The sequence below is a fragment of the Xenopus tropicalis genome, chromosome 6 (genome assembly GCF_000004195.4).
Source record: "Xenopus tropicalis strain Nigerian chromosome 6, UCB_Xtro_10.0, whole genome shotgun sequence".
NCBI lineage: Eukaryota > Metazoa > Chordata > Amphibia > Anura > Pipidae > Xenopus > Xenopus tropicalis.
This window is the reverse complement of record NC_030682.2, coordinates 11,091,868-11,160,172: the sequence shown is the minus strand read 5'-3', so window position 1 is coordinate 11,160,172 and position 68,305 is coordinate 11,091,868. Positions and strand designations below refer to the sequence as shown.

The 68,305-nt window shown below is 42.6% G+C and overlaps 2 protein-coding genes across 5 annotated transcripts in view; one reads left to right on the top strand and one right to left on the bottom strand.

Annotated features, from left to right (window-relative positions):
* jmjd4 (jumonji domain containing 4) overlaps positions 1 to 7,090 on the bottom strand; it is an 8,388-nt gene extending 1,298 nt beyond the window's left edge. The window contains exons 1-6 of one of the 2 annotated variants that reach the window (XM_031903788.1): positions 6,924 to 7,090; positions 6,219 to 6,884; positions 5,258 to 5,423; positions 4,994 to 5,119; positions 941 to 1,208; positions 1 to 103 (exon numbers count right to left, since the gene is read on the bottom strand). The exon at positions 1 to 103 is cut by the window's left edge and continues 44 nt beyond it. In XM_031903788.1, coding sequence (XP_031759648.1) covers positions 1 to 103; positions 941 to 1,208; positions 4,994 to 5,119; positions 5,258 to 5,423; positions 6,219 to 6,417 — 862 coding nt within the window. In that variant the 5' untranslated portion in view covers positions 6,418 to 6,884; positions 6,924 to 7,090. Of the gene's footprint in view, positions 104 to 940; positions 1,209 to 4,993; positions 5,120 to 5,257; positions 5,424 to 6,218 lie in introns of both variants that reach the window. The other variant, XM_004915526.4, reaches the window with a different exon arrangement.
* An 887-nt stretch (positions 7,091 to 7,977) lies between these two features.
* On the top strand, positions 7,978 to 37,533 carry snap47 (synaptosome associated protein 47kDa). 3 transcript variants are annotated; one of them, XM_031903787.1, is made up of 5 exons: positions 7,978 to 8,065; positions 9,206 to 9,719; positions 13,846 to 14,330; positions 23,072 to 23,184; positions 35,320 to 37,533. In XM_031903787.1, exons 2-5 carry the CDS (start codon positions 9,226 to 9,228, stop codon positions 35,464 to 35,466), a joined length of 1,239 nt encoding a protein of 412 aa, XP_031759647.1. In that variant the 5' UTR covers positions 7,978 to 8,065; positions 9,206 to 9,225; the 3' UTR covers positions 35,467 to 37,533. The 3 variants fall into 3 exon arrangements, with proteins under 3 accessions (XP_031759647.1, XP_031759645.1, XP_031759646.1); XM_031903785.1 differs by lacking the exon at positions 35,320 to 37,533 and adding an exon at positions 28,220 to 28,835; XM_031903786.1 differs by lacking the exon at positions 35,320 to 37,533 and adding an exon at positions 28,220 to 28,835 and having other exon boundaries at positions 7,987 to 8,065; positions 9,213 to 9,719.
* Positions 37,534 to 68,305: the final 30,772 nt, after the last annotated feature.

Sequence of the window (68,305 nt, the reverse complement as noted above, 5' to 3'; positions counted from 1 at the left end):
CAATCTCTTTCTGAACAGAAAACAACTCCGCTTGCAGGAAATTCCACATGGCAGACACATTGCAGCCATTGATCCAATTGTGGTTTATAGATATGGTATCCTCCTGTATAAAAGCATCATGCAATAATAAATGTAACATGGATTACAAAGGTATTCTTTGTAGGGGGCTGTTCCTGCTGAATTCTGCTTAGTACAGGGGAATCCCTATGCTGCCATAGTTTTATGGTATCTCTCTGTACAGGCTATGGCAAACTTAGGGGGCTGTTCCTGCTGAATTGTGCTACGTACAGGGGGATCCCTATGCTGCCATAGTGTTATGGTATTTCTCTGTACAGGCTATGAGCAAAATTAGGGGGCTGTTCCTGCTGAATTGTGCTTAGTACAGGGGAATCCCTATGCTGCCATAGTTTTATGGTATCTCTCTGTAAAGGCTATGGCAAACTTAGGGGGCTGTTCCTGCTGAATTGTGCTTAGTACAGGGGAATCCCTAAGCTGCCATAGTTTTATGGTATCTCTCTGTACAGGCTATGAGCAAACTTAGGGGGCTGTTCCTGCTGAAATGTGCTAAGTACAGGGGGATCCCTATGCTGCCATAGTGTTATGGTATTTCTCTGTACAGGCTATGAGCAAACTTAGGGGGCTGTTCCTGCTGAATTGTGCTTAGTACAGGGGAATCCCTATGCTGCCATAGTGTTATGGTATTTCTCTTTACAGGCTATGGGCAAACTTAGGGGGCTGTTCCTGCTGAATTGTGCTTAGTACAGGGGAATCCCTATGCTGCCATAGTGTTATGGTATTTCTCTTTACAGGCTATGGGCAAACTTAGGGGGCTGTTCCTGCTGAATTGTACCTTCTGATATTTCCATTAGAGAGACACGAAGGCACAATATATGTATAACCAGAAACACAGCACCTGATGATATCATTGCTTTAGACTTACCAGGTTATAGACTTGATGGTGCCACCCGCTGGGGATAAAGATCACCTGACCCGCTTCCTGAATGACCTCACTAGGCCGGCAGCATTGGCTCAAGTGTGGATACTGGATGGGGTCTCTAAGGCCGGCGGAGGTCACATCATAGGGCAAGTTCCCGTGGGAATCTCTGAGATGTTCCTCTTGCCCAGGAGGGAAAAGCAGCCATTTCTTCCTACCACACACATTGGCTGACCAACTGTAGGACCGAAATACATCGGCGTGGAAAGGAGTCCTGTATGTAAGAATGTACTAAATATGAAATCCATGAGAAAATTCCCATTCTGATATATTCTTTTCAGATCAGTAACAATGTATTGTTTGCTATGGACTACGGGGTCAGAGCAAAAGAAGAAAAAAAGAGTATATCTATTATATAAGTAAAGCCTTCTACTGATACAGAATGTAATTACAGGACATGCAGTAAGGGCGCTGAACTTTGTTTCCTGTAGCCAAAGAGCAGTATCATTAATGTTAGGTCTGTTCTTTGTTCTAGCAGGGAATTACACAGGAATAATGCAGTGCAACAGTATCAGCCACTCATTTGCAATTATTTATGTCATCGTTACAGGAGGTACTGACGCACAGTCACTGGGAAGTATAAAGCCTAACAAATACTTTGTGTTGTCCTTTGTGTAAACTCGGTGCATCATAATGAATATACCTTAACTTAGAACTCTACATGAGAGGTTTCCTGTAACCTTGTTATGGGCTAAGGGGGCCCAGTCTGAAGGCCAGTTAGGGGGGGATTTGGGGTGAGTGCTTATTTGTGCCCTGGGTACCCCTGGAACTATAGCGGGGTGACTGTTACCCCAATGTTTCTATATATCTGTAACCTTGTTATGGGCTAAGGGGACCCAGCCTGAAGGCCAGTTAGGGGGGGATTTGGGGGTGAGTGCTTATTTGTGCCCTGGGTACCCCTGGAACTATAGCAGGGTGACTGTTACCCCAATGTTTCTATATATCTGTAACCTTGTTATGGGCTAAGGGGGCCCAGCCTGAAGGCCAGTTAGGGGGGGATTTGGGGTGAGTGCTTATTTGTGCCCTGGGTACCCCTGGAACTATAGCGGGGTGACTGTTACCCCAATGTTTCTATATATCTGTAACCTTGTTATGGGCTAAGGGGGCCCAGCCTGAAGGCCAGTTAGGGGGGGATTTGGGGTGAGTGCTTATTTGTGCCCTGGGTACCCCTGGAACTATAGCAGGGTGACTGTTACCCCAATGTTTCTATATATCTGTAACCTTGTTATGGGCTAAGGGGGCCCAGCCTGAAGGCCAGTTAGGGGGAGATTTGGGGTGAGTGCTTATTTGTGCCCTGGGTACCCCTGGAACTATAGCAGGGTGACTGTTACCCCAATGTTTCTATATATCTGTAACCTTGTTATGGGCTAAGGGGGCCCAGCCTGAAGGCCAGTTAGGGGGGATTTGGGGTGAGTGCTTATTTGTGCCCTGGGTACCCCTGGAACTATAGCAGGGTGACTGTTACCCCAATGTTTCTATATATCTGTAACCTTGTTATGGGCTAAGGGGGCCCAGCCTGAAGGCCAGTTAGGGGGAGATTTGGGGTAAGTGCTTATTTGTGCCCTGGGTACCCCTGGAACTATAGCGGGGTGACTGTTACCCCAATGTTTCTATATATCTGTAACCTTGTTATGGGCTAAAGGGGCCCAGCCTGAAGGCCAGTTAGGGGGAGATTTGGGGTGAGAGCTTATTTGTGCCCTGGGTACCCCTGGAACTATAGCAGGGTGACTGTTACCCCAGTGTTTCTATATATCTGTAACCTTGTTATGGGCTAAGGGGGCCCAGCCTGAAGGCCAGTTAGGGGGAGATTTGGGGTGAGAGCTTATTTGTGCCCTGGGTACCCCTGGAACTATAGCAGGGTGACTGTTACCCCAGTGTTTCTATATATCTGTAACCTTGTTATGGGCTAAGGGGGCCCAGCCTGAAGGCCAGTTAGGGGGGGATTTGGGGTGAGTGCTTATTTGTGCCCTGGGTACCCCTGGAACTATAGCAGGGTGTCTGTTACCCCAATGTTTCTATATATCTGTAACCTTGTTATGGGCTAAGGGGGCCCAGCCCGAAGGCCAGTTAGGGAGGGATTTGAGGTGAGAGCTTATTTGTGCCCTGGGTACCCCTGGAACTATAGCAGGGTGACTGTTACCCCAGTGTTTCTATATATCTGTAACCTTGTTATGGGCTAAGGGGGCCCAGCCTGAAGGCCAGTTAGGGGGAGATATGGGGTGAGTGCTTATTTGTGCCCTGGGTACCCCTGGAACTATAGCAGGGTGACTGTTACCCCAGTGTTTCTATATATCTGTAACCTTGTTATGGGCTAAGGGGGCCCAGCCTGAAGGCCAGTTAGGGGGGGATTTGGGGTGAGTGCTTATTTGTGCCCTGGGTACCCCTGGAACTATAGCAGGGTGACTGTTAAACCAATGTTTTGATGTAACCTTGTTATGAGCTGGTGATCAAACACTGCCACCTTCTGGACTTACTCAGAAAGGCAAAAGTAAAAATGCAGATTATTGTAGACAAAACACAATGTTGAATTCACATGTGTCCAGAGCCACCATAGTTTGGAGAAGAGGCAAGAGTTTTGTCCTTTGGCCTATGAAATTATGCAAGTTACATAAAAACTTATGTATAAAGCAATGACAGGGCACAGCAGGCAGGAGTGTAGGGTTAAACTTAGGGCAAATTCCACTGTACAGTGATAAACATTGTCATTTAACTACTTACTATTTAATTTTAATTATTTATATGAACTACTTATCATAGAACAGCTCCAACTGTTTCTATTAGTATCTATTTACTGAAATATATCAGCCTCTCCTGCTTGAGCTTTTCAGCAGTAGAATTACGAGTTATTGGACCCCACAGAAAGATCACTGGACCGAAGAAGTCATTTTTCTTACATTTTTTTTCAATAAACACTTTTTTCTTTGAATTAAGTCCCTGTGTGTGCAATACCCTTTATATATTATATATATATATATATATATAAAGTCAAGCTGTGTGTCCGCACTAAACCAGTTTAACAGGTGGGTGCTGAAGTCAAAATATGTAAATACCTATAAACAGGACCAGCACACCATTTCACAGCAATTCTTCTATTTATTTATTCACCGTGCGTTCCAACGTTTCGGTCCCTCCTGGGACCTTTATCAAGGACCTTGAACCGAAACGTTGGAACGCACGGTGAATGAATAAATAGAAGAATTGCTGTGAAATGGTGTGCTGGTCCTGTTTATAGGTATATATATATATATATATATATATATATATATATATATATATATATAACTTTTGTGCAGCACATAATCGGGGAGTAGCCAAACATGTTGGTACCTGGAGCTTGTGTTTATAGGGCCCCAAGATTTCAAATGGTGGCCCTACCTGTCTCTATATGCTTAACTTCTAGTTATACAGTTCAGGGCCTATAATCAAACAGAACACTGCTTCTTGGGACTGGTGCATCAGGAGTAGTAGTGTCCTATTTATTTTGCTGTTAGTTTTGGGAAACTAGAAAGATATGTAGAACCCTGATCATAATGGGTTATGGTAATTAATAGTATGTAAGTCATGGCTACCAGGAGATACACTGCTCCTCAGGCACCCCCCAGTGATTGTAATCACTTAACTTATACCCCGGGTGGGTGCTCCTGTTAGGGGTATAAGGTAAATTATTGCAACCACTGGGGGGTGCCTAACATTTTGGCAGTGCAACATTATTTCATATAGTCTCCCACTGCCGATTTCAGGCCAGATATCGGTCGGCAGGCCCGTCGGTAGTGCCCATACAAGGGCCGATTAGCTGACGAATCGGTCTAAGGGACCCATATCGGCAGCTAGAATCGGCCTGTGTATGGGGACCTTTACATTACTGAAAGTCGCAATGCATTTTTGGTCGCCTGTGGTAGCACAGATTTAACCACAAGCCACAAATCGCCCCGTGTGATATCACCCTAAAGTTACTAGATGTTGTGTTTTCTGCAATAGCCAAAGACGAACAGAACTGACCAAGAACCTTTCGGTCCCATGTAGACAAAGCGGTAATCATCTCCATCAATGGCATCCCAATATTCATTCAACCAGTCTGAAGCAAAGTACTCTGGAGTTTCATAGACATTCTGCTCTGGGAACTCCCTATGGCAAAAAAACAAACATTAAAGCTGTGCTAGAGAATCTCCTCCTCTAAAGGAGAAGCCAGATTCCTAAATAAAAGAGGGCGCAGCTATATAATTAAGGGATTTATCAATAATCTTACAGATGACAAACCAATACCTGCGCATATGCCAGTCTTTTAGATACAGGCATCCTCTGGGGGAACAACAGTTATGCTCAGCATAGTCTCGCCAGTAACTGATGAAGTCACGGAGTGGAATTTGTTCTTTCGGATTGGAGTTGTATTCTTTAACATTGCAGTTTGCTACAGGAACTATTGCATTCCCTAACGGAAAAAAATGGTAGTTTAATCTTTCCATTCTTGTCCCAGGCAACAATTTATTATATTGTTATTATCAAATGAATTGTGGTGTACTCTCCCTTGATATATATATGCCAGAGGGAGCAAATATTAAATTGCAACACCAACAAATACTTTTTCACAGAAGTCCTTGTTGCCAAAAGGGCATTGACCATTTACTCTCTCCTGTCTACCCCTCAAATGTGTGCCTTCGACTTAAAGGGCTTGTTCTCCTTTGAGTTAACTTTTCGTATAATGTATTCTGAGACAATTTGCGATTGGTCTTCATTTTTTATTATTTGTAGTTTTTTAATTATTTCACTTTTTGTTCAGCAGCTATCTGGTTGCTAAGATCCAAATTACCTTAGCCAACCAGGGAGAGGTTTGACTGAGAGACCGATATATGAATAGGAGAGGACATGAATAGAAAATAAGTTATAAAAAGTAACAATAAAAATAAAGCTGGAGCCTCACAGAGCAATAGTTTTGGGTTAGTGACCCCCATTTGAAAGCTGCAAAGTGTCAGAAGAAGAAGGCAAATAATTAAAAAACCAGTGTAAAAATAATGAAGTCCATTTGAAAAGGCCAAAATGCATGTTTAATTTATTATATATATATATTATATATATATCTCAGTCCAAAGGCTCCTGGACAAAGCTGAAACGCTGAATAAATATTATTTTTTTTTTATATACAAGACCTGAGAGTGCTGGACATTATATTACTATATAAATTATATATATATATATATATATGTTTGTGTGTGTATCTTGCTCATACCAAAATTCTCAAGCAGATGATCCCAGTTGGGCTTGTTCTCTTCAGTGACCCAAGTCTTCCGGCTCCCCCAGTGTTGGGTAAACTTAGCAGAGAAGAGGCACGGCGAGTTGGTCAGCAAATACTTATTAAAGAACTCACTGTAATCAAAGGACTGCGGCTCCTCAATAAAATCTATCTGATGGGGGACGCAGGGTGGCATTTTTAAAATGTTATTACTTAAAATGTTTTGTTTCTAAATTTGTTAAAATGTAACTACTGGCGTAGATATATTACCCCCAAACTAGCAGTCTGTTCTACCAAGAATTGCCCGAGACTCATCCCCATTGTAATGAGCTGCAATGTAATACACCTTAATTTACTCACTCCTACATGAGGTTTTCCAACCAGTGTCCTATATTGCTACCCTCCCTGCCTCCTATACAACTACCCTACCTCAGATATAACTCTCCTGCCCCATATATAGCTACCCTTCCTCAGATGTAACAACCCAGCCTCAGATATAACTCTCCTGCCCTATATATAGCTATCCTTCCTCATATATAACTATCCTGCCTCATATATATCTACCTACCCTGCCTGTATACAGCTGCCCTGCCTCATATATAACCTGTCTGTATATAACTATCCTGCCTTATATATAGCTGCCCTGCCTCATGTATAACTAACCTACCAGTATATAGCTGCCCTGCCTCGTGTATAACTAACCTGCCTGTATATAGCTGCCCTGCCTCATGTATAACTAACCTGCCTGTTTATAGCTGCCCTGCCTCATGTATAACTAACCTACCAGTATATAGCTGCCCTGCCTCGTGTATAACTAACCTGCCTGTATATAGCTGCCCTGCCTCATGTATAACTAACCTGCCTGTTTATAGCTACCCTGCCTCATATATAACTAACCTGCCTGTATATAGCTGCCCTGCCTCATGTATAACTAACCTGCCTGTATATAGCTGCCCTGCCTCATGTATAACTAACCTGCCTGTATATAGCTGCCCTGCCTCATGTATAACTAACCTGCCTGTTTATAGCTACCCTGCCTCGTGTATAACTAACCTGCCTGTATATAGCTGCCCTGCCTCATATATAAGTAACCTGCCTGTTTATAGCTGCCCTGCCTCATATATAAGTAACCTGCCTGTATATAGCTGCCCTGCCTCATATATAAGTAACCTGCCTGTTTATAGCTGCCCTGCCTCATATATAAGTAACCTGCCTGTATATAGCTGCCCTGCCTCATGCATGACTAACCTGCCTGTATATAGCTGCCCTGCCTCATGTATAACTAACCTGCCTGTATATAGCTGCCCTGCCTCATGTATAACTAACCTGCCTGTATATAGCTGCCCTGCCTCATGTATAACTAACCTGCCTGTATATAGCTGCCCTGCCTCATGTATAACTAACCTGCCTGTATATAGCTGCCCTGCCTCATGTATAACTAACCTGCCTGTATATAATTACACTGCCTGTATATAGCCACCCTGTCCCCACTCAAAAGCTGCAACATGGAATTATTTCCTCAGAACTAATGAACTTTCCCTTCAAATATAAATCATACAGAGCAGCCAACAAAGAGGCGGGGCTCTGAGACAGCTAATAAGCTCTATGTGACCGGGCCCAGCCACCGGGAAATACCTATCACCCTTCTCCTTCCCTTGCTCCCCTCACTCGCTGTTTCCAGCCGGGCCCTAATAACTACAGCACAGGCGAACGCTGCCAGGGAATGATATTGGCCAGCACTATCCAATGAGGCGCAGCGGCTCCGAGTGTGACGTCATCAGGATGCGACAACAACAAAAGCGAGTGTCGTAAGAAGTTGTCGCCTTTATCATCAGCTGCTTGAGGTAAGGAAATATTATATTGTTATTATTATTAGGAATAGACCGTTACAGGGACCTCGATATTCTGAAATAATGGCCGAATGTCTAAGGCAACGGTAATTTTTATACCGATCATCTTGATATGAGCCCTAACCAAATGGCCCTCATATGTGGGGATACAGGCAGGGGATCATGGGAGTTTTAGGTTTGCTGCTTGCAGGACTACCAAGGAATTTTTTACCAAAAATTTTTCCATAAAATGAGCTTTCAATATGATGTAGACTGTCATATTATGAACACTTAATTATTTTGTCTTTTTTCAAATAAAGGAATACTGCCATGGGATTATTTTTTTTCTAATGCATCAGTAAATAGAGCTTCTCTAGCATAATCCTGCGCCGAAATCCGTTTTTCAAATATGCAAACAGATTTCATTTCCCAGGGTGCCACAGTCATGTGACCTGTGCTCTGATAAACTTCACTCACACTTTACTGCGTGATATCCCCCCCCCTCACCCCCAGCAGCCGATCAGCAGAACAATGGGAAGGGAGCAAGATAGCAGCTCCCAGTAGGTATCAGAATAGCACTCAATAGTAAGAAATCCAAGTCCGGCTTGGGACTCCTCCAGTTACATGGGAGTAGGAGAAACAATAGGTTAGCTGAAAGCAGTTCTAATGTGTAGCGCTGGCTGAAAGCTCAGACTCAGGCACACTTTACTGCTGCGCTGCAAGTTGGAGTGAAATCCCCCCCAGCAGCCGATCAGCAGAACAATGGGAAGGGAGCAAGATAGCAGCTCCCAGTAGGTATCAGAATAGCACTCAATAGTAAGAAATCCAAGTCCGGCTTGGGACTCCTCCAGTTACATGGGAGTAGGAGAAACAATAGGTTAGCTGAAAGCAGTTCTAATGTGTAGCGCTGGCTGAAAGCTCAGACTCAGGCACAATGCACTGAGATGGCGCCTACACACCAATATTACAGCTACAAATACATTTGTTGGTTCAAGAATAAAATGTTAAATGGCAGAGGGAATTATTTGCTGTGTAACAGTGTCATTTAGAAATAAAAAGGATCCCATAAAAATCATAATCGTATCCCTTTAACTAAGCTCTCCAGTTTGCTGAGGCTTTTCACCTTTCTGCCAAATTAATTTTTTTGTTTTCTAGCACCCAGGACCCAGGAGCAGATGAGCACGGATGTGTGTGTCCAGAACTGGTCATGTTCCTATTACCTGCCAAGCGAGAGGCGCTGGATCCCGGGTAGGCTCTCCCTGACCCCGTCACACCTGAGATTTACAGCCGAAGGTGCAAATGAGTTTCTCGTCAGCTTCCACCTCTCCAGTATTAGTGAGATCAAGAAAGAGTCTTCCAGTTATATCTTCAGCTCCATCACTGTCCTGGAGGAAGGGCAGTCCAAGCACTGGTTTGGCTCCCTCCAGCCCAATCGGAATGTGGTGTTTAACGTCCTGGAGCATTTCTGGAGGGAACAGTTACTGTCACCTCAAGCATCTCGCACAGTCGCCTCTAAATTATCAAAGGGAGGTGAGCTTATGAACATGGTCACTACGTCCCAAAGGCACATGGAGAAAACAAGCAACGTGCTGTATGAACAGGGGGAGCAGTTTGATAACATCAGGAAAGGCCTAGACAAGATTGAAGCAGACATGGCGACCACTGACAGGTAAAGTACCAAACTGATATCTAGGTTTATTTGCCTTTTTCCTAGCAGAAAATAAATCTAGGCCACGGACCTCAAATCTGACAGCCCAGCCGCTTCCTTACAAATGGATACAGAGCAGCTCAGGAACAGAGCATTGAAACTGGGGGGGTGATTGGATTTACCTGCCCTCAGGGAATTTCCTAATGGGCTGGTTTTGGTTTCATGCTATGTGAACGTACACTTTAGTTAGGTTTATTTATTTTTTGAATAACTATATATGAATAATATGAACCTTTTTGTGACATCTAATATTCTTCAACCATTAAAGGAGAAGGAAAGGTACAATCACAGTTTTCTCCTAACAGGAGCACCAACCCAGGGTATAAGGTAATGATTACCTGTCCTTCTCCTTTAATGGCAGAAGAATATTAGATGTCACAGAAAGGTACATATTATTCATATATAGTTATTACAAAAAATAAACCTAACCAAAGGGTAAGCTCACGTAGCATGAAACCACAACCAGCCCTTTAGGAAATTCCCCAAGGGCAGGAGAATCCAATAACACCCCCCCCCCCCCACCCCTGCAAGTCAACAGTTCTCTAAGGTGAGGTGGTCCAGGTTGAGATCTTTGGTTTGTCTCCCCCACGCACACACATTAAAGGTGGCCATGCCATTGGTCGCACGAAAGATCGTTCCCACCCTCCTCTGACGTTCAGGGCTGAATCGTCCGATATGGAGGTAGAAACAAAAGAAATTCTACGTACTTCTGTCGATTCAGCCCTGAACGTAGGAAACAAGGTTTCGTACGATATTATCAGTGCATGTGTGGCTGGCTTAAGATCATATAATCCCAAATATGTAGGTCTTTTAAAAATGTTCTTTATTCTCTCTCTCTCTCTCTCTCTCTCTCTATGGGGTTTCCATGTGGCAGACGTATATGAAGTTTGCCTATAGAGTGAGTGTCTACTAAGCACTATTGTAGCTATATTATTTAGCACACAGAAATTTCCTTCAAGATGCAAGCAAAGCATTGGGCCTTGCAACCTGTGTGCTCACAAGCTATACCGTCCTCGTCGCTTGGTCTGTTCATTCCTCCCGCTTCCTGTGTGAAGTTGTGCCTACTTAGGCTAATGCCAGATGGGGCTGATTATCTGCCCATGGATAAAAGCAGGCCAAGAATCAGCCCCTATACTGGCATCAGCCTGTGCCTGCTATTATGTTGGCCGGGGTGCAGACACATGGAGTGGATTTGGCACTGATATGCATAATTGGATGTTTCAGATATGAAATCTGCTCCGTGTGCCTGCAGCTGGCATGACGCAGTGGCTTCAAGCACAGGGAGACGCCGATGCCAGCAAAGGGGCTGATTTTGGCCTGAGTTTATCCACAGGGAGAGAATCAGCCCCTCTGGCATTAGCTTTATGCAACTCCTGTGCTGTAATTTGCACATGGAACCTAGCTTATACACTCCATTGAATTGTGGAGAAGCATCACCCCAGTCCAACAATATCCATCCAAAGCAGTGGAATGGGTCTGGATTTGGGATCTTTATCTGCCTGTGTATGGGCACCCCCATGGGCCTACCTGACTGATATCTGACCTAAAATTGGGCACATCTTGATTGGGCAGGTTTGGTTTTTCCCGTTGGATCGGGGACCGCATGGGCTCGTTGATTCGGTCGGATGACCCATATACCCTCCATTTTAATTTAGTTTATTAGTCATAGAGCCAAACAATTGAATTAGCAGGATATTGCCCACCGAGTTTGCCAAACAAGCAGATTGCACCTTGTATGGTCCCCTTTAGTCAGGACGGGCAGGCATGGGTTAGATGCACCTGAATTTCTTGAGATCTAGGTGGGCATCTCTGTAGAATATGAGTATATATACTATAATACCTAGTAATAGACACAGGAGAAAGGAGGTCCCTGCTCTGTAGATCTTGCAATCTTAGTCACAACAAACAATCACTTTTTTTTGGGCTCTGCGCTGCTCAATATGCACATCATACTGACACAACATTAAAGTGAAAACTGGGTAAAATAGACTGCACCAAAAAATATTTCTAATATAGTTAGTTAGCCAAAAATGTAACCTATAAAGGTTGGAGTGGGCAGATGTCTAACATAATAGCCAGAACTCTACTTCCTGCTTTCCAGCTCTCTAACATCTTAGTTAGTCAGTGACTTCAGGGGGGGCTTAAACATGGGACTTAACTGGTCAGTTAGTTTGTGAGCACATAGGTCAGATTCAATAGCAAACTCACTGACTGTTATGTCCCATATTGCCCCCCCCTCCTGTCACTGGTTACTGACTGCTAACAGCTTAGAGAGCTGTTAAGGAAGAAGTAGAGTTCAGGCTATTATGTTAGACATCTGCCCACTCCAGCCTTTATAGATGACATTTTTGCCTAACAAACTACAAATATTTTTTATTTTGTACAGTCTGTGTATTGTACCCAGTTTCATTTTTACACGGAACTGTTCCTTTAATGTAAAACAAGGCAGCACCTTGCAGATCTGCACTCGTCTGTGTCTTGAAATCTCTTTCCTTTTGTTTAGCCGTCGCTACTTCCAGTTCAAGCGGCGAGCTGTAATGTATATCCCTCGGCCCCTTTGATAAGTAACAGTTTGGCGTTTCTATCCAGGCTCCTTCTAAACAGAAACCAGACGCTCGCGATGACATCCACAGGACAAACACAGAATAGGCAGGAATACGGTCTCCCATTACAGAGACCCACTAGCGCTCACTGTGAGCCGCCAATGCTTAGAAACCCCAGCCCATGCATGATTCATTATGCACCTGTACCATTTCAGTGCCGGCGTGCCGCTGCCAGACCAAGGCCTGTGATGCTGCGCGTGATTTCCAGCCAGCGAGAGGTTAAGGGGCAGTAGAACGTCAGATGGCACTGGCCTGTGTGAGGGGTGAGACAGCTGCTGCGCTGGGCAGGGTTTTACCCAGGGAGGAAGAAATTCAAGTCAAGTCAATATTTATTTTGGACAAACTCTTGCATCTCTTTAGGGAAACGCTGTAAGATGAATGAGAAATGGGGATATTAGAATGCTCTGCTGTGGTGTCCTGAAACCCTTTCAACCTCTGCCAGCAAAGGAATTGCCCCGATTCAGGGTAAAGTACAACCCTGAGCTGAGTGGCTGCCCCAGTAGCGAAATCTGCAGACCCCCAGGGCAAATAATATAACATTTGACTTTGTATTCATCTGTACGTTAGAACATCATCCCATATACCCATAATTCAGCCTCAGCATTCATTGTAATGGAATTTAGACATCTGTAATTGTAATTTTAACTAAATTCATGTATAGAGGAAAGTATCTTTGCTACCATTGGAATTGTCACTGCCAACCTGTTTGTACCTGTTGCACTCAACAAGCCCAGACTACCTACAGCAGGGGTCCCCAACCTTTCTTACTCGGGAGCCACAGTCAAATGTAAAAAGACTTGAGGAGCAACACAAGCATCATAAAAGTTATATATATAAATAAGGGCTGTGATTGGCTATTAGGGGCCTCAGCTTACAGGGGCTTTATTTGGTAGGAAATCTTGTTTTTATTCAACCTAAACTTGCCCCCAAGTCAGGAATTCAAAAATAACTCCCTGGTTTGGGGCCACTGAGAGCAACATCCAAGGGGTTGGGAGCAACATGTTGCCCCCGAGCCACTGGTTGGGGATCACTGACCTACAGCATACACTTTGAATTTGCTTGGATGCTCTGTAGTCAGAGACTCTGGCAGTGGGCAGGGCTAGGACACAAATGGAAGCTTACAGAGCACAGAATCATTATGGTAACCCACATGGTAACCCATGGCAACCAGTCAAAATGCATTCATTGTTCTACATGCAGCTAATTGGTTGCTATCAGTCGCTGCCCCCGGGCAAATTTGCCCATTGTTAATAAACGAGCCCCATTATTTCAGTAAAAATACATTTTTTTTTTTAAGTATAAATGCATTTTACTGTAGCTTTTTGTTTTGCTTTAGAATAGTCTCAGTGCCATGTGTATATATATAATAGTAGTAGGAAACACTGGTACATGGGTTCATAAATCCTTTCTACATCATTTTTCTATCGACTTGCACATTTTATTCATGTCACTCCCTGACATCTTGGCGTTTTTATTCACAACAGGCTCCTTTCTGTCCTTGAGTCCCCGTCATGGTGGCCATTCAGCGGAAAAACCTGGCGGAGCTGGAAGCACGCTGAGCCTAAGGGATCCCTCGGAGACGTGAGTCCCCCACATTCTACGAAGGAAGGGATATTGATGACAATTCCCATAATATTCTCCCGCAAACCAAACATTAACCTCAAACCAGGGAAACTCACGGTGCTGGCGTCCGCCTTGGAGATATCCGACTGCAACTCTCAGCCGCTTCATCGCTACCAAAGAGAAGATGTGGATGACATCAGAGTCTGCACTGGGTATGACATCAGCATTCGGCAAAGGTTCATTGGGAAACCCGACATCACATATAGAATCTTGTCGGCCAGACTGCCGGATGCCATCCCGCTGTTAGAGACGCAGTACAGCAAGAAGATCGAGTTCCAAGAGGAGGCCCTAATGTTCAGCGGGTCCAGAAAATCTTCTCTGAGGGATCAGCCTAGCCCAGAAACAGGTACAAAAAAAAAAGAGTTGTACTGGCAACTAGTAAAAAAACCCTAGGTCCCGAGCATTCTGGATAACAGGTCCCATACCTGTACTATAGGTTCCTCTCTGTCTGCTTCCCCTCAGGTGTCTGGTTCCACAGACAGGGCCCACCATACTCTCATACAGTCCTAATGAGGACGCTGCCAATAAGAATGGCCTTTGCTTTCATTTTACACAATGCACGTACTGTGTATGGGGTAACTCTAATTGTTTAAGCAATTTTCAACAATAAGAGCTTCAGCCACTAGGTGGCAGAAGAGCACCATGCTTATTTATCATCCAAATCCACGAAGACCAGCAAGTTATAGGGGAATCATATGTTAAAACATGCTTTAACTTTCCCGTTGAATAGTAGCTACTACAGATACCAGTGATGTTGACTTGTAATTTGTGGGACCCACGGGTTCACCCTTAGTTTAGGGTTGAAATTCGGGGACCATTGTGGGTTCGGTTGAGAAGTTTTCCTGTCTTGTGGAAATAGTCAGGTACAGGGTTGAGTATGGATCCTAAATGGCAATATTTTGCAGGTTAGGGTCAGGTGCGGATGTTTGTTTTGCCCGACCGGCACATCACTAATGTGTACTTGTGACAGTGTCTATATAACACACACACGCACGCGTATACACCCTGCAACAACAGAGATTGTCAGACTCCACCCCTCATGCCCTTGCAAACTGCTCTTATTATGGGATGCTGGTGTTGAGCAGCAGGAAGAGCCAATTTATAATCATAAATATATGAATAATAAAATAAGAATTATTGATAAGAAGCAAGTGGAATGTGGGAGAGTCACATTGAGAATAAATTGGATGGAGGGAGGGGAAGGTAAATAGGGAATAGAGTGGAGGGAGGGGAAGGTACATAGGGAATAGAGTGGAGGGAGGGGAAGGTACATAGGGAATAGAGTGCAAGGAGGGGAAGGTACATAGGGAATAGAGTGGAGGGAGGGGAAGGTACATAGGGAATAGAGTGCAAGGAGGGGAAGGTACATAGGGAATAGAGTGGAGGGAGGGGAAGGTACATAGGGAATAGAGTGCAAGGAGGGGAAGGTACATAGGGAATAGAGTGGAGGCAGGGGAAGGTACATAGGGAATAGAGTGGAGGCAGGGGAAGGTACATAGGGAATAGAGTGGAGGGAGGGGAAGGTACATAGGGAATAGAGTGGAGGGAGGGAAGGTACATAGGGAATAGAGTGGAGGGAGGGGAAGGTACATAGGGAATAGAGTGGAGGGAGGGGAAGGTAGACAGGAAGGAGGATGATATGCTATGATTAAGGGCGAATGCGCCGAAACACATCAGGTGTCTGATGCTGCTGCTGCTGCCTGTTTTTATACTGCTCCAATAAAGATTTACTCAAGTCTTGGAGTGTGGAGGCCTTGTTTTCCTCTTTTTATGGAGGGAAGGTAGGAAGGGGGATAAAAGGTACAAAAAAGAATGGAAGATTTTTGGTAGGTAGACATGGAAGAGAGTGAAAGTTTGAGAGAGGTAGATTAGGAAAAGAGTGGAAGGTGGGCATGTATATAGGAAAGACTGGGAGGTGGGGGATAGATAGGGAAGGGTGTTGGAGGGGGGGGGGAGGTAGCTGGGGAACAGTGTGGGGGAAATAGATAGGAAAGAGGAAAAGAGGTAGATAGCTAAAAGGTGGGGAGCAGGATAGAGAAGAGAATGGTGAGATGGGAAAGGTAGTTAGGAAAGTGAATGGAAGGTAGGGGAGGTAGCTAGGAAAGAGTGTGGGTGGGGAAACGATAGGGAAGAGAAATGATGGGGGAATGATGAAGAGGTAGATGGGCAGTAGAATGGCAAGGAGGGGGAGGTAGATAGGGGTAAATAATGGAAGGTGGGGGAGTTAGCTTGGGAAGAGAGTGGGAAGTGAGATGGGTAGATAAACAAGGAAGGAAAGAGTGGGAAAAGTGAGAAGGGAGAGGTACAAAAGGAAGAGGAAGGGAAAGGGAGGTAGCTAGGGAAGAAAATGGAAGGTGGGAAAGGGTAGCTAAGAAAGTGAGTGGGGTAGCTAGGGAAGAGAATGGAAGGTGGGAAAGGGTAGCTAAGAAAGAGAGTGGGAGGGTGGGGTAGCTAGGGAAGAGAAGGGAAGGGAAAGGGTAGTTAATAAAGAGGGTGAGAGGTTGGGGTAGCTAGGGAAGAAAATGGAAGGTGGTAAAGGGTAGCTAAGAAAGAGGGTGGGAGGGTGGGGTAGCTAGGGAAGAGAATGGAAGGTGGGAAAGGGTAGCTAAGAAAGAGAGTGGGAGGGTGGGGTAGCTAGGGAAGAGAAGGGAAGGGAAAGGGTAGTTAATAAAGAGGGTGAGAGGTTGGGGTAGCTAGGGAAGAAAATGGAAGGTGGTAAAGGGTAGCTAAGAAAGAGGGTGGGAGGGTGGGGTAGCTAGGGAAGAGAATGGAAGGTGGGAAAGGGTAGCTAAGAAAGAGAGTGGGAGGGTGGGGTAGCTAGGGAAGAGAAGGGAAGGGAAAGGGTAGTTAATAAAGAGGGTGAGAGGTTGGGGTAGCTAGGGAAGAAAATGGAAGGTGGTAAAGGGTAGCTAAGAAAGAGGGTGGGAGGGTGGGGTAGCTATGGAAGAGAATGAAAGGGAAAGGGTAGCTAAGAAAGAGAGTGGGAGGGTGGGGTAGCTAGGGAAGAGAATGGGAGGTGGGAAAGTGTAGCTAAGAAAGAGGGTGGGAGGGTGGGGTAGCTAGGGAAGAGAAGGGAAGGGAAAGGGTAGTTAATAAAGAGGGTGAGAGGTTGGGGTAGCTAGGGAAGAAAATGGAAGGTGGTAAAGGGTAGCTAAGAAAGAGGGTGGGAGGGTGGGGTAGCTATGGAAGAGAATGAAAGGGAAAGGGTAGCTAAGAAAGAGAGTGGGAGGGTGGGGTAGCTAGGGAAGAGAATGGGAGGTGGGAAAGTGTAGCTAAGAAAGAGGGTGGGAGGGTGGGGCAGCTAGGGAAGAGAAGGGAAGGTGGGAAAGGGTAGCTAAGAAAGAGGGTGGGAGGGTGGGGTAGCTATGGAAGAGAATGAAAGGGAAAGGGTAGCTAAGAAAGAGAGTGGGAGGGTGGGGTAGCTAGGGAAGAGAATGGGAGTTGGGAAAGTGTAGCTAAGAAAGAGGGTGGGAGGGTGGGATAGCTAGGGAAGAGAAGGGAAGGGAAAGGGTAGTTAATAAAGAGGGTGAGAGGTTGGGGTAGCTAGGGAAGAAAATGGAAGGTGGTAAAGGGTAGCTAAGAAAGAGGGTGGGAGGGTGGGGTAGCTATGGAAGAGAATGAAAGGGAAAGGGTAGCTAAGAAAGAGAGTGGGAGGGTGGGGTAGCTAGGGAAGAGAATGGGAGGTGGGAAAGTGTAGCTAAGAAAGAGGGTGGGAGGGTGGGGTAGCTAGGGAAGAGAAGGGAAGGGAAAGGGTAGTTAATAAAGAGGGTGAGAGGTTGGGGTAGCTAGGGAAGAAAATGGAAGGTGGTAAAGGGTAGCTAAGAAAGAGGGTGGGAGGGTGGGGTAGCTATGGAAGAGAATGAAAGGGAAAGGGTAGCTAAGAAAGAGAGTGGGAGGGTGGGGTAGCTAGGGAAGAGAATGGGAGGTGGGAAAGTGTAGCTAAGAAAGAGGGTGGGAGGGTGGGGCAGCTAGGGAAGAGAAGGGAAGGTGGGAAAGGGTAGCTAAGAAAGAGGGTGGGAGGGTGGGGTAGCTATGGAAGAGAATGAAAGGGAAAGGGTAGCTAAGAAAGAGAGTGGGAGGGTGGGGTAGCTAGGGAAGAGAATGGGAGTTGGGAAAGTGTAGCTAAGAAAGAGGGTGGGAGGGTGGGATAGCTAGGGAAGAGAAGGGAAGCTGAGGCGGTAGATAGGGGAGAGCCTGATGGGTAGGAGAGGTATGGAAGGCAGATAATGAAGATTATACAGTAGTTGGTAGAAGTGGGAGAGGGGTTGCATTGGGGGGGGAGGCGCTGACCCAGTGATGCACTGAGGCAGTACCAGAAGGGCACAGAAACACAATATATTGGTAAATAATACAAGTAAAAAGAGAAACCCAGTGAATAAATGAAAGGTAATAAATATAAAGTTCTTTTTGGTTATATTTTCTAGTTTAAGCAGTAGCAGAGCGAGTGGCGTTCTGTACAAATCAGACAGTAAATGTTGGCGGCACATCTGTCTCCCTGTGAGGCACCGAGTGGCCCTCGCTCTGTATTAATGCAAAGCAGAAGGCGGCAGGGATCGGCTGGAAGAATTCCACAGAGTAGGATAAACGGCCTTCCAGAATTGCAGGGCGGAGGTGCAGCCGGTCAGGAAGGGTTATCCCACCAGGATCCTACAGTCATGTCAGAAGATGCAAAACAAAAATCCCTTCACATGACAGCAGCCTGCCTGTAACCCCTTCCCTGCCATGGCCATTGCTCTACAGCCTATCCTGCAATGAGCCTGCCTAGCTAGGGTATACTGAAGCAGTGACTGCTAATATCCTTATCATTTACAGTAGGGGGTACATTATCCCCTATAATACATGAGTGATAATCAGAGTTCCCTGTATAACTCAGCCTGCAGCCTTGTGCCTTTATATGGGCACAGAACCACTCAGTGACTGATAATATCCTTATCATTTACAGTAGGGGGTACAGTATCCCTTATAATACATGAGTGATACTCAGAGTTCCCTGTATAACTCAGCCTGCAGCCTTGTGCCTTTATATGGGCACAGAACCCCTCAGTGACTGCTAATATCCTTATCATTTACAGTAGGGGGTACATTATCCCTTATAATACATGAGTGATAATCAGAGTTCCCTGTATAACTCAGCCTGCAGCCTTGTGCCTTTATATGGGCACAGAACCCCTCAGTGACTGCTAATATCCTTATCATTTAGAGTAGGGGGTACATTATCCCTTATAATACATGAATGATAATCAGAGTTCCCTGTATAACTCAGCCTGCAGCCTTGTGCCTTTATATGGGCACAGAACCCCTCAGTGACTGCTAATATCCTTATCATTTACAGTAGGGGGTACATTATCCCTTATAATACATGAGTGATAATCAGAGTTCCCTGTATAACTCAGCCTGCAGCCTTGTGCCTTTATATGGGCACAGAACCCCTCAGTGACTGCTAATATCCTTATCATTTACAGTAGGGGGTACATTATCCCTTATAATACATGAGTGATACTCAGAGTTCCCTGTATAACTGGTCTTCCTCAGTGACTTATAATATCCTTATATTTTACAATAGGAGGTACTATACTATACATACTTGAGCAGCTTGTATGTTAGGTTTACTGACCCTTTAATGCATTGTGCTTTGGTTCCACTGGACCCCAGCGAGACAAGATAAGACTTTATATTCCATGGCCTTGTCTCTTTCTGAGGATTAAACTTGCCCCTCTTTTCCCTCTCCCTTTTTGCCTGTTTATTTTGGTATTTTCACTCCTACAGGGCACCATTTAATCCCTCACATATTAATCCTCATTACTGGACTTCAAATCAGCGCCGCTTGACACAGCAGCTCGGCGATCCCATTGCCCCGACGGCCTTCCTGCTGCCCGGGCCGTTATTAATTAGCCCGAAGAGAATTTTCTGCAATAAGTTCTGTGTTTTTAATTAGCCTGTAGCTGACAGCTCCCTTACAAACATTAACCAGCCCTGCGCTGCCAGCGCTTTGAGAAACACCACTTTGGCTGACTTGGCCCAGTTAATGACTCACTTGTCCTTGTGGTCACACAGACCCCGGCCAACAACTGATTGATGCCGTGTATTCATTAAAGTGCACTTGTACCCCCTTGTGCCATGTTATATATTGTTATATACCTGGGGGTTCCTGTCCTTCAGTATAGACTGAAGGACAGGAACCCCCAGGTATATAACAATACACATATAGTGGCACAACTGGGCACAAATTAGCTCCTACCAGTCCATTTTAGCTTAAGACTAGAGCCCTGTAGCTTTAATATTAACGGGGCGGTTCACCTTAAAGTTAGTATGTTATAGACTGGCCAATTCTAAGCAACTTTTCAATAGGTCTTCATTTTTTATATTGTATCGTTTTTTAATTATTGGCCTTGTTCCTTTGACTCTTTCCGGCTTTTAAATAGGGGGTCACTGACCCCGGCAGCCTAAAAACCATTGTTATCTGAGGCTATGATTTTATTGTTATTGTTACTTTTAATTGCAGGTATGGCACCTGTTATAAAGAATGCTCGGGACCTGGGATTTTAATCATTTGGATCTTCTACCCTAAAAGAAATTATTTAAACAGTTATTGAACCCAATAGTATTGTTTTTGCTCTAATAAGGATTAAGTATATTTTAGTTAGGATCAAGTACAGGTACTGTTTTATTATTACAGAGAAAAGGGAATCATTTAACCATTAAATAAACCCAATAGGGCTGTTCTGCCCCCAATAAGGGGTAATTATATCTTAGTTGGGATCAAGTACAGGTACTGTTTTATTATTACAGAGAAAAGGGAATCATTTAACCATTAAATAAACCCAATAGGGCTGTTCTGCCCCCAATAAGGGGTAATTATATCTTAGTTGGGATCAAGTACAGGTACTGTTTTATTATTACAGAGAAAAGGGAATCATTTAACCATTAAATAAACCCAATAGGCCTGTTCTGCCCCCAATAAGGGGTAATTATATCTTAGTTGGGATCAAGTACAGGTACTGTTTTATTATTACAGAGAAAAGGGAATCATTTAACCATTAAATAAACCCAATAGGGCTGTTCTGCCCCAATTCTCATTCAAACTACTCCTGGGTTGCCAAGGTAATTTCGACCCTAGCAACCAGGTAGCTGCTGAAATTCCAAACTGGAGAGCTCCTAAACAAAAAGTGAAATCATTAAAAAAAAAAAAAAACCCACCAATAATAAAAAATGAAAACCAATTGCAAATTGTCTCAAAATAGCACAAAGGTGAACAATCCCTACAATATTAAATATTAAATTATTATAAAAGATTTTATATATCTGCGGTCACAGTGTGCCAGATATTTTATGGCATGGGATGGGTTAATATGGGTTGTTCACCCTAAAACTTTAGCATGTTATTGAATCCCCATTCTTAGCAACTTTTCGGTTGGTCTTCATAATATTCTATTTTTTTTTTTATAGTTTGAGTCATTTGCCTTCCTCTTCTGCTTTCAAATTGGCAATTAGAGTTGAATGGTCACCTACAAGGTAGAAAACAAAAGCAAAGATCCAATCGGTTGCTATGGGCAACATCAGTTGTTATGTTAGCTTACACACTATAGTAAATATGCCCTGCACTGTGTATAAAGCATAGGGGAAAGTGCATGTATATATTTCTAGGAGAGGACCTGAAAAAAATAAAAAGTAGTAAAAACAATGAAATTGTAGCGTCACAGAGCAATAGTATTTTGGGTGCTGGGGTCAGTGACCCCCATTTGAAAGCTGCAAAAAGTCAGGAGAAGAAGGCAAATAATTCAAAATATATAAAAAAAAAAAAAAAATGAAGACCAATTGAATGGTTGCTTAGAATTGGCCATTATTTAACATTAGGGATGTAGCGAACCTCAAAAAAAAAGTTCGCGAACTTCCGCCGAAAATTGCGAATATTCGCGAACTTTGCGAACCCCATAGACTTCAATGGGAAGGTGAACTTTAAAACCTAGAAAAGCCATTTCTGCCCAGAAAACTGATTTTAAAGTTGTTTAAAGGGTGCCACAACCTGGACAGTGGCATGCAGGAGGGGGATCAAGGGCAAAAACCTCTGAAATGATCGGTAATTTTGCGACTTTTTCGTATTTTCCGGCGCTTTCGTAAAGTTATCGTAAGTTTTGCAACTTTTTCGGAGCTTTCGTAACGTTATCGTAAGTTTTGCGACTTTTTCGGATCATTCGTAACGTTATCGTAAGTTTTGCGACTTTTTCGGATCATTCGTAACGTCATCGTAAGTTTTGCGACTTTTTCGGAGCTTTCGTAACGTTATCGTAAGTTTTGCAACTTTTTCGGATCATTCGTAACGTTATCGTAAGTTTTGCGACTTTTTCGGATCATTCGTAACGTTATCGTAAGTTTTGCGACTTTTTCGGATCATTCGTAACGTTATCGTAAGTTTTGCGACTTTTTCGGATCATTTGTAACGTTATCGTAAGTTTTGCGACTTTTTCGGATCATTCGTAACGTTATCGTAAGTTTTGCGACTTTTTCGGAGCATTCGTAACGTTATCGTAAGTTTTGCGACTTTTTCGGAGCATTCGTAACGTTATCGTAAGTTTTGCGACTTTTTCGGAGCATTCGTAAAGTTATCGTAAGTTTTGCGACTTTTTCGGAGCATTCGTACCGTTATCGTAAGTTTTGCGATTTTTTCGGTGCCGGCGAACCCAAATTGCGAACATCACGAAAAGTTCGCGAATTTGCGGACTTGCGAACACCCGATGTTCGCGCGAATTAGTTTGCCGGCGAACAGTTCGCGGGACTATGCCCCTATGTTCTTTATTTTTGCTCAGTTTGTTCCTCTCTCCTCCTCCTCCTCCCATCTCTCCTCTTTCCCCCTCCCCTCGCATCACAGAAGCTACTGAGACCAAGCTAAAATGGCAGCTGTTACAAAAAAACAGAGGGAGCTTCTAGGGCTTTTTACTCAGGTGTGGTTAAATAAAGTGATCTAGCTTGCACTATTGTGGCTAATCTATTGGCAATAAAATGCTAAAATCCTCTTTCCTTCCCTTGGAAACTGCATTTAGTTCCTATAGGAGGATACAGCACAAACTAACCGTCTGTTGTGCCTTGTAGGATCCTGGGTCCTTGACCAAATTGTAACCACCGCCATCCGTTCTGATGGAAACTCCGAGGCTCTGATGCAAGATCAACTGGTTTCAGAATCGGAAGCTCAAGAACTGAGGAAGGTAAATTTGGATGGAATCATTTTGGCAAAAAGTAACAGCTTGGGGATATTTAGATGAGGAATGTAACAAACCTGGGGTGTAAAAACATATCGCTCAGAAGAAAGAGAAATAGAATTCACCTGCTTTTTCAGGTTTAAAATAAAGAGAATAAGCAGTGAAATCTGCCGACTAAATGTACAGTAAATAGAAGGTCAGACTATCTTATTTGTAGCTTCAAACATTTTCTATTCTTTGCATTGTTTAGCTGTATGTTCAGCTGCTCTGTAGTTTGGAATTTCAGTAGCTAGCTGGTTGCCAGGGCCCAATTTAACCTAGCAACCAGGCAGTGGTTTAAAAGAGGGACATGAATATGAATAGAGGAGGGCCTAAATAGAAAGATAAGTCATACAAAGTAACAAAAACATTGTAGCCTCACAGAGCAATAGATTTTTGGCTGCCGGGGTCAGTGATTTAAATAATGGTCAGATAATTCAAAAACTATAAAAAAAAAAGAAATAAATGAAGACCAATTGAAAAGTTGAAGAGAATAGGCCATTCTGTAACATACTGGATGTTAACCTGAAGGTGAACCACCCCTTTACGTACACTGCAAGGTCTAGTGTATTAGAGGGCATAGCTCATATGTATAGACTCTGTACAGCACCTCGCAAAGCCTCATGAAGTCCATCAAGGTTAACCCCTCCAAGGGACCCCCAGTGCACATATATACACACACTTATACTGACCTATCTATTACTCACATATATTTAAACTATATATGCCTATATCTATAGTAATTGTAGATTATGTGGTGCTTTAAATGACATTGTATTCATTAACTTCTCAGTCTGTATTCTGTCAATGTCAATCTGATCACCTCAAAGTAGGCATATCGGCAAAAGATCTGCTTGTTTGGTGATATCGTCAAACGAGCGGATCTTCGCGTGTGGCCACCTTTTGGCTCAGGGGTGGGCCATAGCAGGAACAGCAGCTATTCTACAGAAGATGGAATAAGAACACCCCATGTGGAGAAAGTGTGGGAGAAGTCTGTAGGGCGGGTTATTTTAGTAGAGATTTTTGTAGGGCAGTACTAGAGAACACCATGAGAAGGCAATGCAAGAGGCACTCTAAGCAGGGCATGGGGGGGGGGGGGTGGAAGAGCGCCACAGAGAGGAGTCACATAGGGGGAGATGGCAAAAGAGAGCCACAGAGGGGGGTGATAGCGGAAGAGAACCACAGAGGGGGAAGATTGCGAAAGAGAACCACAGAGGGTAGCCACAGAGGTGCTGAAAGAGAGCTATGGGGAGGGAGAAGGCAGAAGACAGGCGCATATGGGAGATGGCGGAAGAGAGCCACAGTGGGGAGATGGCAGGAGAGAGCCACAGTGGGGAGATGGCAGGAGAGAGCCACAGTGGGGAGATGGCAGGAGAGAGCCACAGTGGGGAGATGGCAGGAGAGAGCCACAGTGGGGAGATGGCAGGAGAGAGACGCAGAGGGGGAAAAAGATGGGAAAGAGCTGCAAAAGAGGAGATGGTGAAAGAGAGCCACAGATGGAGGAGACGGTGGAAGAGAGCCACAGTGAGGAGATGACTGAAGAGAGCTGCTGAGAAGAGCCACAGAGGGGAAGATGACGAAAGAGAGCCGCAGAGAGGAGCCACAGAGGGGGAAGATGACGAAAGAGAGCCGCAGAGAGGAGCCACAGAGGAGGGTGATAGCAGAAGAGAGCCATAGAGGAGGAAGATGGTGGAAGAGAACCACAGAGGGTAGCCACAGAGGGGAGAGATGCTGAAAGAGAGCTGTGGGGAGGGAGACAGCAGAAGACAGGCGCATGTGGGAAATGGTGGAAGAGATTCACAGATGGGGGTGATGCCAGAAGAGAGCCACAGTGGGGAGATGGCAGGAGAGAGCTGCAGAGGGGGGAGACAACAAGAAAGAGATGCAGAGGGGAAAGAAGATGAGAAAGAGCTGCAGAAGGGAAGATGGTGAAAGAGAGCCGCAGAGAGAGGAGATGGCGGAAGAGAGCCACAGCAGGGAGATGGCTGAAGAGAGCTGCTGAGAGGAGCCACAGAAAGGAGACAGCAGTAGAGGGCCACAAAAAGGAGACAGCAGTAGAGGGACACAGAAAGGAGACAGCAGTAGAGGGCCACAGAAAGGAGACAGCAGTAGAGGGCCACAGAAAGGAGACAGCAGTAGAGGGCCACAGGAAGGAGACAGCAGTAGAGGGCCACAGAAAGGAGACAGCAGTAGAGGGCCACAGAAGAGAGCCACACACAGGGTGATGGTGGAAAAGAGCTACAAAGGGAGATGGCAGAGCAGAGTGCTTATTATTGATTTGCTCTATACTTGCTATATATATATATATATATATATATATATATATATATATATATATATATATAAACAAGCTACTGAATGATAATATATATATATATATATATATATATATATATTATCAATTATCATTCAGTAGCTTGTTTTTATACTCCATACATCAGGTGCGCTTGTGCCCATGTGGCCAGCAGAAGGCTAATGACTAAATCCCACAGACATGTCTATAATAATGTCTATGGCATGACAGCATTTATCTCCATGCCTACCTCACAAACGCTGGCAGAGTAGAGAATTCCGAGACATAATGAATTTGTGGGCGTATCCGGGAACACTCATGACCACATTGGTTATTAAGTGGTTGGTAGTGCTGACAATCTGTGTGTTTATGGACCGGAGCACTGGGCTATTTTTAGAAAATCGTGTAATGGATGATAAATCCCCCGGAATCTTATGTGCCCATCATTTAGCAGCTGAATTGCCTGGAACTACATCCGATTACCTTGCCTACACGGCTAGATTAATGTGTCAGAAATGTTCTTTGGTTGCCCTAATGCAGATGTTATACCCATAACTCCTTTGATCCGGGGTGTAAAACTCAATCACATAAGGGGGCCAAAATCTAAAACAGGCTAAGTCGCGGGGCAAATTTTTTATTAATATACAGGTATAGGACCCATTATCCAGAATGCTCGGGACCAAGGGTATTCCGGATAAGGGATCTTTCCATAATTTAGATCTCCATACCTTAAGTCTACTAAAAAAATCAATAAAACATTAATGAAACCCCATAGGGTTGTTTTGCATCCAAAAATGATTTTTTATATCTTAGTTGGGATCAAGTACAGGTACTGTTTTATTATTACAGTGAAAAGAGAATCATTTAACCATTAAATAAACCCAATAGGGCTGTTCTGCCCCAATAAGGGGTAATTATATCTTAGTTGGGATCAAGTACAGGTACTGTTTTATTATTACAGAGAAAAGGGAATCATTTAACCATTAAATAAACCCAATAGGGCTGTTCTGCCCCAATAAGGGGTAATTATATCTTAGTTGGGATCAAGTACAGGTACTGTTTTATTATTACAGAGAAAAGGGAATCATTTAACCATGAAATAAACCCAATAGGCTGTTCTGCCCCCAATAAGGGGTAATTATATCTTAGTTGGGATCAAGTACAGGTACTGTTTTATTATTACAGAGAAAAGGGAATCATTTAACCATTAAATAAACCCAATAGGGCTGTTCTGCCCCAATAAGGGGTAATTATATCTTAGTTGGGATCAAGTACAGGTACTGTTTTATTATTACAGAGAAAAGGGAATCATTTAACCATTAAATAAACCCAATAGGGCTGTTCTGCCCCAATAAGGGGTAATTATATCTTAGTTGGGATCAAGTACAGGTACTGTTTTATTATTACAGAGAAAAGGGAATCATTTAACCATTAAATAAACCCAATAGGGCTGTTCTGCCCCCAAGAAGGGGTAATTATTACATATGTTAATTAGGATTGGAAGGGGTAAAAAATCACCACGGACTGCGCGCGCTGTGAAATTTTTTCCCCCTCACCATTAACCCTTTCTGAATACTAATTAGCATATGCTAATTTTTGCTAATTAGGATTTGGATTCGGTTTGGCCGGTACCGCGGATTTGGGCGAAAATGAATTCTTCCAAAAATGCCTGGATTTGGCCCGAATCCCGTACCGAATCTGGGATTCGGTGCATCCCTAGTGCAGTCTGTCTGTTAATTTAAAATACATTATGTACAGAGATCCTGGTTAATCACACAAAACTACCAAAGGAGGAATTTTTAAGTGAATCGCACAGATAACGGCATGCAGGGCTGTCAACCCCCCCTATTTTTTCAGGAGTTCCCCAATTTTAGCTCTCCCCCTGTTCCATCACCTGATGCGATTCTCTCGATTTTTAAGCATTCGTGATGTCATCAAAAGCAGTTTGATGACAGTTAGCTGAAAGCAGTTCTAATGTGTAGCGCCGGCTCCTTCTGAAAGCTCAGACTCAGGCACACTTTACTGCTGCGCTGCAAGTTGGATTGATATCCCCCCCTCCCCGCCAGCAGCCGATCAGCAGAACAATGGGAAGGGAGCAAGATAGCAGCTCCCAGTAGGTATCAGAATAGCACTCAATAGTAAGAAATCCAAGTCCGGCTTGGGACTCCTCCAGTTACATGGGAGTAGGAGAAACAATAGGTTAGCTGAAAGCAGTTCTAATGTGTAGCGCTGGCTGAAAGCTCAGACTCAGGCACACTTTACTGCTGCGCTGCAGGTTGGAGTGATATCCCCCCCCCCCTCACCCCCAGCAGCCAATCAGCAGAACAATGGGAAGGGAGCAAGATAGCAGCTCCCAGTAGGTATCAGAATAGCACTCAATAGTAAGAAATCCAAGTCCGGCTTGGGACTCCTCCAGTTACATGGGAGTAGGAGAAACAATAGGTTAGCTGAAAGCAGTTCTAATGGGTAGCGCTGGCTGAAAGCTCAGACTCAGGCACAAGGCACTGAGATGGCGCCTACACACCAATATTACAGCTACAAATACATTTGTGGGTTCAAGAATAAAAGGTTAAATGGCAGAGGGAATTATTTGCTATGTAATAATTTATTTAGAGGCCCATTCTTTTAAGGAACATTTATTCATGTTAATTTACGATTTCCACACACTCTCGTTTTTTTGCCATTTGGGCATTTAATGTGCTGTCTCAGGGCGTTTTCCTGCTTCCAACCTGTGATAAAGGCCGAGTCAACTCTACACCCCGACGCCTGTCAGACGGAATTGGCAGAAGTTCTTACTCAGGCATTTTGTCTTCGTCTTCTCCAGCACGTGAAAGATCTGCCAGAGGTTGCTGTCCTGATGGATTTGAGACATTTTCCAACCACTTCGTCTCTGAGACTTTATATAAGTTTGCAATCAGCAAAAAATAAAATGTTCTAATGATTGGAATAGCTGCTGTGTGTACCTGCACTCCGTGGGACCCCCTTCCCTTGAAGCACTGCACAGATGTGTAGTAAAGCGCAGGCCGCTCAGACATTTGCCAGGCGTTCGTGTCATCAGAAATAGCCAAAGAACTTGTGGTTGTGTGGGCTCCGCTCAATGTTCCACTCGCGTACTGATGCTGAGAAGCCTGCTCAGTTCCTGAGGTTTGTGGCCTCAACCCTCATTGGATCTGACATAATGTAAGCAGGTATAGGAGAGAGGCTGCAACTGTCGGCTGTTTGTTTGTTTTGGTTTCTCAGTCTGTGACACGCAAGAAATAGATATTAAAGCTTCTTTTTCATCAGCCATGATATATTTAAAGGGAAACTATACCCCCAGAATGAATACTTAACCAACAGATAGTTTGTATTATGTTAAGTGACCTATTAAATCTCGCCAAACTGGAATATATCAGTAAATATTGCCCTTTTACATCCTTTCCCTTGAGCCGCCATTTTGTGATGGGCTGTGTGCTCCCTCAGAGATCAGCTGACAGGAAGTGATGCAGCTCTAACTGTAACAGGAAGTAGTGTGGGAGTAAAAGGCAGAATTCTGCCCATTCATTGGCAACCCTATTGGGACCCCTAAAGTTGACCTTTTCTACCAAGGCTACACTCCTGGGCCCCCCTGCAACCACAGGGTCTGCTTCCTCTGTAGTTACTCCCCTGTTTTTGTTTTTGTTTTACTTTCCCCCCTCCAGCAAAAACAAAAAAGAGGTTTACATTTCAAAAAATGATTGTACAGGTATGGGACCCATTATCCAGAATGTTTGGGACATGGGGTTTTCTAGATAAGGGATCTTTCCGTAATTTGGATCTCCTACCTTAAGTCTACTAAAATAATTAAATAAAATAAAACCAATAGGGCTGTTCTGCCCCCAATAAGGGGTAATTATATCTTAGTTGGGATCAAGTACAGGTACTGTTTTATTATTACAGAGAAAAGGGAATCATTTAACCATTAAATAAACCCAATAGGGCTGTTTTGCCCCCAATAAGGGGTAATTATATCTTAGTTGGGATCAAGTACAGGTACTGTTTTATTATTACAGAGAAAAGGGAATCATTTAACCATTAAATAAACCCAATAGGGCTGTTTTGCCCCCAATAAGGGGTAATTATATCTTAGTTGGGATCAAGTACAGGTACTGTTTTATTATTACAGAGAAAAGGGAATCATTTAACCATTAAATAAACCCAATAGGGCTGTTCTGCCCCCAATAAGGGGTAATTATATCTTAGTTGGGATCAAGTACAGGTACTGTTTTATTATTACAGAGAAAAGGGAATCATTTAACCATTAAATAAACCCAATAGGGCTGTTCTGCCCCAATAAGGGGTAATTATATCTTAGTTGGGATCAAGTACAGGTACTGTTTTATTATTACAGAGAAAAGGGAATCATTTAACCATTAAATAAACCCAATAGGTCTGTTCTGCCCCCAATAAGGGGTAATTAGATCTGTTTTATACTGTTTTATTATTACAGAGAAAAAGGAAATAATTTTTAAAAATGTGAAATATTTGATTAAAATGGAGTCTTTGGGAGATGGCCTTTCCATAATTCGGAACTTTGCAGATAACAGGTTTCCAGATAAGGGGTCCTATACCTGTACTTTTTATTTAAACAGCAGAGCAAGAGATAACCCTGGCTATATCCCCAGCAACTGTAGATTTTGATTTGTTTTTATCAAATTTAGAAATGAATATAAAAGTAGAGAAATATCAGCCTGTGGGTTAGTTGAAAATAAATGTATAAAATAATTTTTTAAGATTTAATTCCGAAGTCAGAATTTGTAATCGCATTGTTTACGTCTGGGCTCTTTCAAAATATCCTACTTCTAGCGGTTAGCAGCGTTCGTGCGTCCCTGACTAGACAGCCTGTCATCATTCTTACTGCGAAAATAACCAGCCAACCGTTTTTGAGGGTTTGGCCAGACTTCAAACCCCCTTGGAATCCTCGCTGACCATCTGCATGTGGCATTTGTTTGTGTTTGTCGTGGCCAAAAATACGCCATGAATTGCAAACAGGGGCCGAGACAGAATCTCTGCAGTGTCACTGTGGGGCCTATCGGTGGCGAAGGAATTCACAGGGCTCCGTGAAACGGGGAAAATAAATCTAAACATCTGCCTGGTTTCTATTCCCCAACGTACAGGGGGAAAAAAAAAAAAGGCCCAAATGAAACGGCGGTTTGTGTTGTAGATATGCAGCTAAATAGCTCCTACATCTGCGGCCTTTGATAATCAAGCGTCGGTGAATTTATTGGTGCTGAGGTCGGGGCTTGATTGTCTGGCAGCAAAAAACAGCGATTGTCTTAATGATGCCCATATGTTTCTGCAATCCCAAATATTCCGCATTTGTTTCAGATCAAACCAAAAATACTATTTAGACTTCTTTTAGAACTGGCCTGATTAGTGATTTTATATTAAAGGGGAACACAGAAACCCCTAATATCCCTATCACTGTCATTTATTTCTTCAAATAGTAGGAATAAATACCATTTTATATGCTGAAATCCAGCTGCAAAACAGTTAATCTCTTTCTGCATCATTTGAAATCCTGGCAGGGGAGGAGGGACTAAAACACTGATGTTACAAATTGTAACAACTTCCCCACAGCTTACAGACAGCATGCAGGAACTACGTAACCCACAATGCATTGCACTGGGATATTCCTTTCCTTATTGACATATGTGCAGCAGGGAATTGTGGGATTGGGAGGAGGCAGGCTGAAGGCAGGCTGAGGACAGGCGACTACTGTTACATTTTATTTGAGTCACAAAGTAGTCAGCCAGAACAGGGGCGGGGCTTAGGGAACAGGGGGCAGGACTCAGGGAACTGTTCCAAACCATATTATCACATTAAAAGTTATGAAAAGGCTGCAGATTTTTTTAATGTATGTATTTTGCAACATTGCTTAAACTTATGTTTACTTTGCACAAAGCTCAAATTGTGCTAGGGTCTTTAATAGATTAGCTGCATCCCATTAAGTGGGATCTCGATGATCATAATACTACCTTTTATAAAGTATTCACCTTTACTCCATAATAATACAACAGTGACCTGTACTTGATTCTAAGATATAATTACCCCTTATTGGGGGCAGAACAGCCCTATTGGGTTTATTTAATGGTTAAATGATTCCCTTTTCTCTGTAATAATAAAACAGTACCTGTACTTGATCCCAACTAAGATATAATTACCCCTTATTGGGGGCAGAACAGCCCTATTGGGTTTATTTAATGGTTAAATGATTCCCTTTTCTCTGTAATAATAAAACAGTACCTGTACTTGATCCCAACTAAGATATAATTACCCCTTATTGGGGCAGAACAGCCCTATTGGGTTTATTTAATGGTTAAATGATTCCCTTTTCTCTGTAATAATAAAACAGTACCTGTACTTGATCCCAACTAAGATATAATTACCCCTTATTGGGGGCAGAACAGCCCTATTGGGTTTATTTAATGGTTAAATGATTCCCTTTTCTCTGTAATAATAAAACAGTCCCTGTAATTGATCCCAACTAAGATATAATTACCCCTTATTGGGGGCAGAACAGCCCTATTGGGTTTATTTAATGGTTAAATGATCCCCTTTTCTCTGTAATAATAAAACAGTACCTGTACTTGATCCCAACTAAGATATAATTACCCCTTATTGGGGGCAGAACAGCCCTATTGGGTTTATTTAATGGTTAAATGATTCCCTTTTCTCTGTAATAATAAAACAGTACCTGTACTTGATCCCAACTAAGATATAATTACCCCTTATTGGGGCAGAACAGTCTTTTTTTTTTAAATTTAATATTTAAATGAATTTTTATCAGACTTAAGTTATGGTGATTTAAATTATGGAAAAGCCCCTTACCTTAAAAACCACAGGTCCCAAGAATTCTGGATTATCGATCTAGTACCTAGATCTAGGCGGCCTTGTACCTAGACCAGTGATCCCCAACCAGTGGCTCAGGGGCAACATGTTGCTCCCCAACCCCTTGGATGTTGCTCCCAGTGGCCTCAAAGCAGGTGTTTATTTTTGAATTCCTGGCTTGAAGGCAAGTTTTGGTTGCATGAAAACCTGGTGTACTATCAAAAAGAACCTCCTATAAGCTGACAGTCCAAATGAGGTCTACCAACTATCCAATAACAGCCCATATTTAGCACCCCAAGAACTTTTTTTATGCTTGTGTTGCTCCCCAACTGTTTTTACATTTGAATGTAGCTCACAGGTAAAAAAAGGTTGGAGAACCCTGATCTAGACCTATGTCTGCACTCATCCCTTGGGTACATCTATCTTCTACCTCAACTTTGTCAGAGAGGGATCCAAGAGTGATCTTGGCTCTACGTTCCTTATTTACACTTCCCAACAGTATTTTCCATCACTGGTACTACCCTAAGATCTCCCACTACTTCTACCCAAGGGTAACTCCCAGCCTTGTGTTAGGTTTTGTGTTTTGTGTTGGTAGAGTTTCCATACAACTATATAAAGTTAGTTATAAATGTACCCCTAATTTCATAGGATCTTTCATGGAGTTTTATGTGTAGTTGGGGGTCATCAGTAGATAATCTGGTCGCTCTAGAGGGCCACAGCATTCCTCTTCTTGCTTGCCTCCCGTAGCTTTAAATTACAAACTCTCTTACCTTTCCAAAAGTTTCTGCTACATGAAGTGGAGAACTGAGCTTAGGTATAGAAAGTGGAAGTTTTATAATAAAGCTGTGAGCAGAGAAATCCGTAACACCCCATCGTATTGCTCAACCGTCCTGGGATAAATGTCTTGGGTTCATTGAGATAATAGTGCCTCTTTAATGCTCGTGTAGCTTCTATAGGTTTTATTTTGTCACTAAGGCAGGTGAACTGCAGGTTTATCAGAAAGTAACTAATCATTATGAAGGTTATAGAGACGCTAAACAAAGCCAGCCTGTGCCAACGCAAGTGTTTGATGTCCTAAGCTTTCTCAGCGGGGGCCTTCTCTCTTATCTGATTAATATCAGTAATAAAATCATGCTCTTTCAGTAACTGGATGATAGTCACACTTACATCGGGTCCCTGCAACCGCGGCTTCTTTATAGTGTGACATCGGCCTTCGTTTCAAGCCTGTTGGGGCCATTAGACTTGGCACCAGTTTAACGCTCGTTATGTTAATCTAGATAATTGCCACAACTTAAACAGAAAAAAGTCCAAAACCAACGTCTGAGATAGTGGGGACTAAAAATAAAAAAATAAATAAAAATGTACAGGTATGGGATCCCTTATCTGGAAACCTGTTATCCAGAAAGTTCCGAATTATGGAAAGGCCATCTCCCATAGACTCCATTATAAGCAAAAAATTCTAATTTTAAAAAATGATTTCCTTTTTCTCTGTAATAATAAAACAGTACCTGTACTTGGTCCCAACTAAGATATAATTACCCCTTATTGGGGGCAGAACAGCCCTATTGGGTTTATTTCATGGTTAAATGATTCCCTTTTCTCTGTAATAATAAAACAGTACCTGTACTTGATCCCAACTAAGATATAATTACTCCTTATTGGGGGCAGAACAGCCCTATTGGGTTTATTTCATGGTTAAATGATTCCCTTTTCTCTGTAATAATAAAAGAGTACCTGTACTTGATCCCAACTAAGATATAATTACCCCTTATTGGGGGCAGAACAGCCCTATTGGGTTTATTTAATGGTTAAATGATTCCCTTTTCTCTGTAATAATAAAACAGTACCTGTACTTGATCCCAACTAAGATTTAATTACCCCTTATTGGGGCAGAACAGCCCTATTGGGTTTATTTCATGGTTAAATGATTCCCTTTTCTCTGTAATAATAAAACAGTACCTGTACTTGATCCCAACTAAGATATAATTACCCCTTATTGGGGGCAGAACAGCCCTATTGGGTTTATTTAATGGTTAAATGATTCCCTTTTCTCTGTAATAATAAAACAGTACCTGTACTTGATCCCAACTAAGATTTAATTACCCCTTATTGGGGCAGAACAGCCCTATTGGGTTTATTTAAAGGTTAAATGATTCCCTTTTCTCTGTAATAATAAAACAGTACCTGTACTTGATCCCAACTAAGATATAATTACCCCTTATTGGGGGCAGAACAGCCCTATTGGGTTTATTTAATGGTTAATTGATTCCCTTTTCTCTGTAATAATAAAACAGTACCTGTACTTGATCCCAACTAAGATATAATTACCCCTTATTGGGGCAGAACAGCCCTATTGGGTTTATTTAATGGTTAATTGATTCCCTTTTCTCTGTAATAATAAAACAGTACCTGTACTTGATCCCAACTAAGATATAATTACCCCTTATTGGGGCAGAACAGCCCTATTGGGTTTATTTAATGGTTAAATGATTCCCTTTTCTTTGTAATAATAAAACAGTACCTGTACTTACCCCAACTAAGATATAATTACCCCTTATTGGAGGCAAAACACTTATATTGGGTTTATTCAATGTTTAAATGATTTTTAGCAGATTTTAATTATGGAGATCCAAATTACAGAAAGATCCCTTATCCAGAAAACCCCAGGTCCTGAGCATTCTGCATAACAGGTCCCATACCTGTATTACTTATAATAAAACTTTCAGTCTAGGAACATGGAGGAGCAGCAGCAAAATGGCGGCATTTCACAACGGATTGGAGTATGAGTAGTTACAATTATAAAGAAACAGTAAAGCTCAGGAGCTGGTGGTTAAGAAACTTAAAGAAACAGAATTAGGAGGGGGCAGTGGTGAATGATAATCACAAATAGATGAACTAATAAAACCAATATTATATATATATATATACCATGAGATGATCAATAGTGCTGTCCCTTCCAGATCCTGATGAAGCTGAAGTGCATCGCTCTAGAAGCAGATACTGAGCTGGAGAGACAAGACGAGGCGCTGGACAATGTCAACTCCTCAGCCGATAGAGCAGTGATGAGCGTGGACAAACAGACCCGCAGGATGAGGAACCTCATGTAGAAACGGTTCTCAACACCTCAAGTCAGGATCATGTTTACATGCATTGAAACTGGGGTCAAGGGCTCCTTGGACTCGGTTTGCCAGTGAATATATATATAATGTAATATAATATATAATGTATGTCTGTGTAATGTGGTGCTCTTAATATGTTCATGAAAATATATATAAATAGGATATTTATATTACGACTGGATAGTTTTACAGGATGAATGAGTATTTATTAATTATTTAACATTAATTTATTATTTATTTCATTATTTAAGTTCAGCTGTGGTTTTTGTCCATGTTTTTATTACACAGTATGAAATAGAGTAAATGAAGGTTCTGGTATTCAGATCCCTTAACATATAGAAATGAATAGCATGATACATGCACTATATTCAACAGATACATGAACAGCAAGTTCTGGTCAACTGAATGAAAAAAGCCCTTAATTTCAACCAATCCAAGTTGATCAAGAAAAAAAAAAACTAAATCCTCAGCAAATCAGCTTGTAAGACCCCCAAGAACAGTGATTACTTATTACTTAAATTCTGGCCAGGGGGATAATGAAATGGACATACACTGACTGATACAGCCTGGCGATTTTACTAATCATAATGGTGTTGGCAGCCTATTGGCCTGTTTCTTGGGCCAAAATGATGGCCTCTCCAGTCAGTATCTGGTTGTGGCTTTGCCAGACTATAAAAAAAACCATTGGGTTGGCACAGGCACCAAATCAGCTTGGTTTGGTTCACCACCTCGTTGGCCAAATCAAGTGATTCTTGCCAGGCAGACCCAAGTATGTAGCTAGTTTTTATTCTCTGCAGTGTAGATAACAAACTACCATCCAGCTCTAGTCTAGAACACATACAGGATCTGAGATACGTAGGACCTAAAATTCCACAACCAGTCACATCTTTACTTTCATTTGCTTACTTGAAGAAGAATGATCAAAGCTGAATCCTTAATGGTAGCTAACCTGGTGCAATTTAGCACATACTGGTCAGTAACCCATAGCACCCAATTGGTGATTGGCTATTTTCAATCAGCTGCAGGTAGAACAATGAATGCAAGAATTTTACTGGTTGCTATGGGTTGCAGCCCACGGGCAATGTTGGCCAGTGTTGATAAATTATCCCCATTGTATGTTAGAGGCTGTGTGGCTGATTTTCTATGTAAAGAAAGACAGTTAAAAGCTTGAAAGCTCCTTCATCTGTTCCATACATTGGGTTCTGGACTCCCACTGCTGGATCTAGCTTTTGCCCAGCAGGAATATATTCTTTCTTGCATGTCTGAAAAGGGTGGAATAGTATCTTCTCTGCATTGCTCCATACCTTACATGATACTAAAATGTACTGAGATGGTCGGTAACTCCTTTCGTTATTTTGTCAGCTTACATATAGGAGTAAGCTCATTCACGTCACGTGTAGCTGGCCATACATGCAAAAACCCACTGATTTGTCAAGGTCGACAAACAAGCAGATGTTTCCTCTGATATGGCCACCTTGAGATGGGCAATATTGTATTCTTCCATTATTCAGCCCTCAAACCAAATGATCAGATCACATGCCTGGGATAGATGCATTTGGGAGGATTTTTGGCCAGATTTAGGTCAGCCAGGCCTGTCTGAGGGCCCCATACATGGGCCGATAAGCAGCCAACTTAGACTGTCAGCAGATTTTTTTCGGCCCATGTATGACCACCTTGTGTGTCCAATCCATTGCATCAGATTGGTTTGTGGAACTACAGTTTACAACAGAAGTTATTAATATGTTTTATAGTATGGGAACCAAGGGGTTATGGGCAAGGGCAAGCAAATGACTCCTGTGGCCAACTGTTTATCTCAGATCCCTGTTGTCCAGTATAGATATAGCCTTATTATTCTGAGCGATAAACCCACACTTGTCTGGCTTAATATTCTGATGCATGGAGGGAAAAATGTGTTGCATCTGATTCAAGAAAATGAAGAATGTTGCATGTGTTTCAAATCTTATCAAATATGTCAGATTTATGAATGAAACAGTTCATTTTCTGTATGATCTTCCTGAATTAATAAAAGTCTGCCTTGTATTATGATTAAATAAATGGATACTTCATATTTGCATCAGCAGAAGAGTTGGCAGTTTAACAACATTTGGTCTCTGGTAGAACTTGTGGTAAGTGTTTGTCCAACGTTTTGCCCAATCTGGCCTTGGTGTAGACTTTCAGGAATTTCTGGTAACCCTTCATCAAATATGCATCTTCCTTCCTTCTCTCAGCGCTTTGGAGCCTCTTACGGTGGCCAATCACACACTTGGTATAACTGAATTCATCTCCCTGTTCCTCACACTTTAGGGGGAAACCTATCCAAATTCAAGACTGGAATATTGTCACAATTCCAGAAATTTGGGGGAAAATTTCAGCCGTGATTAAAGCTAGTTTTTGCCTAAACTTTTCAAGATTTATCAAAACACAATGATAAAAAAAGGAGCCACCGTAAACCTGTTGGGAAGTCATTTGACTCAATGGGGTTCCAAGAGGGCTAATAGGCATTTTGCCACCTACGGATGGGCGATATCGGGAGAATCCCAGATATCCAGGATAATTCGATCGTTTTATAATGGTGGGCATAGGAAAAGTCGGTCCGGGGACTGCATCAACGAGCCGCTGCGGTCCCCGATCCGACTAGATTTTCTAACCTGCTCGATCGAGATCTGGCCGATTTCAGGCCAGATATCAGGCAGGCAGGCTCGTCAGTAGTGCCCATACACGGGCCGATTAGCTGCTGAATTGGTCTAAGGGACCCATATCAGCAGCTAGAATCGGCTTGTGTATGGAGACCTTTAGATAAGTGCTCTACAGGGCTGGAACAAGGGGTTATTAGCAGAGGAACCCGCCTAGGACTTTGGATTTTGCATATGGGACAGTTGCAGCTATAGAAAATATGTTTATTGTCCAGATCTTATTAACTAATTGATTATCAGTAATACCACTCACCTAAATACCGCACACTATATGAAATGCTCATTGTTAGGCCAGCCCCTTGCCTCTTCTCAACCATCCTTCACCCTGCACCCACCACTACTTCCATCAAAAAGAGGGCTAACTGTGTGGTGGGATCATGGAAGAAGAGCATATTGTAACCCTTGCCTTAGGCACAAAAGCTCCTGTGTCAGGTGTTAATGCTCTGACCTGAGTATGTTGTGAGGCTTCTATCCATAAAGCAAGTTGGGCCAAGTTTTTATTTTGCTTTGTGTTTTTTTTTTTCCAGGAAGGAAGTAAAGATCCATGATTGCCGGAAAGCACGTGACCCCAGTAAATATGAGGTAACACATGTTCTTTTTTTTTAATGTAATTTCCTTTGCCAAGAAAGAAGTAAAGGCAAACATATCAGGAAATACACTCTTTCTGCAATCAGAAACACTACGGGGCAGATTCATCAAGGTACAGTATGAGTTCGAATCCTGAAATGGGTAAAATTTGAATTAGATACGATAATTTCTGATGATCGGAAATGTCACAAATATACTCCTGAAAAAATCAGAATAGTCACGATAATATCGTATTGGCGATCCGAAAGTCACAACATTTTCGTATCCCAACAATCGTAAACGACGGGAAAACCTTTCTGACTTTGATCCTTCTGTGCATGACTTTGGAAGTCTCCCATAGGGCTCAATGGCACTCTGCAGCTCCAACCCGGCCCAAGGAAAGTCTCCCATAGGGCTCAATGGCACTCTGCAGCTCCAACCCGGCCCAAGGAAAGTCTCCCATAGGGCTCAATGGCACTCTGCAGCTCCAACCTGGCCCAAGGAAAGTCTCCCATAGGGCTCAATGGCACTCTGCAGCTCCAACCCGGCCCAAGGAAAGTCTCCCATAGGGCTCAATGGCACTCTGCAGCTCCAACCCGGCACAAGGAAAGCCTCCCATAGGGCTCAATGGCACTCTGCAGCTCCAACCCGGCCCAAGGAAAGTCTCCCATAGGGCTCAATGGCACTCTGCAGCTCCAACCCGGCACAAGGAAAGCCTCCCATAGGGCTCAATGGCACTCTGCAGCTCCAACCCGGCCCAAGGAAAGTCTCCCATAGGGCTCAATGGCACTCTGCAGCTCCAACCCGGCCCAAGGAAAGCCTCCCATAGGGCTCAATGGCACTCTGCAGCTCCAACCCGGCCCAAGGAAAGCCTCCCATAGGGCTCAATGGCACTCTGCAGCTCCAACCCGGCCCAAGGAAAGCCTCCCATAGGGCTCAATGGCACTCTGCAGCTCCAACCCGGCCCAAGGAAAGCCTCCCGTAGGGCTCAATGGCACTCTGCAGCTCCAACCCGGCCCAAGGAAAGTCTCCCATAGGGCTCAATGGCAATCCTCAGCTCCAACCCGGCCCAAGGAAAGTCTCCCATAGGGCTCAATGGCACTCTGCAGCTCCAACCCGGCCCAAGGAAAGCCTCCCATAGGGCTCAATGGCACTCTGCAGCTCCAACCCGGCCCAAGGAAAGTCTCCCATAGGGCTCAATGGCACTCTGCAGCTCCAACCCGGCCCAAGGAAAGCCTCCCATAGGGCTCAATGGCACTCTGCAGCTCCAACCTGGCCCAAGGAAAGTCACAGTAATGAAGCTTTAATGAATCCAAACTTTTGTACTCAAATTTTGTAAACAAATACGATTTTGTGTCCCTAATTGTCACAAAGTGCAAAAAATACGCACAGTACGAAAAAATAAGATTTTTTTGCATTCGGAAACAATCGTACTTATTTATTAAAAATTCAGATTGTGTTTTTCCGTAATTTTTTTCACGTCAAAAGACAGCAATCATGCTTATTTTCTAATCTAATCGAAACCCAATGAGCTCCTGTCGAAGTCTTTTTGTGATCTTTTGGGGAAAAAAATGGCAGTTTTGCAGATACAATGCAATCAAACTTGATCGAGTGTTTTTTGTAAATATGCTGGAAATCTAGAACAAATTGCGATATTTGGAAGTTTGAAAAATTCAAACTTTTGGGGAAATCTGCCTATAGCTATCATTTTTTTTCTTACGTGTGTAAATTCAGTGCAAGTGCTTAGTGTCCAACACATGTGCTACAGATTCCCAATCTCCAAATAAATCGTTGGCGTGTAACTTTTGTATTGAAAAAAAAAATCCCAACTCGGTAGAAAAGGTGCTGAGTCTTTAGCAAAATATTTGAGCTAAATGTGCTATACAATGCGTGCATTCACTGTGCCCTCACCTACAAGTCAAAATCGTAATATTTTGCTGAATTCCGCTATGAATTTCTTCTGAGAATTCGGGTTGCCTAGCTTCAGAACACACAATGAAAGCAATGAGCTCTGCTTGGCAGCCGTGCTTGCTCCGTTCATGGTTTGACGGGTCGCACAGGAAATTAAAGTGTTCTATAGATCCACGGTATCATGTTCACTAACGGCCGTATGCACCTTGCCAGACTCTCTATCTTACCAAAGTCCCACCTACCTGTTTGGCACAGGAAAAGTTTCAAAATATTCAACACATACATAAACCCCTGTGGTGACGAACGGTAATTTATAGTATCCACAATCCGAGCGGGGAGCGCGGTGCCAACAAAGACCTGCCCAGAGCAGGTGGAAACAATTTGTTTTAAAAATGTTAAAACCAGATGTTTGGATCCATAAAACCATTATGTTTCAGAACTGCCAACTTGATGCTCTGCAGCTGTTGCTGAACTACAAGTACAGAGGTTCCCCTGGAGCTTTAGTAAAATATATAAAGAGTGGTCTGTATGGAGTAACCCTGGAAAATGCTGGTTGTGTTTCATTTCTGAAGAAGCTGTAGCCACTTTTTTTGGATATGGTAGTGTGTTTGGGGGATCCTTAATGGAGAAGGATCTGGGGTTTTTTGTAGAGAACAAGTTGTCTAATTCCAGGCAGTGTCATTCTGTGGCTACTAAAGCAAATAAAGTGCTGTCTTGTATAAAAAAGGGCATTGACTCAAGGGATGAGAACATAATTTTGCCCCTTTATAGGTCCCTGGTAAGGCCTCACCTTGAGTATGGGGGGCAGTTTTGGGCTCCAGTCCGTAAGGCGGATATTAATGAGCTGGAGAGAGTGCAGAGACTGCAACTAAACTGGTAAAGGGGATGGAAGGGTTAAACTATGAGGTTAGACTGTCAGGGTTGGGGTTATTTTCTCTGGAAAGAGGCGCTTGCGAGGGGACATGATTACTCTGTACAAGTACATTAGAGGGGATTATAGGCAGATAGGGGGGGTTCTTTTTCCCCATAAAAACATTCAACGCCCCAGAGCCCCCCCTTTAGATTAGAGGAACTGAGCTTCCATTTGAATCAGCGTCGGGGGTTCCTCACGGTGAGGGCAGTGAGGGGGTTGGGGAATGCCCTGCCGGGGGATGTTGGGTAGGGGGTTCCTCACGGTGAGGGCAGTGGGGTTGGGGAATGCCCTGCCGGGGGATGTTGGGTAGGGGGTTCCTCACGGTGAGGGCAGTGAGGGGGTTGGGGAATGCCCTGCCGAGGGATGTTGGGTAGGGGGTTCCTCATGGTGAGGGCAGTGAGATTGGGGAATGCCCTACCGGGGATGTTGGGTAGGGGGTTCCTCACAGTGAGGGCAATGGGGTTGGGGAATGCCCTGCCGGGGGATGTTGGGTAGGGGGTTCCTCACGGTGAGGGCAGTGAGATTGGGGAATGCCCTGCCGGGGGATGTTGGGTAGGGGGTTCCTCATGGTGAGGGCAGTGGGGTTGGGGAATGCCCTGCCGGGGGATGTTGGGTAGGGGGTTCCTCACGGTGAGGGCAGTGGGGTTGGCCAATGCCCTGCCGGGAGATGTTGGGTAGGGGGTTCCTCACGGTGAGGGAAGTGAGGGGGTTGGGGAATGCCCTGCCGGGGTATGTTGGGTAGGGGGTTCCTCACGGTGAGGGCAGTGGGGTTGGGGAATGCCCTGCCGGGAGATGTTGGGTAGGGGGTTCCTCACGGTGAGGGCAGTGAGGGGGTTGGGGAATGCCCTTCCTAGTGATGGGGTAATGGCAGATTCTGTTAATGCCTATAAGAGGGGCCTGGGTGAGTTCTTGAACAAGCAGAATACCCAAGGCTATTGTGATACTAATATCTACAGTTAGTATTAGTGGTTGTATTTATAGTTTATGTATGTGAGTGTATAGATTGGTAGGTGTGGGTTGTGTGTGCTGGGTTCACTTGGATGGGTTGAACTTGATGGACTCTGGTCTTTTTTCAACCCTATGTAACTAAATCTTGCAACTTGTTGGCCTATCAAAACGTTCTTGTCCATGTGATTCTTCAAATAAGAGTCAGCGATCGTGATGAGCACTTGAGCATTTCTAAGCGGAGGCCCTTCTAGTAGTGCATTTCCTGGATATTACTTTGGGAAGAGGTTAATCTGGAGAAGGACCTTTTGATCATCATTGTTTTATGCTTGGTCATCTGTCACAGTAGCTTTATATTCCAACATAGCAAGCTAAAAATCTGTGTACAAAGGAAATATATGTATGTTGGGGGGTAAGAGTTAAGAAAATAAACATAAGCCTCTAGTCTAGGTGCTCCAAAGAGAAGTTATTGCACCATTTCTCTGTAGTGGTACCATCATGCCCATGACAAACCACTGCCACCACAGTAGACACCAAAGCTCCAAGGGAGGACATCAGTTGGCATGAAATTCAAGGATAAGATGCCCACTGGCACCAATGACATTGCAAAATTGTTAGGTCACCTTGCCAGTGGCAGGTTCTCCTGTTCACCTTAGTATCCTGTTAGTGCCCTAGGTCAGTCTGTCTGTCTGTCCATTTTGCCAAATATGCTTCCTTCGTGATTCTCACTAAACCCTTAATAGGGACCATTGACCCATGGTGGTCCATTGCGACCCCTCATTTCCTGGCAAAATAATTAGGCAAATATTTTTTTCAGAATTTTTTTTGAGTCATAGGGGCACATTTACTACGATCCGATTTTTTCTGGGCTTAAAACACGATCTGGTATAAATTCGGAGTAACCACAATAATTTCTGGAGTTTTTGTATGAAAATATCGCAATTGCGTTCTGAAACTCACAATATTTTCCTGCCGAAAAGTTTGTTATGCCACAAAAACCTTATTGGCTTTGGAAGCCTTCCATATGAATCAATGGTACAGATCAAACCTGGCGAAAAGATAGCCTGGAGGAAAGTGTAGCCGAAACATTAATGAATTCCGAAATGTTCATAGTCTTTGCTCAAAGTACGATTTTTCGTGGAAATTTAACGAAAACCACAAAAAAACTTGTGGAATTTTAATGAACTTTTTGCATACGTTCCAAAATGTTCTATAAGTTAGCAAAAAGAAAAAATACGGAATTATCTCAAAATTGTTTAGTAAATGGGCCCCATAGAGTCTGTAGTACCTGTAGGACTCTATGGTACTCAACAGATCAAACCTAGTGGAAAGATAGTCTGGAGGAAATTGTAGCCAAAACATTCCAAAATGTTCATATTCTTTGCGCAAAGTACGATTTTTCGTGGAAATTTTACGAAAACCACAAAAAACTTGTGGAATTTTAACGAACTTTTCGCATATACAGGTATCGGACCCCTTATCCGGAAACCCGTTATCCAGAAAGCTCCGAATTACGGAATGCCCTTCTCCCATAGACTCTATTTTAATCAAATAATTCAGAATTTTAAAACTGATTTCCTTTTTCTATGTAGAAATAAAACAGTACAGGTATAGGACCCGTTATCCAGAATGCACGGGACCAAGGGTATTCCGGATAAGGGGTCTTTCCGTAATTTGGATCTCCATACCTTAAGTCTGCTAAAAAATCAATAAAACATTAATTAACCCCAATAGGATTGTTTTGCAGCCAATAAGGATTATTTATATCTTAGTTGGGATCAATTACAAGGTCCTGTTTTATTATTACAGAGAAAAAGGAAATCAGTTTTAAAATTCTGAATTATTTGATTAAAATGGAGTCTATGGGAGACGGGCTTTCCGTAATTCGGAGCTTTCTGGATAACGGGTTTCCGGATAAGGGGTCCGATACCTGTACCTTGTAATTGATTCCAACTAAGACATAATTACCCCTTATTGGGGCAGAACAGCCCTATTGGGTTTATTTAATGGTTAAATGATTCCATTTTCTCTGTAATAATAAAACAGTACCTTGTAATTGATTCCAACTAAGATATAATTACCCCTTATTGGATGCAAAACAATCCTATTGGGTTTAATTAATGTTTTATTGATTTTTTAGTAGACTTAAGGTATTGAGATCCAAATTACGGAAAGACCCCTTATACGGAATACCCTTGGTCCCGAGCATTCTGGATAATGGGTCCTATACCTGTATACCAAAATGTTCTATAAGTTAGCAAAAAGTTAGAAAAAATACGGAATTATCTTAAAATTGTTTAGTAAATGGGCCCCATAGAGTCTGTAGTACCTGTAGGACTCAATGGTACTCAACAGATCAAACCTAGCGAAAAGATAGTCCGGAGGAAAATGTAACCAAAACATTAACAAATTCCAAAATGTTCGTATTGTTTGTGCAAAGTATGATTTTTCATGGAAATTTAATGAAAACCATGAAAAACACGTGGAATTTTAACAAACTTTTCGCATACATTCCGAAATGTTCTATAAGTTAGCAAAAAGTTAGAAAAAATAGTTTAGAAGTGGGCCCCATAGAGTCTGTAGTACCTGTAGGACTATGTAAAGGTCACGTTTCTAGACAAAATATTGTTTAGGACCTTCCTTTCCCTCTACATCACATCTTACAATTTTTATTGAGGAAGCCAAGATCAATTTTAATCTGAGGGTCAACCAGTCATATCAGTAAATGTATGGTAGCATGTGTCACACCCAACAGCAGGAGTATGCATTACCCATCATGTTGTCCTCTTCTAAGGTCCGTTCCACATTATCAAAAATGGCCGTTATATAGTTGCTGCACCTCGGTACTTCATTCGGAGATTTATTTGAAATGACTCACCTCTGAGAAAACACCATTAGAACCTCATAATAATCAAACCCCATACTGACATGATTCCAATGTCAACCGCATTCCAAAGTAGCATTAGGAATTCCTAGCGGTTTGCTTTGTTTATGTGGAAGACTAATATGAAAAAACCACATTTATGGGCATACTCTCCCATAAATCTCTTCATATTTATCATTTTTTTGGATCCCAATGACTCCATCAGCCAGGCACAGTTACTCTGAGCTCTTCCAGTTACCTCAATATAGCTCCATGTTTTGACTTTTTGCGCTAATCTACGGTTCATCTACGGTGGGGCCAGATGGAAAATTAAGATGCTACTGGTATGTTAGAGAACAATATGAGGTATAGTCACATAAAACTCCAAGCCTTCAGCTGTTTAACACCCCTTCTATTTATGGAAGAACTTTAGAAGAAAATAATATTGTTCTGCCAGTGTATGAAGCCAATGGCCTTGGCCTTCAATACATCCTTATTCATATACATATTCTGTCCAGTTAAAGCCAAAATATATCCAGTCTATATGTGGTGTTTATTTTGCCTTATTTTTTTTTCCTTGGAACTTACAATGTTTAATCTGTTCATGTTCATTTCTTCACTTCAAGTCTGACTTTATTAATGTAGGGTGAGGAGGAGCTTTCATATTGTCTTCTATGGCAAAAGATTCCCTATTGGCAACTGCAAGAACAATATCCTTATTAAAGAAGTGTAGGGACCCATAGGGTTAAATGGCCCTTATGGCTTTAAATTCCGACAGGTTCAGATCCCTTAGTTGCTGGGTAGAAGGGAATGTATCTAAGTGAGTTCGTTATTGGCTAGAAGCTATGGTGACCACATCCTGCTTCACTTTGGTATAGTGCTGGGAAAGGAGTGGCATCTTCCTGTTTGCTTCCACCTGAGGAACAGGGTGGGTGTGTTCTGAGAGCCCAGGGCATGGGCCCAGGTCCAGTGAAGTCGGGGAACAGGGCCCCGTGAATGAGGCATTAGATAGCGGTATAGCTCCCTTTATAGTACCACTCTAGGGGTGTAAGGCAGTTAGGGTTGAGCTAGAATGAGCAGCACTGAGCTCCTTCATAGGACTTGCAGTTTTGGAGGTATCTCTCCCAGGCCACATTGCCTTTAGTGTAGGGATCTCAGTGAATAGGGAATCAGGATAGAGAATTCCCTGGGGGATCCACTACAGGGTGTGTCACAGAGGTGATGCGAGATTCCTGCCAAGTCTGCCCACAGGGGAGTGTCAGTCTGTATTACACTCTGTATGTGTTGCATGTACCACTGATCTCTGAAGCTGTATTGTGAGTAAACCCTGTGGATGTTCAATAAATACTTATTATTTTATTATTTGCAAGAACCTCTGGCGCCTTCTGTTTTCATTTTTCTGCATAGCAGCAAGAGAAGTGTACTTGCACAACACCCTCACCTTCCTCTTCCACTTAGCGAAGGCCCATTCTGGGTAAGAGAGTACAGTGTAACCCATGTTCTATTGGTACTAGTCCGGGAAGGCAGCTATTGGGCTGAAATAGAGGTTACAGAAGCAATGTTCAAGAAGAGCCCAATGCATAGTGATTGTATTGGCAGTCATCTTTGTACCGTTCCTTATCTGTAAGCCGTACACATAGTGGTGTTTGGGCACCCCCAGCAATTCCAGACAATTGTCTCCTACCTTGAACCAATGCTCCCCTTCCTCAAAAAAATGCACTGGCCTGGGGTTCTTTTCCCGTTAGCACCACACCGCCATTTTGTTCTATGACCCAGGCATCCCCTTTGCTACCTTGAGTGAGTGCATGCTCAGTACAGATCTTCACAGATTTCTGTTGTCCACATACGCCCAGCTTCAATAGGTTCTGTCATGTCTGGGTCACAGTAGCTGAATCCTGTGTAGCCTCAATAATGCTATTGAGTGGTTTTTATTAACCTAGGATAGTGACCCCCAACAAGTGGCTCTGGAGCGACATGTTGCTCAACAACCCCATGGATGTTGCTCCCAGTGGGCTCAAAGCAAGCTCAAGTTTTGGTTGCATAAATCCAATAACAGACCTTTATTTAGTTTTTTTTATGCTTGTGTTGCTCCCCAACTCTTTCTACAAATCAATGTGGTTCATGGGTAAAAAAAGGTTGGGGGGCCCCTGACCTAGGTAAAATCACAGAGATGCCTTCCAGATTGTCTACTGGAAACTCAACCCCAGACCTCCCAAAACCCTCATTGCTACCCATTGGCCAACCCGTTTGAGATGTTAATGGTTTCAAATTTTTCAAATTAGAAAATAAACCTGGGAAATTAAATTTTTGAAAAAACCGTCTCCCCATCTTTACGCATTATATTGAAATACAATTTTATATACTGTGTAGTAAGATAGATACCAAATCATAGCCTTTCTCAAATCAAAACTTTAGGCAAAAGGCATCATCAACTCAAGCCCAGTAATTATTGAACTCATGTTAAACGCAGTTTTCTGGGCATTGTCAGTCTCATCAAAACACGTAATGATTCTCCAAGAAAAGGCATCATGGTATAAAGTCAGGAAGTCCCATGCCCACTGGAACCCACAGGAAGAGAAACAATTCCCTTGAATGACGTGTATCGTATTTATTTAGAGACAGCATTTAAGCCACTTGTAGAATGGAAACGGGCAGATTTCTAAATAAAGTAAATATATTTATCTACATTTCTGTACCACAATATGCTGTATAGGCTGTGGTTCTTTTGCTTACAGGCACTTGCCCTGCCATGCATCTCTATTCCCTCTTAATATTTAATGAATTGTGGCAAGGGCTGTTCCCCCACAAAGCCCACGTACGGCAGTATTTATAAAGGATTTGGGTCAGCAATTTCTGATTTTGTAGTAAATTAACAGAATATGATATATAAAGCTGCTGTGTAAAGGCCTATACAGGTATGGGATCCCTTATCTGGAAACCCATTATCCAGAAAGCTCCGTCTCCCATAGACTCCATTTTAATTAAATTATTCAGAATTTTAAAACTGATTTCCTTTTTCTCTGTAATAATAAAACAGTACCTGTACTTGATCCCAACTAAGATATAATTACCCCTTATTGGGGCAGAACAGCCCTATTGGGTTTATTTCATGGTTAAATGATTCCCTTTTCTCTGTAATAATAAAACAGTACCTGTACTTGATCCCAACTAAGATATAATTACCCCTTATTGGGGCAGAACAGCCCTATTGGGTTTATTTAATGGTTAAATGATTCCCTTTTCTCTGTAATAATAAAACAGTACCTGTACTTGATCCCAACTAAGATATAATTACCCCTTATTGGGGGCAGAACAGCCATATTGGGGTTATTTAATGGTTAAATGATACAGTACCTGTACTTGATCTCAACTAAGATATAATTACCCCTTATTGGGGCAGAACAGCCCTATTGGGTTTATTTAATGGTTAAATGATTCCCTTTTCTCTGTAATAATAAAACAGTACCTGTACTTGATCCCAACTAAGAACACCCGTGAAAGGGTTGTTTGACCCCCAAAGGGGTCCCGACCCACAGGTTGAGAACCACTGGTCTAAGGTCCTGATCATTCACACGCACTACGGTCAAAGTAGTAAGGAGACAATTAAGCCTGCCTGTGTGTTTTGGAGGTCCTTGATGAAGATACCCAACCAGAACCATTCACAGTGCTGATCATTCACATTCACAAAGCCGATCTTGTCCTGACTTCCATAGCACGTGTGTTGGTTTATATTGTTTGGACTTTCTTATAAGCTCCACCTGACTGGACAACGGGTTTCTGAACCTGCAAAAGGAAAAAAACTACAAGAATCCTGAGAACTTTTTGATACTCGTTCCATTGCATCTGCCCAGGATCTGATGAAGCCAAAGATGGTGGCCATCAACACTGCTATACAACTCTGCAGATTAAGCATGGTGCCCAGGGACCATTGAGGGAAGATACATATTTGGTACGGGGTGGCAGAGTGGCCTTGTTTTTTACCTGGAAGCCACCAGTTCTACCAACACTTCCAGCCTGCTGGATACCATCTGAAAAAGATATGTCATTTTAGTTTTCCATAACACTTTGAGAGATCATTGAGAAGTTTATTCCAAACTGTGAAGATCTTGATAACAGTGAACACTCAGATAGATCAAAAAATCATAATATGATCCACTCCAGCAAATGTATGTGTGTACATAAAATGGAGTCTAGAGATACTGCTGGGGGTGGAGTTAACAACACAGACAGAAAACTGAGGGAACTATGGGGGGGAGAGATAGGAACAAATGAAATAAAAGGCAAAGCTTGAAACAACAATGCCTGTGTAACATGACAAAGCCATTAACATGCTCAGTGCCAGCCAATACAACCCACTGTATTTTCTTGGAAGAGCTTAAGGAACGTGGTGGTAATAGGTGTTTTCTTCTATTAACTTTGCAGTGTTCCGTTATAAATGCAACCTAATATAGCTTTAGACCTTTCACCTATTACTATATTTCATTTGAAATGATTTCCTTTATTATTCTTGTTCTTATTATGTTTAATAAATCATGGAAGAATTATCCATTATCCTCTACTCTCTACTCAACATTGTATTTTCCTGGAGAGCAAAGCTAGTGCATAACACTCATTTTTCTCCTGCATGGAATACTAACGTCCCAGTATCAAAATTTTCAAGATCTTCCGTTGAAGTCCAACAATGAACAGAGATATTTGATCATTTGGTAGCAGTCCTGGGGTTTGGGCACGGAACCAGATTGGACCAGGCTAATACAAAACAACATTCCTCTAATAGGTATTTAATTTGGATTAAACACAACATTTTAAAACAACACTAAAATCAAGAGTTCGAAACCTATGAAGATTATTAAATTGTTACTGCTCTTTATAGACACGGGTCTTACAGGATTGGGGAAGCTATAGGTTTAGTTCAGTAAATAGTGTAATTGGGAATGTGCCAAACCTATCCAAAATTATAGAATTCTCTTTGGTTGTTTAACCATATATCACCAAGACATTTAGACATTGTTCTTAAATATTTGTTCTTTATTCATATTATTCCTCCCAAGTGGAGCTTGCAGTATATGATCCCCTATTATATTCACACACAGTACATTAAAGTTCATCAAGAGGCAATAACCATAACCAAGAGTCTCCCAAGGAAACCGATACACACTACAAACTTGGGGTCTCCTTCCTCTGTAGTTATGCCACTGGTAGCATACTATGAAATCTAGGGGCTGGCATTTTACCAAACTATGTATAGGGGTCTGGTATATCTGGTTGGCAATATCAGTTGGGCTTGGTGGGGAAGTCTTTGGGTCATTGATGTGGTTCTTTATCAAGAGGCTTGTCATTTTTGGCCTCCAACGTGATCAGATCAAACCAATTCAGTCTGCTCTTTGTTCAACTACAATTAGTGATTTCCCTGATCTTCTAAATGGATTCACCATAGATGAGCCTTAGAAATGTCCAAATGTCAACAGCATCACTTTATCATTTGTAGCATGTAAAAAAACATTGTGTAATAAAGGGGGTCAACCTTTATAAATATTAATAATTTGTATTAATTGACATTAATAACAAATATTAATACATATGCAGGATCAATGATTAAACCTTCTGATAGACTGTTAGTGAGCAATAACTTACACACACAGAAGTAATAATAGAATTAAATAGATTTATTTATGTTAGTATGATTATAGTTACAAGCATAGCCAGTTCTGCATCAATCCAACACCACTGGGGAGCCCCACAACCTTTGGTGCAAGACCTTCAGGTTCCCGATAACCAAAGGTTATATGTCTGTATGTATGTATGTATGTATATCTTTATTTATAAAGTGCTACTTATGTACACAGCGCTGTACAGTAGAATACATTAATACAAACAGGGGGTAATTAAGATAATAATAGATAAATACAAAGTATAATTGTAAATACAGATAAATACAGTTGCAACAAGTTAAGAGGCAAAGACACAAGAGTATGGAGGTTCCTGCCCCGTAGAGCTTACAATCTATATAATAATATATTGTGCTGGGGCAGTCCTAGCAGATCTCATCAAGGCCGGATCAAACTGCGGAACTACAGAGGCCTATTGGGTAAGGACAGCATCAACAATTTTTGGGCAGATATTGATTAGACACGTTGTCTTGACATAGGCCAATAAAATTCAAACTTGGTCTGGAGTCGACAGTTTATATGTCCATGTTTGACCTGCTTAAGTGTAGAAATTAATTGTGGCATCTAAAGGACACTGGTTGGATGTTACCTACTTACAGTTTATCAGTAGGGTGTTTCTCAGACCTATCTAATGGTTTTTATTGTTTGAAGTGAAATAGGATCATGGGAAGAAAAGGTAATTCGTTCCACTTGACAAAGCACCATTTAGGTTCCTTCAGGATCAGTGATCCCCAACCAGTGGCTCAGGGGCAACATGTTGCTCCCCAACCCCATGGATGTTGCTCTCAGTGCCCCCAAACCAGGGAGTTATTTTTGAATTCCTGACTTGGGGGCAAGTTTTGGTTGAATAAAAACAAGATTTCCTACCAAATAAAGCCCCTGTAAGCTGATAGGGTGCATAGAGGCCCCTAATAGCCAATCACAGCCCTTATTTGGCTCCTCCATGAACTTTTATGGTGGCTCCCGAGTAAGAAAGGTTGGGGACCCCTGTTCTAGATATAAGCAGTGCACTTTTGGTCTCTTGTACTCAAAATGGACATGGATATGAAAGGCCTTAGTTATGAAGAAAGGTTAGACAAGTTTGAAATATTTACATTGGAAAGAAGAAAACTTTGATGGTAGATATGACCGCTATGTATGAATACAGGTATAGGACCTGTTATCCAGAATGCTCGGGACCAAGGGTATTCCGGATAAGGGGTCTTTCCATAATTTGGATCTCCTTACCTTAAGTCTACTAAAAATAAAACATTAATTTAACCCAACAGGATTGTTTTGCATTCAATAAGGATTATTTATATCTTAGTTGGGATCAAGTACAGGTACTGTTTTATTATTACAGAGAAAAGGGAATCATTTAACCATTAAATAAACCCAATAGGGCTGTTCTGCCCCCAATAAGGGGTAATTATATCTTAGTTGGGATCAAGTACAGGTACTGTTTTATTATTACAGAGAAAAGGGAATCATTTAACCATTAAATAAACCCAATAGGACTGTTCTGCCCCAATAAGGGGTAATTATATCTTAGTTGGGATCAAGTACAGGTACTGTTTTATTATTACAGAGAAAAGGGAATCATTTAACCATTAAATAAACCCAATAGGGCTGTTCTGCCCCCAATAAGGGGTAATTATATCTTAGTTGGGATCAAGTACAGGTACTGTTTTATTATTACAGAGAAAAGGGAATCATTTAACCATTAAATAAACCCAATAGGACTGTTCTGCCCCAATAAGGGGTAATTATATCTTAGTTGGGATCAAGTACAGGTACTGTTTTATTATTACAGAGAAAAGGGAATCATTTAACCATTAAATAAACCCAATAGGGCTGTTCTGCCCCAATAAGGGGTAATTATGTCTTAGTTGGGATCAAGTACAGGTACTGTTTTATTATTACAGAGAAAAGGGAATCATTTAACCATTAAATAAACCCAATAGGGCTGTTCTGCCCCAATAAGGGGTAATTATATCTTAGTTGGGATCAAGTACAGGTACTGTTTTATTATTACAGAGAAAAAAGAAATCAGTTTTAAAATTCTGAATTATTTGATTAAAATAGAGTCTATGGGAGACGGGCTTTCTGTAATTCGGAGCTTTCTGGATAATGGGTTTCCAGATAAGGGATCCCATACCTGTATAATGTAATATAATACAATATTAAAGCAGTCCAGCAATTGCACCTGTAGCATTGACAATGAGCCCCAATATGTACGGAAACCTTTATGTAAGTGAACTATAGACCCTCTGAACCAGGACATTTTGAGATTAATGGCCGCTCAAGTTGCTGTACGATTTGTTATTTTGTTTAATAAAATTTCAGCTTCATTTTACAACACACAATTGACAGACTTGGATGTGCTTGTGATATGGAAATACCAGATTGCCGGTGATGAATAAGTGCGGGGAACCACAGAAACGGCTCTCCAAGGAAATTCGTCATCAGAAACTGAATGAAAAGCTATCTTGTTTTGCTCGGGGGGTTGAGCGTTCTCCTGACAAGAAGGCGACTATAACAACTGAAGTTTTTCTCTTTGTATTTGAGGTTTTGAAACACAAAATAAATAAAAAGTCAAAACTGACATTTTCTTTCCAAGGAAAAAAAACCCAAAAAATTATTGTTTTCAGGGTTTGTCCAATATTGTTGCAATGGTGATGGATACTTGTAGGTGTGGTGTAATATGAAGAGCTGAAAAGTACATCCAGGAACATCCAGCTGCTGGGAACTACAGCTCCCAGTATCCTTTGCCAGTTTTTACCCGAGAGTTCCGCACAGTAATTCTCATGGGCAGTGGCCTTCAGGTCGTCATAATACAGAATTAAAAATTTCCTCTTCATAAATTAATGGCAGTAATGTTAGTAATAATGAAGTAAATTATGTATTTTGTAGATTTAATAATAATAATAGCTCACAAGTGATGAGCGAATCTGTCCCATTTCGCTTCGCCATAAAATTTGCAAAACGGCAAGAAAATTCGCGAAACGGTGAAAACATTCACGAAACACATTTGTTGCATGATTTTTTTGTCACCCGCGTTTATTTTTTATCGCCCGCGTATATTTTTTGTCGCCCGCGCTTTTTGACGCGACCGCGCCCAATTTTGACACGTCTGTGCCCTTTTTGACGTGACCGTGCCCAATTTGACGCACAAATTTTCACAGAAGTTTCACGAAACAATTTGCCAATGGCGAAATGCGGAAATTCGCTGCAAATCCATGCCTGCTAAAAAAATTTGCTCATCACTATAGCTCACCTATAATTAGTGAGTGCTAAGGATCTCTTGTATTTGTATTTGTTGTATTTGTTTATTTTGTCACAGCCTCAACAAGCCTATAAACCCCCACCTAAACTTTTTTGCTATAGTTTATAGAGGAGCAGTGGCCACCTCCATGTTTCAGCTGAGGGCCCCTCTGATATCATCAGATATGTTAATGGGGTTGGTCACCAGTGGGCACAACGATTTACTATGTGGTTTATTGACCCAAGTAAAGAGTGTTCGTGAGTCATATTATCCAATTGAGCTTTCAGTTGGAATAGTAGGTGTCAGTCATATTGGTGGAACTGATCACTGGGTGAAAGAGAATTAAAGGGGGGTATTTTGTTACAGTTTACTTTTCTAGGTAATATATCCATGTAGGAAAAATGGATAAGAAAGGCAACTGTTTGTTAGTCTATTTGTGTTACGATATTGATCGATCATCTTCAGTACTAGAGAGTTCATAGAGATACCCAGTAGTGATGGGCGAAATGTTTCTCCAGGCATGGATTCATGGCAAATGTCCGCGTTTCGTCATTGGCGGATTGTTTCATGAAACGGATGGAAAAATTTGCTGTGCGTCCAAAAATTGACACAAGAATAGTCGCTGGCGTCAAAAGAATAGTCGCATGTCCAAAATTTTCGGAAGAATAGTCGCGCATCCAAAAATTGTCGAAAGAATAGTCGGGGGGCGTCAAAAGAATAGTTGTGCGGCCAAAATTTTTGGAAGAATAGTCGCGCGTCCAAAAATTGTTGAAAGAATAGTCAGGTGGCGTCAAAAGAATAGTCGCGTGCCCAAAATTGTCAGAAGAATAGTCGCGCGCTGAATGCCTTTCTCCACTTGAGTTTTGCTTAGTCACACTAACACCTTCTCCCTATCCCTGGCATTAGAGATGTAGCGAACCTCACAATAAAAGTTCACGAACCCGTTCGCGAACTTCTGCCAAAAAGTGCGAATTTTTGCGAACTTTGCGAACCCCATAGACTTTAATGAGAAGGCGAACTTTAAAACCTAGAAAAGCCATTTCTGGCCAGAAAACTGATTTTAAAGTTGTTTAAAGGGTGCCACGACCTGGACAGTGGCATGCCGGAGGGGGATCAAGGGCAAAAATGTCTCTGAAAAATATGTTGTTGACACAGCGTTGCATTTTGTGCTGTAAAGGGCAGAAATCACACTACATTTGTGTAATAAACTGCTTTAAAACGTCCGGCGTCTACATGCCAGACAAAACGCCGCAGTAGTGGATACGGAATATATTATTGCTGGTGGAAAAACGTCGCTCAGGTGATTTTATTGCAATGCAATGTCACTACTATGTGTAACGTATTGGGTTACAGCAGATGAGATCAGCAGGACAGCTGCCCACAGCAGCTACATACAGAGCAGTAGAAAGTAGATTACTAGTCAGCAAAGCTACCTAAACTGTCCCTCAAACCCCTGCACAGCTCTCTCCCTATGCTAACTCATCAAGCACATACAGGCAGAATGTAAAATGGCTGCTGGGCTTCGGTTTATATAAGGAAGGGAGTGGTCCGGGGGTGGTCCAGGAGGGAGAGCTGCCTGATTGGCTGCCATGTATCTGCTGGCTCTGGGGTGAGAGGTCAAAATTTGGTTCCAGCTAAGGCGAACCCAAAATTGCGAACATCGCTAGAAGTTCGCGAACTTGCGAACACCCGATTTTCGTGCGAATTAGTTCGCCGGCGAACAGTTCGCTACATCTCTACCTGGCATTGCCTTTTATACAAAGAACACATACATAGGATGTTGAATTTAGAGTGGGTTTAGGAATACTAAGTTCTTTTCATGCTCATTGTTATTTTCTCCAAAACTTTCTTTCCACCAACGTCTGTCCCTCTTAAACTGTTGACCTCGTTTTTTTACTTTGCAGGTTGAGAGTTTCTGGAATAAAGAAGAAACTGACAGTATTTGACCTTTTGCATTTTTTTCTTTTCTTTTTTACCCCATTTACTTTTGGAAGCCTATCTAAATAAATATCCCATCTCACTTCACAAATAATCATTTGAATCTTGGCCTTTGCTCTGCAAACACAGCAATGGGCCAAACCAACATAGTTAAATGATATCAAAGAACCAGAAAAATCATGAAAAATAGCGTGGTCGGCAACGAAAGTGCATCCGTTAATCTTAATTGTCATCAAAATATTAGAAGCAGTTTAATAGATCCCGAGGGGAGGCCGGTGGTAGGAAGATTTTTCTCGAGTAATACACGTTTAATGTCCTCATTTCAAATAATGGCGGGGTCGGGGCCAAGGGTGTTTACCACCAAAGGAATATTGGGGCTTGTGAAATAACATTCGTAACATTGATTTATAAGCCGGCTTCGTAATGTGTTTTGTAAAACCGTAGAACGATTTTGGTTTTCCATTTTGGTTTATTTCTTATGTTTAGATGTTTTAATGGCTGCTAATTCTTGGAAAAATATCGCTTGTTCTTGCAATGGAGAGAAAGATTTAGGAAGATCGTGTACTTGGGAAGCAGAAAGGGGGGGGATTTAATAACTGCTACTGTATAAGGAGAACCAATGGTTTGGAAGATGATTCATTGTGGGACTATAGATGGATAATCAGCCTGAGTGGCCAAATGACCGATGTAATCATTGCCTGGATCGTTACCAAAGGATGTGTGTTACTTTATTAATTACTCAGTGCTAAGCTACGACTCCCTTGAAAGTTACTAGCACTTCTATTGAAGATCAAAGCTTTTGACACCTGATGAAGGGGCACACCCTTGAATCATTGTTGTTACTTTGAGTGACACAATGACCCATTTGCATCACTTTGGAGCACATTTTTTAACGTATGAATGCTTTGAATGCGTCCTTTTCGCACTGAGCATATTTTCTGCAACAATTTCGTACCCTGCGTGACTTTTTTGTACCTTTGCACAACTTTTTCCTACTGTGCGACAAAATCGTATTGTCACGCCGAGTAGGAAAGTTTGGGGTCCATTCAAGCTTCGGTATGGGGACTTTCCTTGGGCCGGGTTGGAGCTGCAGAGTGCCATTGAGCCCTATGGGAGGCTTTCCTTGGGCCAGGTTGGAGCTTCAGAGTGCTATTGAGCCCTATGGGAGACTTTCCTTGGCCCGGGTTGGAGCTGCAGAGTGACATTGAGCCCTATGGGAGACTTTCCTTGGGCCGGGTTGGAGCTGCAGAGTGCCATTGAGCCCTATGGGAGACTTTCCTTGGGCTGGGTTGGAGCTGCAGAGTGCCATTGAGCCCTATGGGAGACTTTCCTTGGGCCGGGTTGGAGCTGCAGAGTGCCATTGAGCCCTATGGGAGACTTGCCTTGGGCCGGGTTGGGGCTCCAGAGTGCCATTGAGCCCTATGGGAGACTTTCCTTGGGCCGGGTTGGAGCTGCAGAGTGGCCATTGAGCCCTATGGGAGACTTTCCTTGGGCCAGGTTGGAGCTGCAGAGTGCCATTGAGCCCTATGGGAGACTTTCCTTGGGCCGGGTTGGAGCTGCAGAGTGCCATTGAGCCCTATGGGAGACTTTCCTTGGGCCGGGTTGGAGCTACAGAGTGCCATTGAGCCCTATGGGAGACTTTCCTTGGGCCGGGTTGGAGCTGCAGAGTGCCATTGAGCCCTATGGGAGACTTTCCTTGGGCCGGGTTGGAGCTGCAGAGTGCCATTGAGCCCTATGGGAGACTTTCCTTGGGCCGGGTTGGAGCTGCAGAGTGCCATTGAGCCCTATGGGAGACTTTCCTTGGGCCGAGTTGGAGCTGCAGAGTGCCATTGAGCCCTATGGGAGGCTTTCCTTGTGCCGGGTTGGAGCTGCAGAGTGCCATTGAGCCCTATGGGTGACTTTCCTTGGGCCGGGTTGGAGCTGCAGAGTGCCATTGAGCCCTATGGGAGACTTTCCTTGGGCCGGGTTGGAGCTGCAGAGTGCCATTGAGCCCTATGGGACACTTTCCTTGGGCCGGGTTGGAGCTGCAGAGTGCCATTGAGCCCTATGGGAGACTTTCCTTGGGCCGGGTTGGAGCTGCAGAGTGCCATTGAGCCCTATGGGAGACTTTCCTTGGGCCGGGTTGGAGCTGCAGAGTGCCATTGAGCCCTATGGGAGACTTTCCTTGGGCCGGGTTGGAGCTGCAGAGTGCCATTGAGCCCTATGGGAGACTTTCCTTGGGCCGGGTTGGAGCTGCAGAGTGCCATTGAGCCCTATGGGAGACTTTCCTTGGGCCGGGTTGGAGCTGCAGAGTGCCATTGAGCCCTATGGGAGACTTTCCTTGGGCCGGGTTGGAGCTGCAGAGTGCCATTGAGCCCTATGGGAGACTTTCCTTGGGTCAGGTTGGAGCTGCAGAGTGCCATTGAGCCCTATGGGAGACTTTCCTTGGGCCGGGTTGGAGCTGCAGAGTGCCATTGAGCCCTATGGGAGACTTTCCTTGGGCCGGGTTGGAGCTGCAGAGTGCCATTGAGTCCTATGGGAGACTTTCCTTGGGCTGGGTTGGAGCTGCAGAGTGCCATTGAGCCCTATGGGAGACTTTCCTTGGGCCGGGTTGGAGCTGCAGAGTGCCATTGAGCCCTATGGGAGGCTTTCCTTGGGCCGGGTTGGAGCTGCAGAGTGCCATTGAGCCCTATGGGAGGCTTTCCTTGGGCCGGGTTGGAGCTGCAGAGTGCCATTGAGCCCTATGGGAGGCTTTCCTTGGGTCAGGTTGGAGCTGCAGAGTGCCATTGAGCCCTATGGGAGGCTTTCCTTGGGTCAGGTTGGAGCTGCAGAGTGCCATTGAGCCCTATGGGAGGCTTTCAAAATCATGCACTGAAGGTTCAAAGTCGGAAAGGTTTTTCCGCTGTTTACGATCGGTCAATATGAAAATTTTCTGACTTTCGGATCGCCAATACGATATTATCGTGACTAAAACGATTTTTTTCGTAAGCATTTTCGTGATATTTGCGATCTTCAGAAATTGTCTTATCTAATCCAAACTTTTCCCAATTCGAGATTTGAACTCGTGATTTGATGAATGTGCCAGTATCTTTTTCTTTCCACTAAGCCAGCGATTCTCAACCTGTGGCTCAGGAGTCTTTGGGGGTCCACAGGGGGCGCCTAAGACCATCAGAAAACACATATTTCTGATGGGCTTAGGAATCATTTTATGGTTGGGGGTCACCACAACATGAGGAACTGTATTAAAGGGTCACGGCATTAGGAAGGTTGAGAACCAGTACACTAAGCCATCTCCCCGGGGCGGGGCACAAGGTGCTATGGCTATCAAAGAGGCCCAGGGGTGCTCGTAGAAAATTCTCTGCCATAAGAAAAACATATGGCTTTGCCATAAAATTCGCGTAACGGCAAGAACTTTCGTGAAAAATTCGCCAGCGTCTATTTTTTTGTTGCTGCAGGTTTTTTGACGCAACTGCACTTTTTTTATGCAACTGTGCCTTTTTTTACGTGACCGCGCTCAATGTTTACATGACCGCGCCCTTTTCTGACGCAACCACAGCTTTTTCTGATGCGACTGCTCCCAATTTGACGCGCAACAAAAAAAAATCCATGCAACGAATTTTTCCGTGGCGAATTTTCACGTAAGTTTCGTGAAACAATTCGCCAATGGATAAGGCTGACATTGCAAGCCTACATTAAAGGGAAAACAAAGTGCGCTGGGTATAATTATAGAACGAACTCTTAATATTTCTATTAGAAAACAAAAAAACAATGGAAAACTTAAAGTGAAGATATTGTGATCCTTTACCCAACCACGTGACCGACAATATAGACACAGAGGGAATTGAACAACATAACATCTCACCATTAAGCCGTATTATTTGCTGCAACATTCATTTAATGAGTAATATTTTTCCAAAAGCATTGTTCACGGGCTGTGGATAAGCTTTGCTTTGCCATCGGCCAATCCAAGAACTATAATCCCTTTCCCACATAGATCTTGGAAGAAGTTAATTTTCGTTCCTTGATGAGGTACATGTACAAAGCTTCCTGAATAGGATCCACATAGTTTCCACGAAGGGAAAACGCCGCTATGCAGAACAATGTGTGCTGCCATCCACCAACTTTCAACTTAAATAATGAAGACCGGATCAAAGCATTGGATTTATTGAATGTTATGCTGCATGGCTACAGGATCTTGACTAGACTGACCCCATTTTGGATAGAGAGAACATAGTATTAGTGGTTATTCCGAGACACGAGGCTGCAGTCTATTTCTCACGGACTGCAAAAGTAATGGATTTTTTTTTTTTATAAGACACATGGAAAATAGAATTATTTTCCTGTATCATAAAACCATTACAGGAGGCAATTCAAGTAAAATGGCTTTGTATCCTACAATCTATTAGTCTGGGGGAAAAAAAAGTCAATCCACAGTTTAAGACTGCCATAAGGAAAGGTTTTGTGCAATGGTCTTTGATAGTGATGGGGGAAATGTTTCGCCAGGCATGGATTCGCTGCAAATTTCCGCGTTTCGCCATTGGCGGATTGTTACGCGAAATGGATGAAAAAATTTGCCGCGGAAAAGTGCGGCGCACGTCCAAAAATTGTTGCGGGCGTCAAAAGAATAGCTGCGCGACTAAATAATAGCCATTGGTGACAAAATAATAGCCGCGCGACAAAAGAATAGCCGTGGGCGACAAAAGAATAGCCGCTGGCGACAACAGAATAGCCGTGGGCGACAAAAGAATAGCCTTGGGCGACAAAAGAATAGCCGCGCAACAAAATAATAGCCATTGGTGACAAAATAATAGCTGCGCACTGAAATAATAGCCGCGGGCAACAAAATAATAGCCACGCGACAAAATAATAGCCGCTGGCGACAACAGAATAGCCGTGGGCGACAAAAGAATAGTCGCGGGCGACAAATTTTTTGGCCGCACAACATTTTCGCCGTTTCGCGAATTTTTCGCCGTTTCGCGCATCTTTTGAAAGATTCGCAAATGTTTGGGCGAAGCGAAATGGAACAGATTCGCTCATCACTAGTCTTTGATTCAGGGCTTTTGTATCAGTATAAAGTGGGACCCCCAACCCCCACTGAGCCACATTTAAATTAAAAAAGGGTTGAGGAGCAACAGAACATTGTATTCTACAATCTATTAGTTTGGTAAAAAAAAAAAAAATAATTCCACATACCGTATATAATTTCCAAAGGGAAGACTTCCATAAAGAAAGGTTTTGTGCAATGGTCTAAAGCGGGATCCCCAAGCTTTTATACCACATTCAAATTAGAAAAGTGTTGGGGAGCAACACAAACAAATAGTGGGCTGTGATTGGCTATTTGATAGACCCTATGTGGACTGGAAGCCTACAGGAGGCTCTCCGTTTTCAATGTAACCAAAACTTGCCCCCAAGCCAGGAATTCAAAAATAAGCCCCTACTTTGTGGCCACTGGGAGCAACACCCAAGCCTCCTTTTATATTTAAATGGGGCCCATGGGAAAAAAAGGTTGGGGCCCTCTGGTGTATTGGCTTAAAAACATTTCCCAAGCCAGACCCATAACCGGTCTCACCAGATCACAACAGAAACTCGCCAACCACATACTAACCGCAGTCCCTATATATATAGCATCCAAATGGAAAACACCAACTCTCCCAACCTGGGAAGAACTCTATCAAAGAATTGAAAGCAACAGAAACTTTGAGTCCAGGATCGCTCATCTTCATATCTAAAAGTTTCGTCCACGTGGGAGCTTCGATCACTCATACAAGGAGAATGAGGACATACAGCAATAATAATGACAATAATTGTCACCGCTTCAGGACAACCACAACCAACTATATTTTTTTCATGTTTTGTACAAATGTTTATTTGCAAAAGAAAAGAAAAACAATAAAAATATTTTACAAAAAAAAAAAACATTTCCCAAGCAACATAGTCAAGCACCAAATGAATGTTTCTGGTGATGGCCAATGGCAAAGCATAACATGGAACACACCCGCTCTTGACTGAACAGCAATTCTCTTGAGTCATCAGTGGCGTAACTATAGAGGACAGAGACACTGCAATCTCCAAGGGACAGGGTGCCCACACCATGGGGTCTACGTCCTATATAGTTTTTGAAATGCCTGCTTGTTCCCTAGCAAGATGCAAGAGAGTGGGCTGGAGGGAAGAGGGTTTGGGGGTGTGTATGAGTTTCTGTGAGCATCGGGCCCCTCCGAAGATTTTTTTGTTGGAGGGATACATACGCGGCTGCATACATACCCCACTGTGAGCTGAACCTTCCCACTATCAGAAGTTGGATTAGGATAACTACATCAGATAGGGCCCCCCAAAAAAGTTTGTTTATTCTGCAGAAGGGTTCATTTACTTCGGTAGATGCAATGGGCAATCTTTTCCCCAACAGTTAGTTTTGTATAATGTACTTGTATACAACACCGTTCAGTCCTTTCTGTCTTCTGTTTTCAATTGGGTGCTGCTGCGCCTATTGACGGAGGGAACCCTAGAGCCACTGCCACCTCCTGACCAGAAATGAGCTCCAGGGTTCCCTTTGCACCCTTCGTCAATTGATGCAACACAATTGCACCCAAATAAGTGAGCGCAGATATCACTTGCACGCCAAACTCCGGAAATGATGCCAGGAAGACTAAAATATTCAGTGCGACTACATCCGATTTGCACCAAAACACACACGGTTGTAGAGATGTAGCGAACTGTTCGCTGGCGAACTAATTCGCGCGAACATCGGGTGTTCGCGAACGCGCAAGTTAGCGAACTTTCCGCGTATGTTCGAAATTTGGGTTCGCGTGGCGTTTTTTACGCTGCATTTTTTCTCGGCCTAAAAACGCAGTGCAAGCCATACATGGCGTTTTTCAGCAAATCCAGTTTCCATGGTGGTAATAGCGCGAAATAGCAAAAAACGCCGCGTATTTCCGCTAGGTCTGCCAGCTGCCTTTGTGATTTTACGCAACGCTTTTTCAACAAAGTATTTTTTAGAGAAATTTTTGCCCTTGATCCCCCACCTGCATGCCGCTGTCCAGGTCGTGGCACCCTTTAAACAACTTTAAAATTAGTTTTCTGGCCAGAAATGACTTTTCTAGGTTTTAAAGTTCGCCTTCCCATTGAAGTCTATGGGGTTCGCAAAGTTCGTGAATATTTGTGCTTTTTGGCGTAGGTTCGCGAACGTGTGTCACCTGATTGTGGCCGTAATGATCCTGGGGCAAAATGCTCCACTGTGGGGAAAAAAATATGGCGACTGCGATTGTTGTTTTATCTAGTAGCTAGTAACCAGCCTAGCACTTGCTTGCCCAAGTATAAAACTAATCTTCTCTGCTGAAGAGTTGGCTACGTTGCTCTTGGTTTTCCAAGCCCTCAAATGTAAAAAGCGGCACAAGTACTAAAAAAATATAATGAGCATCCGGGAATTGTTTTGGGCGCCCCATACAGCTATGAGCTCCTAATTCCAATCCCCTGCTGACTTCCAGGCTTTATAGTGGGCAAAAGGAATGTTAGAGCCGTCACTCAGGATTTTATAACCGTTCTGCCTGGGAGAGTGGCAGATACTGTAAGTTAAATGACAATGGCCTCCCGACACCCTCACCGCACCATGTAAATGCAATTAACGTCAAGGACTTCCAATATTTTACTATTAAAATACAAAGAACAATGAAGATGTCAGCGAAAGAATTTTAGCTCCTGCAGCTTCGTCATCTGCTATTGATAATTGAATCTATTACTCCTAAAAAATGTCTGTTTTTCCTCTCCTGTGTAGCAAAATGGCATCTGTGGCTTCTGAAGGCCTTCCGATACATATGGAAGGAATTTATCCGTCCCCAGTACTCACGAGAGTAAGGATTTACATCTGCATCAAGTAAGGAGGAATTGTCATGTTCCAGACCTTGGGCAATTTCTCTGCTCTGAATCTCTTGAAGAACATCAGCCCTGACTTAAAGAAGAACGGAAAGTAGAATCACAAAATGATTCTTGTTGCCTACTTTTGACTTTATTTCTTTAAAAAATGCAGTGGCCCAGTGCACTTTTGATAGTCGTTAATGTCAACTTTGCTCAATAAAAAAGCATTTCAATGATAAACGAACCTAGCAAGTGGATAATGAGCCATTCTTCCCCAACATGTTTAGATCATGCAATGGAATGAAACCTTCAGCAACATTATAATAATTATAAAGCACCGCAAAGGTCTTAGAGAAATGATTGGCCTACACGATGAGTGACGTTAAGGACATGTGAAGCGCACTTAAACGTAAAGCCAACATTTTAAGCACCCCCTATGAAATAAATTGCTATGGGTTTTTCTCCATGTTGGTGTCTAAGCATAGCGCTGACATTTTACTTACCTGTCTCCCAGTATCCCAGAAGTCCCTTGTAAAAAGGTAAAATGTATTTTATTTTGTAGTGTAAATAGTTAGGCTAAATAGTTAATCAGTTGTCCAACAGGTGGCACCAACCCTTAAGGTTGGCCAGTAGGGGGATTTCCCTTCTGGAGTCTACATAAGGAAGTGTAAGAGCTAGGCACTTACTCTTCTGGTCTAGAAAAGGTGAGGGTAGAACAGGCAACTGGACCAGTCTGAAGGAAAAGGGGGCTACACTAGCTAGGTATAGGGTTAGTAGGAGTTCAGTGTACCAGAATCATCTTAGAGGTAGTGTAAATAGTAAGGCTATAATCACTTGTCCAACAGGTGGCACCAACCCTTAAGGATGGCCTGTAGGGGGATTCCCCTTCTGGAGTCTACATAAGTACAGGCAACTGGGCCAGTCTGAGGAAAAGGGGGCTACATTAGCTAGGACTAGGGTTAGTAGGAGTTCAGTGTGCCAGAATCATCTTAGAGGTAATTCGGTAGCTGTTTAGGTAGCAGGGGCAGTCTATGGCCTAAAAGATGTCAAAGTTTTTCTTCATTACAAAAGCCCATTCAGGCAATCTCGCTTGAAGATTGCCAAGCTTTTTTTGGTACGAAACCCTGTATGATTAGTAAACTCATTAGGGGCCACCTTTTTGATTGCCTGAGCACAAAAGCTCAGGTAACCATAAATGGGTCCCTAAGTGTCAGATTCAATTTGATGAGAAAAGCTTACCTCCTAAGTCAATTCCAGATTTACCGATACAGCCAGAGGCAATTCAGTGAGGAAAAACTTCACTGTTTATCACATGGAAACTCTACTGAAGTCTAAGGGGAGAAACTGGAACTGAAGTAGGAGATAAACTTTTCTTATCAAATTGAATCTGAACCATTACCAGATAATGTTCTGTAAATATCTTTGGATCCTTGATAGTAATGGACGAAATGTTTCACCAGGCATGGATTTGCGGTAAATTTCCGCATTTCGCCATTGGCGGATTGTTTCGCGAAACGGATGAAAAAATTAGCAGCGGAAAAATTCGGCGCACATCCAAAAATTGTCACCCGCGTCAAAATAATAGTTGCGGATGACAAAATAATAGTCGCGGGCGACAAAATAATAGCCACGGGCGACAAAAGAATAGCTGCGCGACAAAATAATAGCCGCGGGAGACGAAATAATAGCCCCGCGACAAAATAATAGCCCCGCGACAAAATAATAGCCGCAGGCGAAGAAATAAGAGCCGCAATTTTTTTTTGATATGCAACATTTTCGACGTTTCGCGAATTTTCAGCCGTTTCGCGAATCTTTTGAAAGATTCGCTAATGTTTCGGCGAAGCGAAACGGGACAGATTCGCTCATCCCTAATCATTGACATTGTTGAAGGCTTGCTGGCAACAAGCACCCAACTAACTTAATAAGTTGAAGCAACATTTTAGGTCTTCTTATAGGCTCTTTTTAGGTAATGTATGATGAACATCTATGCCAGTATATACCAACATTTGTATTTCACTCTACTCACAAATGCAGCTTCAACAGCTATGTTAGCGAATAAGACCCAAGATGTGGTCCATTGTATTTTACCCCTGGAAGGGTTTCTACCAGACTTTCCTCATAAATGAAGTATCTTTCTCTTATGTTTCCATTTTCCTTCATTTCAGAATAGAATTGTTTGGATGTTCCGGCCGTATATTTCATTCGATCTTCTTATCTCCCCACGGAAAGCATCCTTTTGTGATAATAAACTTTGGTAATTGTTTTTGGATGTCCACAGTGTTTCTGTCTTTCATAAACCTCCGCCTTGAAACCCCACCGCGTATTTCCCCAATCCCTCATGTGAAACAAAGCCATCTGGTTCTAATTATATTTCCCTATTCCGTTAATTATGTTTTATTGTTGCAATATTCCTAATGAATGGAAAGAAGTTCATTGGACAGTTCTCCTCCGTATTTGTGTCGTGGCCAAGGCACTGCCCTTGGTGACCATGACTCTCTAATCCACGTTCCTTTGAAGTCTCGTTGAATCATTCAGGAGAAATATTCTTCCAGTTTAAAGAAATACCAAAAATCACTCAACTACAATATAATAAAGAAAAAAAAATGGTGTAATAAATACAATACATGACTTTAAAATGCTACAGTTTAATTACATATAATTTGGGGAACGCTGTTGGAGCTCAGGACCTTTATTAAAAATAATACTCTTCTACAGCCCGTGTTCTCTTTATAACATGGGAAACGTTAATAATTCCATTGCCCCAAACAATTATTCAACAATATTTTTTTTTTCTATCTTGGTCTGGATTTTGTCAGATGGAAGATTTAGCTCATAAATTGTAGTGAACATGAGCTTCTTACAAAATAATGTTTCTTATAATGAACAATCAACTGTAAAATAATTAGTACAGGTATAGGACCCATTATCCAGAATGCTCAGGACCAAGGTTATTCCGGATAAGGGGTCTTTCCGTAATTTGGATCTCCATACCTTAAGTCTACTAAAAAATCAATAAAAAGAATTAAACCCAATAGGATTGCTTTGCCCCCAATAAGGGGTAATTATATCTTAGTTGGGATCAAGTACAGGTACTGTTTTATTATTACAGAGAAAAGGGAATCATTTAACCATTAAATAAACCCAATAGGGCTGTTCTGCCCCCAATAAGGGGTAATTATATCTTAGTTGGGATCAAGTACAGGTACTGTTTTATTATTACAGAGAAAAGATAATCATTTAACCATTAAATAAACCCAATAGGGCTGTTCTGCCCCAATAAGGGGTAATTATATCTTAGTTGGGATCAAGTACAGGTACTGTTTTATTATTACAGAGAAAAGATAATCATTTAACCATTAAATAAACCCAATAGGGCTGTTCTGCCCCAATAAGGGGTAATTATATCTTAGTTGGGATCAAGTACAGGTACTGTTTTATTATTACAGAGAAAAGGGAATAATTTAACCATTAAATAAACCCAATAGGGCTGTTCTGCCCCCAATAAGGGGTAATTATATCTTAGTTGGGATCAAGTACAGGTACTGTTTTATTATTACAGAGAAAAGGGAATCATTTAACCATTAAATAAACCCAATAGGACTGTTCTGCCCCCAATAAGGGGTAATTATATCTTAGTTGGGATCAATTACAAGGTACTGTTTTATTATTACAGAGAAAAAGGAAATCAGTTCTAAAAATCTGTATTATCTGATTAAAATGGAGTCTATGGGTGACAGTCATTCCCTAATTCGGAGCTTTCTCGATAATGGGTTTCCGGATAACAGATCCCATACCTGTACAGATTTTTGTTATCATGAAATCATAACATTTTACATAATTCTTCACATTATGTTAAGAGAAGAAGATAAAGGAACTAATGTTGGACATACACAGCAAGATCAGGGTCACCTATGGGCTGATCTACTCATGGGGGTCTATGGAAACTCCTTATCTTAAACTGACCATAAACAAGTCTATAAAAGCTGAGCCCCTCCAGAGTTGGCATCTTATTGACCTGGTGCCTGCCCAATAGTCTGCAGCTTAAAAAACACCATTGGTAGATGAACTCATCATCACATTAATGTGGTCCTCTAGCAATGGGATTTTCTAACTTGTCCTATAGACATATTGATGATATTTAGCCATATTTTAGTTGGGGAAGCACCATACACAAGTCAATAAGATGCAGGCTCTATCTGTTTGCAGCTTTTAATGGCCCTTTATGGATAACTATTGATTTTTCTACTCACTTGATCT

What these genes read in the sequence shown, in the direction of transcription:
- snap47 (XM_031903785.1), top strand. Translation starts at nt 9,226, where the DNA reads ATGAGCACGGATGTGTGTGTCCAGAACTGGTCATGTTCCTATTACCTG. An exon ending in GACATGGCGACCACTGACAG is followed by an intron (nt 9,720 to 13,845) that starts GTAAAGTACCAA and finishes TATTCACAACAG; the next exon opens with GCTCCTTTCTGTCCTTGAGT. An exon ending in TCAGCCTAGCCCAGAAACAG is followed by an intron (nt 14,331 to 23,071) that starts GTACAAAAAAAA and finishes TGTGCCTTGTAG; the next exon opens with GATCCTGGGTCCTTGACCAA.